The sequence below is a fragment of the Oncorhynchus clarkii genome, chromosome 21, assembly GCF_045791955.1.
Source record: "Oncorhynchus clarkii lewisi isolate Uvic-CL-2024 chromosome 21, UVic_Ocla_1.0, whole genome shotgun sequence".
Classification (NCBI taxonomy): domain Eukaryota; kingdom Metazoa; phylum Chordata; class Actinopteri; order Salmoniformes; family Salmonidae; genus Oncorhynchus; species Oncorhynchus clarkii.
The window spans coordinates 15,104,941-15,171,364 of NC_092167.1; the positions used below are offsets into that span (position 1 = coordinate 15,104,941).

At 43.7% G+C, this 66,424-nt stretch overlaps 3 protein-coding genes across 15 annotated transcripts; 1 reads left to right on the forward strand and 2 right to left on the reverse strand.

Annotated features, from left to right (window-relative positions):
* Positions 1–9,024: 9,024 nt before the first annotated feature.
* Positions 9,025–18,328, reverse strand: LOC139378626 (6-phosphofructo-2-kinase/fructose-2,6-bisphosphatase 3-like). Of its 4 annotated transcripts, XM_071120960.1 has the most exons (14): positions 17,888–18,103; positions 15,253–15,381; positions 14,794–14,890; positions 14,524–14,665; positions 14,336–14,392; positions 14,034–14,158; positions 13,623–13,830; positions 13,366–13,512; positions 13,166–13,270; positions 12,802–12,994; positions 12,361–12,590; positions 12,105–12,127; positions 11,806–11,868; positions 10,716–10,798 (listed from the first exon to the last, which is right to left on the reverse strand). In XM_071120960.1, the coding sequence occupies exons 1-14, from the start codon at positions 17,958–17,960 to the stop codon at positions 10,792–10,794; spliced, it is 1,599 nt and encodes a 532-aa protein (XP_070977061.1). In that variant the 5' UTR covers positions 17,961–18,103; the 3' UTR covers positions 10,716–10,791. The 4 variants fall into 4 exon arrangements, with proteins under 4 accessions (XP_070977062.1, XP_070977063.1, XP_070977064.1 ...); XM_071120962.1 differs by lacking the exon at positions 11,806–11,868 and having other exon boundaries at positions 9,029–10,798; positions 17,888–18,328; XM_071120963.1 differs by lacking the exon at positions 12,105–12,127 and having other exon boundaries at positions 10,616–10,798.
* A 1,723-nt stretch (positions 18,329–20,051) lies between these two features.
* Positions 20,052–34,428, reverse strand: LOC139378628 (splicing factor 45-like). Of its 2 annotated transcripts, XM_071120964.1 has the most exons (13): positions 34,292–34,428; positions 33,599–34,009; positions 33,335–33,451; positions 33,077–33,243; positions 32,736–32,854; positions 30,113–30,166; positions 29,820–29,958; positions 29,511–29,662; positions 28,931–28,993; positions 28,499–28,575; positions 28,305–28,403; positions 26,407–26,479; positions 20,052–20,461 (listed from the first exon to the last, which is right to left on the reverse strand). In XM_071120964.1, the coding sequence occupies exons 2-13, from the start codon at positions 33,725–33,727 to the stop codon at positions 20,358–20,360; spliced, it is 1,293 nt and encodes a 430-aa protein (XP_070977065.1). In that variant the 5' UTR covers positions 33,728–34,009; positions 34,292–34,428; the 3' UTR covers positions 20,052–20,357. The 2 variants fall into 2 exon arrangements, with proteins under 2 accessions (XP_070977065.1, XP_070977066.1); XM_071120965.1 differs by lacking the exon at positions 30,113–30,166 and having other exon boundaries at positions 20,054–20,461; positions 34,292–34,425.
* Positions 34,429–35,844: 1,416 nt separating this feature from the next.
* Positions 35,845–55,944, forward strand: LOC139378629 (interleukin-15 receptor subunit alpha-like). Of its 9 annotated transcripts, none has more exons than XR_011628310.1 (9): positions 35,867–36,113; positions 41,169–41,360; positions 41,538–41,567; positions 45,622–45,732; positions 45,836–46,006; positions 46,757–46,943; positions 54,176–54,217; positions 54,340–54,412; positions 54,505–55,944. XR_011628310.1 is itself a non-coding variant. In XM_071120968.1 (8 exons), exons 1-8 carry the CDS (start codon positions 36,047–36,049, stop codon positions 54,566–54,568), a joined length of 750 nt encoding a protein of 249 aa, XP_070977069.1. In that variant the 5' UTR covers positions 35,845–36,046; the 3' UTR covers positions 54,569–55,944. The 9 variants fall into 9 exon arrangements, 6 of the variants coding, with proteins under 6 accessions (XP_070977069.1, XP_070977072.1, XP_070977070.1 ...); XR_011628311.1 differs by having other exon boundaries at positions 54,346–54,412; XM_071120968.1 differs by lacking the exon at positions 46,757–46,943 and having other exon boundaries at positions 35,845–36,113.
* Positions 55,945–66,424: the final 10,480 nt, after the last annotated feature.

Genomic DNA, 66,424 nt, shown 5'->3' on the forward strand with positions numbered 1-66,424 from the left:
ACAAAATTTGGAAAAAGTCAAGGGGTCTGAATACTTTCAGAATGCACTGTAAACCAGACCCATGTTCCATTAATGTCTGACTCTGCAGCTTCTCTTATCTCCCACAGAGATTATCATATACACACATTAATGCATATACTGTACACACACATGCACACACAAACGTGTGCACTCACTCATGCATGAACATACACTCACACAGGGAGAAAGTCAGTTTGCACCGCCACATACAGAGCATACAAACACATGGCCCAATAGCCTACAGAAAAAACATTTAACCATCAATGTGAATGAACCGTGACATGGTGTATGTGGGTGAAGGTGCAGGTCACTTACAGGAGATATATGTTGATCCTGTTGCTGGGTAAATGGTAACTGGGGATACTGGTCTCTCAGTCCACCAACCCCATTCCATCTGTCACTGGGGAGTGAAGTGGAACAGAGAGAACGAGAGGCTGGGGGCAATCTGGATCATGAGTCTGACTGGTTTCATGGTACTGAGGCCAGACAGGCTGAAGGAGTCTGAAGTTGCAACGCTCAGATACAGCTGTGAGAGAGAAGATACACTGTTAGTCAGCCTACTGGAACAATAGTGTTGGAACGTGCTTTCACACAGCCATCCTGATTCATGCCCCTCAGTGGGATGTGAATAAACTCACGTCCACCTAAATGACGCCACCCTCCTAATCCTCTGCCTCTCTCTCTGCCTCTCTCTCTCTCTCTCTGCCTCTCTCTCTCTCTCTCTCTCTCTCTCTCTCTCTCTCTCTCTCTCTCTCTCTCTCTCTCTCTCTCTCTCTCTCTCTCTCTCTCTCTCTCTCTCTCTCTCTCTCTCTCTCTCTCTCTCTCTCTCTCTCTCTCTCTCTCTCTCTCTCTCTCTCTCTCTCTCTCTCTCATTGAGCCTGACCCACTCAGGGATACGTTGGCCTCCACTGTGACTTTATAATTGATTCCAGAGAGTGATGTAAAGTGATGTGTGGAGGCTCACGTACCCTTGAGCGGGTTAGGCTCAATAGTGGAAAGGGAGGGAGAGGAGAAATGTAAATGAGAATGATTGAGGCTGAAAGGTCTGAAAAGGGGAGTGGTGGAGACTAGAGTGTATTTCTTGGAGAGGAAAGGAACATGCACACACAGGGTGATGCCATCTGTACCAGTGCCAGTTGGCATTGCTGTGTCCTCCGCAGCAATCCTGTTAGCCCTCAGCAAGCTTTAACCCATTTACTGTAGTGAGGGAGGCCCAGATTTTACCTCCATTTTATAACCCCCTTAAGCTTGTACACCAAATATCTCAGACCGAATGTTACTCTAACTTCCCCTCGACAGCAATCCTTCCCAGCTCGTCTGGCAGTTTCAGCTGGGTCATCATGACTAGAAGCTGTCCTAACTTGAATTACTGCCTTCGTTTCTTTAGTGGAAATATCAAAACAGTCACAGGAAACACTAAAACAGTTGGAACCAATTCTGGGCACCAATTCTCAAACGACAGAACCACTTGTCTATCTGCCTACTCATCTGTATTTTCTTGTCAACGTTTGGACTCCAATATTTTCCAATGAGGGAAAAATAAAGTGACACCAGAAAGAGACAAGCCCTCGATTTGCACTTCAACAGCCTATTCTTAGGGCCTCCCGCGGGGTCTAAGGCACTGCATCGCCACGCTTGAGGCGTCACTACAGACCCATGTTCGATCCCAGGCTGTGTCACAGCCAGCCGTGACCGGGAGACCCATGAGGTGGTGTACAATTGGCCCAGCATTGTCCAGGTTAGGGGAGAGAGGGATGGAATCTCCCCGTCAATGACCCCCAGACAAAGAGAGAGGAATGAAAAGAGTAGTGGCTCTGTGACTGTCTCTCATTTAATTTCCTTTTAGGGTTACAGACAGGTTTGACAAACACAGGCTTTGTAAGTGAGTGTGACAGTGAGTGTGACAGTGAGTGTGTGTGAAGGTGTGTCTTGTGATTGATGCAGCAGTAATAAAGCCATTTAGGACTGTTTACAACATGATGATTAATGGTCACAAGGTCGAATCATGATGACTTTTTCCAGGTGTGTGTGTGTGTCTATATACAGTGCTTTGCGAAAGTATTCGGCCCCCTTGAACTTTGCGACCTTTTGCCACATTTCAGGCTTCAAACATAAAGATATAAAACTGTATTTTTTTTGTGAAGAATCAACAACAAGTGGGACACAATCATGAAGTGGAACGACATTTATTGGATATTTCAAACTTTTTTAACAAATCAAAAACTGAAAAATTGGGCGTGCAAAATTATTCAGCCCCCTTAAGTTAATACTTTGTAGGGCCACCTTTTGCTGCGATTACAGCTGTAAGTCGCTTGGGGTATGTCTCTATCAGTTTTGCACATCGAGAGACTGACATTTTTTCCCATTCCTCCTTGCAAAACAGCTCGAGCTCAGTGAGGTTGGATGGAGAGCATTTGTGAACAGCAGTTTTCAGTTCTTTCCACAGATTCTCGATTGGATTCAGGTCTGGACTTTGACTTGGCCATTCTAACACCTGGATATGTTTATTATTGAACCATTCCATTGTAGATTTTGCTTTATGTTTTGGATCATTGTCTTGTTGGAAGACAAATCTCCGTCCCAGTCTCAGGTCTTTTGCAGACTCCATCAGGTTTTCTTCCAGAATGGTCCTGTATTTGGCTCCATCCATCTTCCCATCAATTTTAACCATCTTCCCTGTCCCTGCTGAAGAAAAGCAGGCCCAAACCATGATGCTGCCACCACCATGTTTGACAGTGGGGATGGTGTGTTCAGCTGTGTTGCTTTTACGCCAAACATAACATTTTGCATTGTTGCCAAAAAGTTCAATTTTGGTTTCATCTGACCAGAGCACCTTCTTCCACATGTTTGGTGTGTCTCCCAGGTGGCTTGTGGCAAACTTTAAACAACACTTTTTATGGATATCTTTAAGAAATGGCTTTCTTCTTGCCACTCTTCCATAAAGGCCAGATTTGTGCAATATACGACTGATTGTTGTCCTATGGACAGAGTCTCCCACCTCAGCTGTAGATCTATGCAGTTCATCCAGAGTGATCATGGGCCTCTTGGCTGCATCTCTGATCAGTCTTCTCCTTGTATGAGCTGAAAGTTTAGAGGGACGGCCAGGTCTTGGTAGATTTGCAGTGGTCTGATACTCCTTCCATTTCAATATTATCGCTTGCACAGTGCTCCTTGGGATGTTTAAAGCTTGGGAAATCTTTTTGTATCCAAATCCGGCTTTAAACTTCTTCACAACCGTATCTCGGACCTGCCTGGTGTGTTCCTTGTTCTTCATGATGCTCTCTGCGCTTTTAACGGACCTCTGAGACTATCACAGTGCAGGTGCATTTATACGGAGACTTGATTACACACAGGTGGATTGTATTTATCATCATTAGTCATTTAGGTCAACATTGGATCATTCAGAGATCCTCACTGAACTTCTGGAGAGAGTTTGCTGCACTGAAAGTAAAGGGGCTGAATAATTTTGCACGCCCATTTTTTCAGTTTTTGATTTGTTAAAAAAGTTTGAAATATCGTTCCACTTCATGATTGTGTCCCACTTGTTGTTGATTCTTCACAAAAAAATACAGTTTTATATCTTTATGTTTGAAGCCTGAAATGTGGCAAAAGGTCGCAAAGTTCAATGGGGCCTAATACTTTCGCAAGGCACTGTATATATATGTGAGTGTACATGTACAGTGCCTTCAGAAAGTAATTCACACCTCTCGCTTTCCTCAACATTTTGCTGTGTTACAGCCTGAAAACTGTTGAACTGCTTTGTCACATTTTGTTGCAGTATTACATTAGTGCCTTGTTGCAAACAGGATGCACGTTCTGAAATATATTCCTTCCTTTCACTCTGTCAATGAGGTTAGTATTGTGGAGTAACCACAATGTCGTTGATTCATCCTCAGTTTTCTCCTATCGTAGCCATTAAACTCTAACATAGTGAAATCCCTGAGCGGTTTCCTTCCTCCGGCAACTGAGTTAGGAAGGATGCCTGTATCTTTGTAGTGACTGGGTGTATTGATACACCATCCAAAGTGTAATTCATATTTGACCATGCTGAAAAGGATGTATTTTTTTTTACCCATCTACCAAAAGGTGCACTTATTTGCGAGGAATTGGAAAACCTCCCTGGTCTTTGTGGTTGAATCGGTGTTTGAAAGTCACTGCTCAACTGAGGGATCTTATAGATAATTGTATGTGTGGGGTACAGAGATGAGGTAGTCATTCAAATATCATGTTACACATTATTATTGCACAGAGTGAGTCCATGCTTAAGCAAATCTTTGCTCCTGAACTTATTTAGTCTTAACAAATGGGTTGAATGGTTCTTGACTCAATAAATGTAAGCTTCTCATGTTTTATTAATTTGTAAAAGGTTTGAATAACATTATTCCGCTTTGACATTATGGGATACTGTGTGTAGGCGAGTTAAAAAAATAAATAAAAAATCTACATTTAATCCATTTGAAAAATCAGGCTGTGAAACAATGTGGAAACAGTCGAGGGGTGTGAATACTTTCTGAAGGAACTGTATGTGTGTGCGTGCATGTACGTGTGTGATTATGCTGGGTAGATCAGAGGGGTCAGTTTAGACTGACAGGATTACTGTGCCCGTCTTATCAGAACTTGATCTGTTAATGAGGAAGAGCTCATCACCTTGGAGAGGACAGAGAGCTGAGTCATGACACAGCTATGTGAGTGAGTGAGAAAGTATATCAACATTTTTAAATGAACTTCCCCTGAACGGGGACATGACACATGAGCAGAAATTAAATTACTAGGCACTGCAACACTAGTTCCCCATACAGAACATGAATGGATAAAACAGTGATTGGCATCAGTCAGTCACTGCAGTATTAGGGACCTATATGTGGAGGGCTGGATTAGTAGAGACAGTTACAGTGCACCCCATAATGACAAAGCGAGAAAAAATGAGCAAATAAATGAGCAAATATGAAAGAGAGAGAAGAAAGCACATGAGACAACACTTTAAAATTAACTTCCCCTGAACGGGGACATGAAAATGACACATGAGAGGAAGTGATATGACGCAGGTCTGCAACACTAGTTTCCCATACAGAACATGAATAGATAAAGTGATTAGCATCAGTTAGTCAGTGCAGCATTAGGGATCTATTTGTGGAGTGCTGGCTTAGCAGAGACAGTTACAGTGCATTCGGAAAGTATTCAGACCCCTTGACTTTCACATTTTGTTACGTTACAGCCTTAAGGTAAAATTGATTATTTTAAATAATCATCGACTAACTTATTACACCATTATAGCAAAGCAAAAACATGTTTTTAGAAAACAGAAGTACCTTATTTGCATTAGTATTCAGACCCTTTGCTATGAGACTCAAAATTGAGCTCAGGTGCATCCTGTTTCCATTGATCAACCTTGAGATGTTTCTACAACCGGATTGGAGTCCACCTGTGGTAAAATTCTATTGATTGGAAATTATTTGGAAAGGCACACACACCTGTCTATATAACGTCCCACAGTTGACAATGCATGTCAAAGCAAAAACAAAGCCATGAGGTTGAAGGGATTTTCCGTAGAGCTCCGAGACAGGATTGTGTCGAGGCACAGATCTGGGGAAAGGTACCAAAAAGGTTCTGCAGCATTGAAGGTCCCCAAGAACACAATGGCCTCCATCATTCTTAAATGGAAGAAGTTTGGAACCATCAAGACTATTCCTAGAGCTGGCCGCCGGCCAATCTGAGCAATCGGGGGAGAAGGGCCTTTGTCAGGGAGGTGACCAAGAACCTGATGCTCACCGACAGAGCTTCAGAGTTTCTCAGCACTCCACGGAAGCCACTCCTCAATACAGGCACATGACAGCCCGCTTGGAGTTTGCCAAAAGGCACCTAAAGGACTCTCAGACCATGAGAAACAAGATTCTCTGGTCTGATGAAACCAAGATTGAACTCTTTGGTCTGAATGTCAAGCGTCATGTCTGGAGTAAACCTTGTACCATCCCTATGGTGAAGCATAGTGGTGGCAGCATCATGCTGTGGGGATGTCTTCAGTGGCAGGGACTGGGAGACTAGTCAGTATAGGGGGAAAGATAAACAAAGGAAAGTACAGAGAGACCCTTCATGAAAACCTGCTCCAGAGTGCTCAGGATCTCAGACTGGGGCAAAGGTTTTACCTTCCAACAGGACAACAACCCTAAGCACACAGCGAAGACAATGCAGGAGTGGCTTCGGGACAAGTCTCTGAATGTCCTTTAGTGCTCCAGCCAGAGCCCGGACTTGATCACGATCGAACATCTCGGAAGGATCCTGAAATTAGCTGTGCTGCGACACTCTCCATCCAACCTGACAGAACTTGAAAGGATCTGCAGAGAAGAATGGGAGAAACCCCCAAATACAGGTGTGCCAAGCTTGTAGTGTCATACCCAAGAAGACTCAAGACTGTAATCACTGCCAAAGGTGCTTTAACAAAGTACTGAGTAAATGGTCTAAATACTTATGTAAATGTGATTTCAGTTTATTTTTAATACATTTGAAAAAAATTCAAAAAAACAGTTTTTGCTCTGTCATTATGGGGCATTGTGTATAGATTGATGAGGTGAAAAAAACAATTTAATCAATTTTGAATATGGTTGTAACGTAACAAAATGTGGAAATACTCTACACACACACACACACACACACACACACACACACACACGGAGAAAGCCGGTCTGCACCACCACATACAGAACATACAAACAGACAGAAACATGGCCCAATAGCCTGCAGCCAAAACCAGGACTATTTATGTATAACCATACACAAGCGAGAGTAGATAGTCCATGCAGGTATCTGTCATGTATAGGGACTTTGAGTCTATCAAACATTAGTTCAACCTGAGCTGGGTATGCAAAATCCAATGCAAATTAACTTTCCTGAAGTTTGCTTGTGTGAGGTCATGTGACTGGGTTGAGACAAGTGTACATGAGAGTAGTCACATACACTCTGGCTGCTGTAGACCAAAACCCCAGCCAACCCAGCACAGGCCAGCCACATCGGGACGTGAATCCGACAGCAGCGCCTGCCGGGGTTGGCAAGTAGCAAAAGTGTACGTTTGGCTGGAGTTGAATCACCGCAGCATACATGCCACAGTTACCCCACGCTCCCTGCATAAACCCCATCTGAATGAATGATACAACGACAACACAGCAACAACTATCAAGAGCAACATCTTTAACTCTGCCCAGACAACATAGTCTGACTATTTGCAAGACAAAAACCCCTTGACCTTGCAATCATGAGTGATTGAGTTACATGTAACTGCAGCCATGTGACCACTGTAAATAGTACTGTATTGCCATCAGAGCTAGAGTGCTGCTGGCCTGACCTTGGTTTACACATCAAACCTCTGGCCTGTGCCATATCAATAGCACATGACATGGGCCTGATGGCCTCAGCTGTTTTATGGACACTACTGTATCTCACCAGGTCAAAGGGTACTGGACCACTACATAGAAATAGGTTGTGTCCCAAATGGCACTCTATTCCCTACATAGTACACTTATTTTGAGCCCTGTGGGCCTTGGTCAAAAGTCACAGGCTGTAGGGAATAGGATGGCATTTGGGATGCAGCCGTAGAATAGATGGAGAACGGTGCTTGTCTCAGATATGAAGAGGGAGACTGCTGTCACTTTCTCTCCAATAGGGCGATCTACATGGTAGAGCTGGGTATGTGTTGAGAGACAGTGGTTTATAGACTGCTGTAGTGCTGAGGGCCAGAGGACAGAATGCTAGGCTAATCCTGTACAGCACAGTACAGCACAGGGATTCCCTGAATGTAGGACACAGAGACATTCTGTACTGCCAGCTTCATTCCGGGGGCACTGCTTCAGAGCCTTTGTTGCATCATTGACTTCTCCTTTGATGTCCGTTTGACTGAAATCTGACAGCCAAATGAGAAGAGTAGGGGAGAGAGGAGACAGGAATAGGGGTAAATAACAAGAGGAGTTCGGAGAGAGCTGGACCTACCTCAGTTCAACACAGATTTAATGAATTGTACTGTGTCCAATTACATTACCCCAGTGTTTCTTAATCCTGGCCCTGGGGACCCAAAGGGGCACATTTTTGTTTTTGCCTTAGCACCAAACACCTGATTCGAATCACCAAAGCTCGATGATAAGCTGATAATTTGAATAAGCTGTGTAACGCTAGGGCAAAAACAAAAAATAACCCTCCTTTAGGTCCCCAGGACTAGGATTAAGAAACACTGCGAAACACTCATCCCTGTTCTTGAGTGTGTGTTCTACTGACCTGTAAAACAGCTACTCCAACATGTTTTACTCCATGGACTGTCTGGGAGAGCATTTTTAACAGAGAATGGTTTAATTTGTTCTCAGCACCAGACACATCAAGCTACAGCAAGTAACTGCCAACACTTGAGTAAACGAGGGATACAAAGTATATTGAAAGAAGCTGTGTTAATTAAGCAATTAACATCCCATCATGCTTAGGGTGATGTATAAAAATGCCCAGTTGCCCATTATTTTGGCTACCATGGTTAGAATAGGAGTATCTATGTAGTATCTTTGCCCAGGCACATTAAAGCTGTTCTGGCTTGTGGTGGCCCAACGCCTTATTAAGACACTTTATGCTGGTGTTTCCTTTATTTTGGCAGTTACCTATAGGTCAGTATAGGTGTTGACAGCTAGTGTTGATCTGGCTCTGGCGTGACACTATTTAAACAGATGTTTGAATGTGGCATGGTACAACAACCTCCAGCTTCCAGTTGTGTTGAAGTTTCTGGTCTCCCTCTCCAAAGTGAAACACATTGATAGGGTGTTTGCCTATCAAGTAGTGTTTCGACAGGCCTCAGCACTCTCAAAACACTTCTATATTGTCCTATAGTACCTTTTAGAATCTAGTGTTTTGGTGACAATTTAGTTGCTTTAAATGTTCTAGCATACTTCTCCAAAGGGAAACACATTTGTTAGGGTGTTTGCCTTTCAGATAGTGTACCCCAAAAACATAAATAATGAAGATATGACATCCACAAGATGGCTTATTTTCCTGGAGATTTATTGGCCCAGCAAATGCAGAATTTACACATGTTGTTCTCTCAGACGCTTTGCTTGCCATACACAAGTCATACACAGTACTCAGGCAAGACCAGGTGCCATCCGCTCCAAACCATTATCTAAATCTACATAGAAATAAATAGCTTGAGAAAAAATGTCTTACAAAAAAACAAAATTCAAGTATCAGAAGCAAACAAATGAACAAAAGTAGTACTGCCAATATGATATGCAGAACATATTTGGCTGGCTAGCAAAACAACTTCAAAGCCATTTTTCTCAGTTTCACTGTTGGCGTAGTTACTGCGTTTTACCTTTGTAGGACAGAGTAGTACACGACTTACAATTAAGTATGAATCAGCCAATCAGAGAGAGGTAAAAAAAAGAGCATCTACAAAATACCTTTCCACTCAGTTCTAGACTTGAACATTCCAAACGCTGAGCATTCCTTCAAGTCTGATATATGTACATGTCTATTTACAGAACGTATTTTCATAACAAAGATATAAATGCTCACACATGTTAGTAGCTGGCTTACAAAGAAAAGTGAAACACGTTACACTGCATGTACTCGGAAGGTAGCATATGTCTGAATTTCTATGGCCAGCTATATGGGTGCAGAAGCAGCATTGGGCTTGCAGGACAAGCACTAGGCACTCTAGGTCCAAATCTCCTTTCGGAGAGAAAGACAGAAAGAGACAATTGTGTCTATGGACACAGTCATTCACACCACTCAATAGGAATAGCAACTTTGCTGTGCAAAATAATCATTAATGTCATAGCATGAGTACACCGGTTGTTCAGTAACAGTATGATACTCAAATCTTTAGAAATAAAATCATAACAAAAAAAGTGAACAAGTGCTCAACATCAACAAAAGTGACAAACACAATTTGGGTAGTCATTATTTCAGAGGCATTCCTATAGGAAAATGTTTACATCGTAAACTAAACGATTACATCTGTTTTTAAAAAAGTGATATAACCATGGATACATGACTCATCACTCAGATCTCAGGAGGTTGTCAAGAAAGGGAGATTTCAAATATTTGGCTTGGTTCCAGCTCTCTGAAGGATGCGTTGCCGAGTGCCAAGTAGTCACTCAAACCAGATATAATAGTTCCTTAGAATCACAGAGCTATTACACTAATTAAACCATAATTCCAGGGTGAGCTGTCACTACAGATTCACTTCGGAGGAACCAGAGAAAGCAGAGTGATTGAGACATGTTGTACAGTATTGTATAGTAGCATACATTATGTTTTACTGGTAAATAAATATGCTATAGGCTATGCAGAGCCATGGCCGGGTCCAGTCGGGTCTGTCGGCTATGGTTACATTGACCCGGATGGGGGACATCAGACCGGATGGAAAACTTAGAATTTTGGACCCGGGCCCGCTCGGGTATTTTGGGTGGACCTGTGAAGACCTCTAATGTACAGTGTTATCTCTCTCTTTCCCAGAGGCAAAGTGTTTGAACTACAAGCACTGGCAGATAACACAGACCAGACACGCACTAACACGCCTGTGTGAGAAAAGAGAACAGAAGTGCCCTGTGATCTCCAGAAAGAGGAAGATGGGGGGGGTGGGTGGGGACACATACACATACACACACAACAATGTCCATAATGGTGACATTGTTGAACTTTCTTTGCCGGCTTTCACTTCCTGGGGTCTTGGATCAGGTAACGAGGCAGTGCGATCTCATTGGCAGAGCTGCAGGATCTCATGGCGATCGTTGGACATTCTCTTCATGTTCTGAGGGAAACAAAAGGCCTAAAATGGTTAAGAAGACTTGGGGAAACCATCACAATATAGCAAACAAACTAAGAGTCGTCTGTGAGACAAGACACATAAAACATAAAGTGAGGGAAAGACCCTGTCCTATAGGCTAAGTGACACCAGGCTTAGCATGAGATGACGTAACATGACAGAGGCTTTGGTTCTGCTCATCCATGTCGTCTGAAGCCTCGATGAGCTACTCATTCATATTCCATGGTAAATGTAAACCATGTGTGGGCTCAAAAAACTATTATCCAATCTCCCTATCCCACGTGTAAGTACACCTCAACAACTAACTATAGAGCTACAATAGGTGTGTAAGAGTGTGTGTCTTTACTTGTCTATGGGTGTTACTGTACACTGAGTGGACAAACCACTAACACCTGCTCTTTCAGTGACATAGACTGACCAGGTGAATCCAGGTGTAAGCTATGATCCCTTATTGATGTCACCTGTTAAATCCACTTCAGTCAGTGCAGATGAAGGGGAGGAGACAGGATAAAGAAGGGTTTTTAAGCCTTGAGACAATTGAGACATGTATGTGTGCCATTTAGAGGGTGAATGGGCAAGACACAAGATTGAACGTTGCTGGGTTTTTCACACTCAACAGTTTCCCGTGTGTATCAAGAATGGTCCTCTACCCAAAGGACATCCAGTCAACTTGACACAACTGTGGGAAGCACTGAGTCAACATGGGCCAGCATCCCTGGGGAACGCATTTGTCACCATGTAGAGTCCACGCCCCGACTAATTGATGCTGTTCTGAGGGCAAAAGTGGGTGCAACTCAATATGAGGAAGGTGTTCCTAATGTTTTTCAAACTCGGTGTATAAGTGCCCCTTCTGACTGTGACTTAAGTTGACCGGATCTTACCACACCCTGAATAATTATCACCTTTCAATATGTGCCTGCAGAGTCTGAGACACAACAACACTACTACTACAGAATAAGCTGGGAGCTAAATCTAGCTGTTTCTCACTTTACCTTTGAAACACTAAAAGAGAGACGAGTTTCAGACAGTGAAGGATGGTGCAGATGGGCGGAGGTCTTTAAACAGAACAGAAAATACATTTAAAATATAGACGTTCTAAAGACGTGAGTGACAGAACAGTGTGTAGGGGTTGCCGTAGTAACATGCAGACAACAAAGCTCGTGCAATGCTCTGAAATCAATTAGAAAAAAATCTGAGTCTGAAATGGTACACAGGACGTGAGGTCATAGTGAACGGGAAGGGGGGAGGCACTTGGCACATGTATTCCTGTAGGAGAGAGACAGGTACTTACAGGCAGACTTTGCCCAGCCAGTGCTGCACGGTGAAGAAGAGAAGGAAGAAAGGATGAAAAGAAAGAAAAGAAGAGTGAATGATAAGAGAGCAAAGAGACAACAGTGTAGAATGGAAAATTGCTTAGAGCAGGAGAGAAAGGGGTAAGAGATGTCCTTCAGTAGATTTGAGGAGTCAAAGGTGTGAGAGAGCGAGAGAGAGAGAGAGAGAGAGAGCGAGAGAGAGAGAGAGAGAGAGAGAGAGAGAGAGAGACTCACCTGTCCGGCCAAGGCAAGGTGGGAAGGAGTGCAGAGGGACATGGGCAGCTCCTGGAGGGGTTCGTCCAGGCCGTCGATGCGGGATTTCTTGATGTTGGGCTCGGGGCTGGTCAGGGGGGTCACACTGTTCCTCCTGATCAGAGTCCCAGAATTTTTCTTCATCTCCTCTGGTCTCTCTCTGTGAGTGTTCACCGCTTCCACGTTGAGCGAGATGGACTCTACCTTGCAGCCTGCACACAGAGTAAAAACACACACACACCACAGTCAGAACAGATATTTAGACCTCACCTTATTTCTCCTGCCCTAGACAAGCTAGAGAACATACGATTAACCCTAATGCCCAATTCACACTATAGAGCCAATCTGAACTGTACTATTCTGTCTCTGATATTTTCTGGTCACATTGGCTTGGTAATGTGAGAAGTGTACACAATTTCTCACCGTAGGCAATGGGGGTGAGCTTCAGCACCGTGTGGAGGGGACACTTCAGGTAGGGCATCTCTTCTGCACTCTTATCCAGGAAGTAAGCCAGGAGACAGCGCATCACAGCCTGGTGACAGATAACCAGAACATTCTCCTGTCTCTCCAGCTCCATGATCACTGGCTCCACCCGCTGGACCAGGTCCTGATAGGACTGGAGGGAGGGATCAGACAGAGAGAAAGAAGAGAGAAGGGTTAACTCGATATTTTCACAGACACATCGATTCGCAGCATTTTAAACACAAGAACTATGTCCATGTGTAACTAACTGTACAGTAGTTGGCAGTAGCAGGTTGATTCTAGTAGTATATTGTACTGTGCTAACCTCTCCTGTGGGGTAGCGGTAGTAATACTTGTCCTGGTCTCTCAGAGCAAACTCCTCAGGGTACTTCTCCTTCACCTCATCGTACGTCATCTCCTCACACACCCCCTGTGCACACAACACACACCTCACATTAGAGCTGTTTAAATGAAGCACCACACACACAGTCCAGTGAGTAGTCTATTCTAGTGTGTGTGACTCACAGCGTCTATCTCGTTAAGGGCCTTCCACTGTTCGTAGGGCACTCCCAGGCTCTCAGCAGTCTGGATGCTGCAACACATCTGATTGGTCCACACCTTCAGATCCGTCAAGTTCTGCTCTTTAACAAACATCGACAACGCCCCAGAAAACTACACATAGAGAAAGGGGAAAGAGTAAGAGACCAGAAAGTGTGTGTGTGTATTCATGTGTCAACTTAGTGTGCGTGTGTGTGTATACGAGTGTGTTTCTACTCTCGTACCTTTCTCCCCCTTGGCGACAGCCCTGAGTCTCCCCCCAGGCGTCCCTGCAGGTTGTGCATGCTCTCTCCATGGCGACACAGGTAGATGACTCTGGGCTGGACGTGGATGTTCATCAGGTAGTAGACGATCTTACTCTGGACGTGGTCCTGGATCCGGTTCACCAGGAACCTTCTGCCTACATCTATCACCTTGATGAAGGACAGGCTCCTATGTAGGGGGTTAGAACAAGTTAAGTCTAGGGCCTGAATTCACAAAATTTCTCAGAGTTCCATATAATCTTATTTATTATTATTTAAAAAGGCCAAACTGATTCTAAATCAGGTTTAAGCCACTCTCAGATCACACAGTAAACAGTAGCTAGGGTCAACAGGTATAAACAGTGAATAAGCTATATAAGGTTTAGGGGCTACCTGTCGTACTGGTCTGGGTCCAGGGGTTCGTAGTGAACCCTGTAACACTCTATCCTCTTATGGAAGTCCTCCATGGCGTCTGTCTTGTTGCAGTCCTGATAGTCTGGGCAGGACACCTTCACTTCCTGTCATGGGAGGAAGTAAAAGGTCAGGTGACAGCGTAAGACACTCATTAAAATTACATTATAGATATTACAACGTCAGTAGCTAACATCAGGCTGCAACATTAGAGGAACCTTGCAGGAACATGAGCCAACCAATAACATGTTTCTTCAGATGTTCTGTTCAGATTTCTGACTCACCATGATATTTGTGGCGATGACGCTGGGATCATCACACACCGACTCAATGAAGAAGATCTGCACACACACATTTAAAGTCATATAAAGTCCTTTTATCATCTTCACATTGAAAGACATGATGAGTCATTCGATCGCGTATCTGTTTGAGAATGCATCAAGCCGCTCGTAACCATAGAAACACCACTGACCTTGAAGCCGTTCTCACTGCCAAAGTCCAGGATCATGTCTCGTCTCTCACGAGTAGTGTTGGTGGCATCAAAGACTGCAACCTGGCCTCCCTCCTCTGTCAGGTAAGACTCAACGTCCCTCAGAGCTGCTAAGGCACATTGTCTAAGCAAGAAAATAAATAATCTCTGTTAGCCTTGTTTCAAGTACACTGATGATCAATGACGTCACATGATGCTCAGAATTTGTCATGGTAAAACACAGAATAGGATGGGGAGCAGGGGTGGACTCACTGTCTGATCTTCACGGCACTCTCGTTGTCAGCCTTGAAGAAGTCATACGAGCTGTAGTTCTTGACTGCTTCTCTGCGATACTCTCCCACATTGAAGACTGGAGGCAAAGAACAAACTAACAATGGTAAATGGAATGTTCTGAAGGGAGTAAGTGAGCCCAAGCCCAGTTTGTGGTAAATCTGAAAACTAAAACAGAGGAAAGGAACTAGACTAGATGAGATGGCAGGAATGCCGATTCAAGAACAATAATCCAACCTCCGCCCTTTTAACCCCAACGTTCCTCTTAGTGAACAAATACAACAATAAGATCAAATAAACATTTCTAAAATAAAGGTAATTTTAGGGCAGTGTGAGGCACATTACTATGACCAATAACAAAAGTTACTAATCTGTTAGCTACACCTGTTGATGTGTCTCGTCGTGTGCTGAGTGTGTGTACTGTGTGTGTTTGCTGTGTACCTTTGGTGGGCATGCCGATCCAATTGAGGTATCGGGTGAGTTTCTTGGACATGTAGGTCTTCCCCCTGGCTGGCAGACCCACCATCACAATCACTGTGGGGGGGTTGGCCAGGTGTGGGGCCCCCGTCGCTAGAGACAGAGAGATTAAAATATTGTTCAATGGCCATACACACAATCAATCTGATTAATCGTGTGCTCTTAATTTACACACAATCAATCTGATTAATCGTGTGCTCTTAATTTACACACAATCAATCTGATTAATCGTGTGCTCTTAATTTACACACAATCAATCTGATTAATCGTGTACTCTTAATTTACACACAATAATACTGCATCTTCATTCAGTGACGAATGCCTCTCATTCACACGCTCCTACCAGCTCTAATCCACTTTCCAGGACACAGTACCTCCTCGATGGAACAACAGCTAGAAAGCTATTAGGTCATCACTCCCTCCTTTCCCTCCCTCTATCATTCTCCATCTATCTCACTCCCTCTCTCATTCAGTGTCAGAGAGCTGTACATCCTCTTATAGACTTTGGGAGACTGAGGCTATGTCTGTGTGGCTGGTCCTTGCAGCACAGTGATGGTCATGGTCATGGATAGACACTAATAGTAATTCCCTCTCACCAGTCTTGTCTGCTGTGCTTCCCCCAGCTAGACCCTTCCCCAGTGGTCAATATGGTGCGTTTACCTGCAGACACTGCTGAAGCTGTCCCCCCCCCCCCCCCCCCCCAACCTGACTAAACAGTCGGCTGATAAACCTCCTACTAGACAGATGGTTCCAATGTCAGAACCACTGCATTAGTCAATGCAAGTCGGTCTTTAAGGGATGAAAATGTTTGTGGGTATTAGTTTTCATTGCCTGAATCTCCATGTGATACAGACATCACCAGCTATTGGTGCTTTCAAGACGACTAGGAACTTGGGGGAAAAACTAGGTCAGAATGTCAGTGATCTAAAGGTCAGAAAGTTGGAGTTCTATAAATAATTTGTATTTAAAATAAATAAAAACTTTATTTAACTAGGCAAGTCAGTTAAGAATACATTCTTATTTACAATGATGGCCTACCAAATGGCAAAGGGACGGGGGTTAAATATAAAAATAAATTAAACAGAAATAGAAGACAAAACACACATCACGACAAGAGACAACACTACATAATGAGACAAAAGACAACAACATAGCATGGCAGCAACACACAACATGGTACAAACATTATTGGGCACAGACAACAACACAAAGGCAAGAAGGTAGTGTCCATGATTGAGTCTCTGAATGAAGAGATTGAGATAAAACTGTCCAGTTTGAGTGTTTGTTACAGCTCGTTCCAGTCGCTAGCTGCAGCGAAATGAAAAGAGGAGCGACCCAGGCATGTTCCAGTTTCCGATTTGCATTCCGAGTTGGATGACCTTCAAAACGATTTTCCAAGTCTGACCTAGTTCTTTTCCGAAGTAGGAGATTTCTGAGTTGGGAGTTCACTGTTATTATGAACGCGGCATAAACTCATTCCCCTCTGTATGACACACAACAGGACAAACAAACTGACGTCATTGATTTAAGCAGTGGCTATTCATTCAGGCCGTTGATATTGATCAGTCGGTTCTTTACAAACTGTCGTCACTTGTTACCACAGCCACAAAGTCATAAACCCCGCCTATTTCTGCAATTTCTCAGCCATGATCCAGGTCGCCCCATGCGGACACGCACGATAGTTCGTCCAATCCCGATGCGTCTGCATGTAAAATCCCCCCCGTCTCTCCCACCCACACAACGGTTCCTGGCTGTCACGAGCAGAGCGGGGAGCCCCCGGGACCACAGCCACAAAGTCATACAGGCCGCCTATTTCTTCAATTTCTCTTATTAAAATGTAATTTTGAACATAACTAACCACACTGCTAACCGTATGCCTAGCCCTAACCTTAAATTAAGATCAAAAAGTATGTTTTATTTTGTGGCTGTGGTAACTCGTGGAAACTAGGGACCGGATAGGGGCTTTGTTGCTATAGTGAGCACTATCAACCATTACCCTCTACAGCTACTTGTGAATTCTGACCTGGCTGCGTGCCAATGGCCAGTTTGGATAGGGTAGGCTAATAGGGCATATGCTTTTAGCATAATTATTGTAATTACACAGTGTTCTTTTTTTCAAGTCGGTAGGTTATTTTGTAAACTTAAGCGGTTTTAAAATTATTAAAATTATTCTGTTGAATGGTTTCAAAAAGTAGGCTACCTACTGTATGCCACGCCAATTGAAAATAAAGCCATGCGAGTAAAGCATCAAAACATGCAATCACATTACTTTTTTTTATTTCACACATTCTGTGCACCCTCGAATTTAAAGCTCAATACACTACATTTTTCAACAACGTTCCCTGATTTCTGGTGACCTGTCTGGGGTCTCCCCATCCTGGACCGCTAATGTAGCCTAATATTCCAACCAGCTGCTACATTGTATATATTATTATAGGCTCAATGAGATTATTATTTATCTGATTATTGTGAATAAATCAATAGCATAATTATCAAAGATAATTGCATGTAATACATTTATCCTATGGACGTTTTCTAAATGAAACCTGAATGAATCAGATGGGTGCTGATACCAGCCGCGGGTTAGGCTACTACTTACATCGCCGGGGGACTGCCGGTTTGTCATCCTTTGAAGGAATCCAGATCTTTTGTATCCTGTTCTGAGTAAGCATTCCTAGTGGGTAGTGAAATAAAACACGAAAGAAACCTAGGTTTCCCACTAATATCGGTCCCCACAAAATACCACCTTTACGTGCTTTCAGATCAGCACGGATTAAATAAAAACAGTAGGATACAATTCAAAATGTTTTGGATCGGCAGTCGTTCTCTCTACCAGACAAGTAGTCTGTAATCAAATATATTGGCGCGCTAAGCACTCGTTAAGAGCTGCTGTGTTCTATTCTAATGCTGTTCAGCCTTTGCCGGTGTATTAATCTACCCTGCTGTGTCCCAGTTCCTTTATTTAACCTGTCCCAGCAGGAAACAACTTGACATCGATGACATCCACCGCGCTCTCGTGGATGGTGATGCTGCGCTCCCTTGTGGTTGATGACGGTAATCCACTATTATGGCAAATGGAAGTATCCCGGCGGTGCACGTGCAGAATTGCATCCCAGTAAACCTTCAGACAGAGGAACAAATATGACCCAAAGAGAGGTTTTTACTGCATTTGCACTTTGCGGTCTCCAAATATTATGTAGTGTCATGCCAATGTCCTATACGGACACTTTCTGGTGCAGATTAGTATTTATTTTATGCAAATCATTCTAACAATTTGGCAACAACTATATCACCTTAAATTATCAAGTTAAATGTTTTTCAGTCCAGCAACATAGGATATGGTGAAGGAAAATACAAAGTAGAGAAGTGCTGGGTTTCAAAATAACAGGCTCCACTCTCAATAGGCTCTTTAATCTCTTTTGGACAGAGTCTGCATAAAACAGGAAGTGACAAACTTCGGCAAGAATTTTACTTCTGGGTAACAGTGATTATAGGCTATGTGACTGCCATAGTGGCACGTAGACTTGCCCTGAGGATGGCTACAGCCTGCAGTCATGGTGGACCATTTGAGTTTATGCCATCAATAAACTTAAGATAACAGTGAAAGGATTTGTCCAGTGAATAGAGAGAATAATGGTATTGCGCCATTTGGATCTGATTATTTCTAAATTCTTATGGTTCCAAGTGTAAGGTGTATCTTTCAGAGTGGGGGAGATACAAGAGTGCATGTGTTCGTATGTGGGCCCGTCAACCTCTCCACACACACACACAACTCTTCATAGCCTAGCCTACTTCGTCATCCCTCTGTTTCTCTCCTGAACCAGGCCAGGTCAGAGTCTGACACAGACCCCAATCACCCACACTAGGGATTCTAGGGAATACCTCCCCTTGACAAGACTGTGACCCAGTCTGGGTGCCAGGGGAGAGGCTCCTCTCCCCACCAAACACACTGTGTCCCCCCCTTCCCTAATACACATGCGCTCTGACCTCCTAGACCGGCTCAACTCCACCAGTGGTACTTAGGTTAGGCAAAGAGTACTGTCACTCCTCCACCCAGACACTATCTCACTCCCCCTGCATGAGCCAAGCATGCTCTCCTTCCACCCTCTGCATGCGTGACCTGAAAACCTTACCCTAATAAACCCCCCCCCCCCCACACACACACTTAATCTCAACTTTGCTTTACCCAAACATATTTGCATTTCTATCACAGGAGGTTGGTGGCACCTTAATTGGAGAGAACGGGTTTGTGGTAATGGCTGGAGCGGAATGATATCAAATACATGGTTTCCGTGTGCTTGATGCCATTCCATTCACTCGGTACCAGCCATTATGAGCCGTTCTCCCTCAGCATCCTCCACTAGTTTCTATGTATCTAACCTTAATTTGAGGTTAGTCATAAAATCTGAGAGTAGAGAGAGTCCACGTCAATTTAATTATCTTTCTATGAATTAGCTCACTTCTGTGTACTACCATATCGGAATTAATTTGTTCTGATTAAATCCTCCACAGAGATTTGTCATTATGACAGTCCTCTAACTCTCCTATGCCCCCTGTCTGTTTTACATAAGATCTGAATGAGGCTAGAGGGGGGAGGGCTGTGTTTCTTTCATAACTGCCCCAGTACCCCCTCACCGTGCCGGGCTATGTAAAGATGGAAAGCTGAGGGTCTGGTCCTCTGAGAGCCTCTTATGTCAGAGAAAAAAAAAACTGGGCTTCCTAGACTACGATCTGCCCTAGAAGAGTGAGAGATTAAAACAAAAGATTTTAAACAAAGGGAACATTTATTTCCAGGTTTCAATTGTACAGGTTCATATCAGGACACAGAGACCAAGTTCATTACCTCACATACAGGAATTTTCTGCTGGCAAAACAGAAACTACACGCAAAACTCTACTAAATACAGACACACTGTGCTGCTGTTGAGAGTATAAATGTTTGGGCTAATCAGAGACAGAAAGAGCTACTGGTGATTACCAATGCGCGTGTGTCAGAGCATTTCTTCTGTCCCTGTGGGTATGGATAAGGCGGGTCGTAATGGTTCAGGTGGGCTGGCCCGTCTGTGTGTCTCACATCTGCTCTCCCAGGTCCAACACTCGGAACTTATCCTGGTTATAGAAGCAGGCTTTTACCACCCGACCACCAAAGAACCTCCCGTTCAGATCCACCACAGCTAGAAGACAGGAAACAAACATTATTACTGTGCAAACATTATTTATTAACACTACTGACTTGACTTTTCTGTCAGCATAGGCCAGACAGGTCTGTAATATCACTGCCGATGTATCCTTGAGTGAAGACTAGTGAGGAATTGGGTCATTTTGTTAGTTTGGACAGTGAACAAACATACGGTCATCCTAACACGGTCTATGGGATGGTGCTCCTCTTTGATAGTCTACAGTGTTTTCATCATGGACAGTAATTCATGTTTATCAAAGCATGAAAAACTAAAACGTTGTGGCTATCAGAGGCTTTGGTATTTCCTGCTATTCAAACACTGGAAAACACAGCCGGGACATAACCAAAGTTACCAGGAGTTTCTCCTTCCCAAGAACGTCACAGATAAACAACAAACAGTCCTGGAGGCAGAGTTCAAACACACACCCAGTCTACAGTAGTGAGATGGACGCTGTGTGAGAGTTCCTTATCAACATTAGGCACATAACCTCATGGGGGCGTGTGTGTTTGAGCAGTGATGACAAGTATCTATTCATCCTAACACCAATGCCGGGACAGTCCCAGTAAAACAGGCACATGTGTGGACAAAATATGGATACATGTGCAGAGACGTAGTGTATTGGTAACACCACCCGGCATAAGTCACGTCTCTTCACCGGACACCGGGGTTCAAGCCCAGTGCCCACCTTTCCCATGGTTTCTATACCACTTGCCTGTCTCCCCCTTTGAATTCCTTACTGTATAAATAAAGTCAAAACACCTGGAAAACAATAGTAACAATGTGTGTGTCCAGTCAGGTATTAGTATCATTATCTATCCTCTACAGAAATGAACAGGGTGTGTGTGTGTCCGGCCCTGTCTAGGGTGTATATATTATGTAGGCCGTGTTTCTGTTCCCTTGGAGGATGTGATGTAACGGCGTGCGTGGATGGACAGGGGGTTACCGGGACAGCTGTGATGTAACACCTGGGGGGACAGTCTCACCTGCTTTCTGATCTGGGACAACCCATTTAAACTGGCCCCTGCATTAGCCTTATTACAGACGTAACAGTGATACACACACCAACCAGTTACACACACACACACACACACTATACAGTGGGGCAAAAAAGTATTTAGTCAGCCACCAATTGTGCAAGTTCTCCCACTTAAAAAGATGAGAGAGGCCTGTAATTTTCATCATAGGTACACTTCAACTATGACAGACAATTTTCTGGAGATTTTTTTTCTAATTTTGTCTGTCATAGTTGAAGTGTACCTATGATGAAAATGATAGGCCTCTCTCATCTTTTTAAGTGGGAGAACTTGCACACTTGGTGGCTGACTAAATACTTTTTTGCCCCACTGTATACACACACACACACCTTATATATATACACACACACCTTTTATATACACACACACCTGTTGTGTGTGTGTGTGTGTGTGTGTGTGTATGTATGTATATGTGTATATATATATATATATATATATATATATATATATATATATATATATATATATACAGTGCCGTGCGAAAGTATTCGGCCCCCTTGAACTTTGCGACTTTTTGCCACATTTCAGGCTTCAAACATAAAGATATAAAACTGTATTTTTTTGTGAAGAATCAACAACAAGTGGGACACAATCATGAATCCAATGATCCAATGTTGACCTAAATGACTAATGATGATAAATACAATCCACCTGTGTGTAATCAAGTCTCCGTATAAATGCACCTGCACTGTGATAGTCTCAGAGGTCCGTTAAAAGCGCAGAGAGCATCATGAAGAACAAGGAACACACCAGGCAGGTCCGAGATACTGTTGTGAAGAAGTTTAAAGCCGGATTTGGATACAAAAAGATTTCCCAAGCTTTAAACATCCCAAGGAGCACTGTGCAAGCGATAATATTGAAATGGAAGGAGTATCAGACCACTGCAAATCTACCAAGACCTGGCCGTCCCTCTAAACTTTCAGCTCATACAAGGAGAAGACTGATCAGAGATGCAGCCAAGAGGCCCATGATCACTCTGGATGAACTGCAGAGATCTACAGCTGAGGTGGGAGACTCTGTCCATAGGACAACAATCAGTCGTATATTGCACAAATCTGGGCTTTATGGAAGAGTGGCAAGAAGAAAGCCATTTCGTAAAGATATCCATAAAAAGTGTCGTTTAAAGTTTGCCACAAGCCACCTGGGAGACACACCAAACATGTGGAAGAAGGTGCTCTGGTCAGATGAAACCAAAATTGAACTTTTTGGCAACAATGCAAAACGTTATGTTTGGCGTAAAAGCAACACAGCTGAACACACCATCCCCACTGTCAAACATGGTGGTGGCAGCATCATGGTTTGGGCCTGCTTTTCTTCAGCAGGGACAGGGAAGATGGTTAAAATTGATGGGAAGATGGATGGAGCCAAATACAGGACCATTCTGGAAGAAAACCTGATGGAGTCTGCAAAAGACCTGAGACTGGGACGGAGATTTGTCTTCCAACAAGACAATGATCCAAAACCTAAAGCAAAATCTACAATGGAATGGTTCAAAAATAAACATATCCAGGTGTTAGAATGGCCAAGTCAAAGTCCAGACCTGAATCCAATCGAGAATCTGTGGAAAGAACTGAAAACTGCTGTTCACAAATGCTCTCCATCCAACCTCACTGAGCTCGAGCTGTTTTGCAAGGAGGAATGGGAAAACATTTCAGTCTCTCGATGTGCAAAACTGATAGAGACATACCCCAAGCGACTTACAGCTGTAATCGCAGCAAAAGGTGGCGCTACAAAGTATTAACTTAAGGGGGCTGAATAATTTTGCACACACACATATATACACATACATACACACACACGTGTTATATTCACACACACGTGTTATATACACACACACACACACACACACATACACACACACACACATACATACACACACACAGGTTATATTCACACACACGTGTTATATATACACACACACACACACCTGTTATATACACACACACACACTATATATATACACACACGTTATATATATACACACACACACACACACACACACACACACACACACACACACACACACACACACACACATCATACACACGCATTATGTTTCACTATATTGGATCACTCCAATATATTGGTATCACTCCGCGGCAGAGGGATACATCCAAAGTGAGGACTTACAGATTTACTCCGGTGTCACGGCTGGGGTCTGCCCCTATATATAGACCCCATGGCCGCGACACACGTTCTCTTTCATTTTCTCGGCGGACGTCCGTATGGTTTGAGGTACAAACTTTCTCTAGTTTGCTTGGTAAGTCACTAGTAAGTGTAATATCTTGCATGGAAGCATACTCACTGGCTGTCCACATGGTCAGCCCCTCGAGTGCTCCACTCTCTGCGCGCAGTTGATCTGTAGCTTCGCCTGTGGTTTGTCGTACTTGTGTTTTGTTAGTCCTAAAAAGAGACTGAGGGTTTCGACTGATTCTGGACCTCAACAACCTTAATGTGTACTTGAAGGCACTGAGGTTCCACATGCTGTCCCCAGCCTGCGTGTTACAGGCCGTGTCCAGGGACCAGTGGTTTGTGACGCTGGACATGAGGGATGCGAACTTCCATGTTCCTGTTCACCCAGCTCATTTGCAGTACCTCTGATTTGCTTTCAAAGGGACGGCTTACGAATTTATGGTTCTTCCCTTCGGCCTCTCTTAGGCACCCCGCACTTTCACAAAGTGCATGGGCACTGTCCTGGCACCTCTCACGTCTCGAGGATTGTTGATCCTCAATTACCTGGACGATTGGCTGATTTGTACCACGACCAGGATCCAGGTCCTGTCAGACAGAGACATGCTCCTGACCTACATCGGCAGGCTGGGCATTACTGTAAACGACAAGAAGAGTAGTCTGATGCCCACCCAGATGGTGGCCAAACTGGACTCAGTTCTTATGAGAGCACGCCTGCCACCAGAAGGGTTCAGGCGATCTGATCTTGCCTTGACCAATTTTGGCAAGGGTGGATGGGATCCGTCTTACCCTGCCAACGCCCGTTGGGCTTGCTGATGGCGGCCTCGTTGCTAATTCCCCTGGGCCTGCTCCATCTCCGGCCTCTTTAATGGTGGTTCAACTCCCATCGGCTGCACCCGAAGCGCCACCGCCAGCTGCAGGTGACCGCACAGTGATTCAGGGCACTGTTGAGGTGGTGCTGTCACTCCTTTCTCTCAGGAGGTGGGGGGGGGGGGGGGGGTGCTGAGGATGTGCTGCCGAGACCTGGTCAGCACAGATGCCTCCCAGATCCCTGGGGACGGGGGGGTGACCAAGGGCAGGTCGGTCAACGACTGTTGGCTACTCCCTTAGAGCGGCAGGCACATCAATACACTAGAGTTCTGAGCTGTACTGCTGGCTCTGCAGTCTTTCATTCCGCATCTGAAGGGAAGACATGTCCTGGTGAGAACGGACAACGCCACAGTGGTGGCTTACATCAACCACCAGGGTGGACTGAGGTCCCACCGCCTCCATCTTATGGCACGTGAGCTCCTTCTCTGGGCTCAGGGATGTCTAGCATCTATGCGCAGCACACATACCTGGCTTCCTGAATGTGGCAGCGGATATGCTCTCGAGGGAGGGCCTGCCACCTTGGGACTGGAGCCTACATCCCCAGGTCGTGCAGCACCTGTGGGACAAGTTTGAGAGGGCGCAGGTGGACCTGTTCGCCTCCCTGGGAAATGCACATTGCCCCCGGTGGTGCCCCATGTCAGATCCACCAGGGCCTCTGGGCTTGGATACTCTGGCTCACGATTGGCCAGGGCTGGAGCTTTATGCATTCCCCCCTTTTCCCCTGATCCAGGCTGTGCTGGACAGGACCAGGATGGGGGAGCATCGTCTGCTGCTGGTGGCCTCATACTGGCCCAGACGACCCTGGTTCGGCCTTCTCCTGTCCCTGTTGTCTGGGACATCTTGGCAACTGCCCCTGAGACCCGACCTGCCGGGGGAATTCTGTGTCGTCCGAGACCGCACTGCCTCAGTCTCTGGGCTTGGCTGCTGAATGGCACCAATGGTCCATGTTAGGACTACAGGAGGGCGTAATGAACACCATGCAGAGCACAAGGGATCCGGCTACAACCGTGGCATACCAGTTGCGCTGGCGGTTGTTCTGTTCTTGGTGCACTGGTATTGAGGGTGTGCCCGATTCATGCAGGGTGCAGTATATCCTCCAATACCTGCAGTCTCGCTTGGATGAGAGCTTGGCAGCCTCTACTCTGAGAGGGTATTTGGCCACTACATCTGCCTGCCATGTGGGGTGGATGGACAGGCCGGTGGGGCGATATCCCTTGTTCTCCAGGTTTATGAAGGGGGCTTGTCACCTGCGTCCAGCTAGGACCTGCTCAACGGTGAGACGGGATCTGGATGTGGCAGCTTTGGCAAAGCCGAACCGTTGGAGTCTGCCTCTCTGAAACACCTCTCTATGAAGGTGGCTTTCTTGGTAGTGATTACTTCCATGAAGAGGGTGGGTGAGCTCCATGCTCTTGTGGTAAGTTCTGAGTGCTACCGGATGGACCCCGGTGGGAGGAGTATATCTCTCCATGCCAACCCTTCATTCCTCCTGAAGGTTCTGCTTACGACCCCCCGGCAGTGGCAAGGGAGTCTGGGCCTCCCTCCGGCATGCTGTGCCTTGTGCGGGCACTGGCTGCCAATGAGAAGCGGACACGGTCAGTGAGAACAACAGACCAGCTCTTTGGGAGTAAATGTGTAAATCCTCACCTCGGATGTATCCCTCCGCCGCGGAGTGATACCAATATATTGGAGTGATCCATATAGCTCACATAACCGTGGTTACATACGCAACCTTCGTTAGACACACACATAAGTTATAGTTATACAGACAAACAAGCACACACACATCTTACAGAAACCTAAAGGACATGCACAAACACATAGTACAACCTAACGTGTTCTACTGACCTTTGATGGCAGACTCGACTCTTTCAAACTCCAGAAATATCCTCACTGCTTCATCATCTGTCACCTGGGCAATCTGAGGAGAACACAGTTTAATACATATTATAAACTGGGTGGTTCGAGCCCCAAATGCTGTTTGGCTGACAACCGTGGTATATCAGACAGCCGTATACCACGGGTACGACAAAATATTTATTTTTACTGCTCTAACTAAGTTAGTAACTAGTTTATAATAGCAATAAGGCACCTCGGGGGTTTGTGATATATGGCCAATATACCACGGGTAAGGGCTGTGTCTAGGCTCTCCGTGTTGCGTCGTGCATAAGAACAGCCCTTAGCTGTGGTACATTGGCAATATACCACACCCTCTCAGGCCTTATTGCTTAATTAGTCAACACAATATGACTAAGCACTTCACTTCTTGATGACTGGGGGGCAGTATTGAGTAGCTTGGATGAATAAGGTTTCCAGAGTAAACTGCCTGCTACTCAGCCATAAAAGCTAGCATATGCATATATTTAGTATATGTGGATAGAAAACACTCTGAAATTTCTAAAACTGTGTGAATGATGTCGGTGAGTATAACAGAACTCATATGGCAGGCGAAAACCTGAGAAAGATTTCCCACTTCCTGGTTGGATTTTGAAGTTGGTCGTTTTTCAACTCATTCCCTATTGAAGATAGTGGGATATTAGTCATGTTGCACTTCCTACGGCTTCCACTAGATGATGTCAACAGTCTTTAGAACCTTGTTTGATGCTTCTACTGTGAAGTGGGGCCGAATGAGAGGGGAATGAGTCAGAGATCTGGCAGAGAGGCACGAGCTATTGACGTGCGGTCATGTGAGAGTTACCTCGCGCTCCATTGCTTTTCTACAGACAAAGGAATTCTCCGGTTGGAAAATTACTGAAGATTTATGTTAAAAACATCCTAAAGATTGATTCTATACTTAGTTTGACATGTTTCTACAACCTGTAATATAACTTTTGGGAATTTTCGTCCGACCTTTCGGCTGGACTTGCACGCACGTTTGGATTTGTTTACCAAACGCCCTAACAAAGGAAGGTATTTGGACATAAATGATGAACTTTATCGAACAAATCAAACATTTATTGTGGAACTGGGATTCCTGTGCATTCTGATGAAGATCATCAAAGGTAAGTGAATATTTATAATGCTATTTCTGACTAATGTTGACTACACAACATGGCGGATATCTCTTTGGCTGTTTTGGTCTCTGAGCGCCATACTCAGATTATTGCATGGTGTGCTTTTTCCGTAAAGTTTTTTTTAAATCTGACACAGCGGTTGCATTAAGGAGAAGTTTATCTAAAGTTCCATGCATAATAGTTGTATCTTTTATCAATGTTTATTATGAGTATTTCTGTGAATTGATGTGGCTCTCTGCAAAATCACTGCATGTTTTGGAACTACTGAACATAACACGCCAATGTAAAATTAGATTTTTGAAAATAAATATGCACTTTATTGAACAAAACATACATATATTGTGTAACATTAAGTCCTATGAGTGTCATCTGATGAAGATCATCAAAGGTTAGTTATTAATTGTATCTATATTTCTGCTTTTTGTGACTCCTCTCTTTGGCTGGAAAATGGCTGTGTTTTTCTGTGACTTGGTGGTGACCTAACATAATAGTTTGTGGTGCTTTCACTGTAAAGCCTTTTTGAAATCAGACACTGTGGCTGGATTAACGAGAATTTTATCTTTAAAATGGTGTAAAATACTTGTATGCTTGAGGAATTTTATTTATGTGATTTTTGTTATTTTGAATTTGGCGCCCTGCACTTTCACTGGCTGTTAGCGGGGTGGGACGCTACTGTCCCGAATATCCCAGAGAGGTTAACCATACATACACAGACAGACTTATTCCTCTCACCTCAAAGATGACACACTTGATGACCTTGCCATATTTCTCACACTCTTCTTTGGTCTCCCCTTCCAAATCTTCATCCACCTCTCCTCTGCCCACCATGTTCTAAAACACACACACTTTATTGGACCTATGTACATAAACAAACACACAATAATTTAAAATACTCATGCACAGACAAAGACACACATAGCACCCACCCGTAGCAGCACAACTTTGGTAGGGCATTTGAGGATCTCTGTGAGGGGGTTGGCCTCTGACTTCTTGGAGGGGTCCACTGATGGGAGAAAGAGAGCAGAACATGTCAACAATAGGTCAAATAATTAAATATATTGGTAAACAGGAAGAGACTCGGACTGTAGATTGGACCAGAATGTGAACCACAACTGATGTTTTAACAAAGCTAGTTTATCAATCAGATGATGAGAGGGTTACAGGCACTAACCTTAAACTCAATTAGCACATATTTTCTAGGTTATCAACCATCATAATGTAGGCCCAAAATAAATGTGGCTACTAGTTCCATAATGAAACTTGACACACATTGAGATGAGCAAACTGTATAAGACACACGGGGTGAAACCGGATGTGATGCGTCAAGGTAGGGAGGAAGTGATGTAACAGTGCCAAACCTATTGAAGCCGAGCCCCAGCCTAAAGGCTCAGCTGCTGCCGTCTGGTTACTGGATCCTGGTGCTTTAGAGAGGAACACATACACACGCGAACACAAACAAAACGGGGGAAAAAAGAACACACACAACTAAGTTCACAAATGCTGAAGATTAAAATCATCAATGAATGAAAAATACCAATTAAGAACGGAATCTTGACTGAGGATGACCAAACACACAGCTCCAAATAACGTTACAGTAGACAGACTTGGAACTAGAAACCAAGACCATTCATTCTGGGCCTATGTAGTACATGATACAAATAAAAACATCTGGACAGGCTAATGTAACTAGAGGAGCCAATGACAATAAGCTCATATCTATCTTATCTAGCAGAAAGATCATGAGTATTGGTGTTAAAGAGAAAAGAAGGGGGGGTAGATGACGTGTATATATATATATATATGATAAGAAAGATATCTAAGAGAAAGACAGGAGAGCTGAGAGAGACAGGAATGAGTGACAAAGAGACAGGGAAATGAGTGAGAGAGCGAGACAGGGCAGTGAGACGGCAGAAAGTGAGATATGAAGTATGGCGTTACTCTTCTCAGTGGCGTCTCCTATGATGATCTTGCCACCCCTCTTGCTGGTCTTCTCTACAGACAGGGCCGTGCTGAGACCCTGCTCGTGTTTGCCCAGCCCCTGGCCCTCCCGGAAGCCATACTTCTGCATGATCTTATGGGCCACGGTCCCTCTGGGGAGACAGGGACACAACATCAGGTAACACCAACGAACAGAACACTGAGTGGCTGCACTATACAGGTTGATGCCATTGTGTTTTGAGTTGGGTATGTGAGACGACATACAACTAATAGGACATTCTATCCCAGTAGGGGGGTTATCAGACTCACCCCATGTTGGCCAGGAACGAGTTTGTGGGACCGCCAGGTGGCGAGCGGGGGCGGTCTGAGTCCTCGTACATGGGGGGAGGGATGGCTGCTTTAGAACCACGGGAGGGTCGCATCTCATCCTCATAGGAGTATGACGAGCCTGGAGGGGAGAGAGAGACAGTTAACACACTCACCTCATCCTGATCAAGCATGTTGAATGTCATCCTAATGTTGAATAACACTGCTAGCTACTGGACAAACTCCCCCACATCCCAAACAGACAGACACCAATCCCTCTGTGAGCCATGACTCACTGTCTCTACTATCCACGAGCGATGAGGGTGGGGCGATGGCTGCTCCACCCATACCTAAAAGAGAGACATGGGTAAGAATCAAGGGACAGTCTAGTCACCACATATCCTGACGTAATCACAACATTATCCTAACTCCTTACGTTAAGAACAAGTCCATCTGCCTAAATAATGGCACATAATAGTGATGATAACTCTGCTGTGAAGGCTCAGTGTGGAGAGCCTACTGGACCCTATTCGAACTAAACTACTGAAAGAGCTGCTTCTTGCGCCATTCCTCTCTAAAATTTTAGAAAAAGCTGTTGCGCAGCTATGAAATGCTTCAGTCTGGTTTTAGACCCCATCATAGCACTGAGACCGCACTTGTGAAGGTGGTAAATGACCTTTTAATGGCGTCAGACCGAGGCTCTGCATCTGTCTTCGTGCTCCTAGACCTTAGTGCTGGTTTTGATACCACAACATTCTTTTGGAGAGATTGGAAACCCAAATTGGTCTACACGGACGAGTTCTGGTCTGGTTCAGATCTTATCTGTCGGAAAGATATAAATTTGTCTCTGTGAACGGTTTGTCCTCTGACAAATCAACTGTAAATTTCAGTGTTCCTCAAGGTTCGGTTTTAGGACCTTTTGATTTCACTATATATATTTTACCTCTTGGGGAAGTCATTCGAAAACACAAGGTTAACTTTCACTGCTATGCGGATGACACACAGCTGTACATTTCAATAAAACATAGTGAAGCCTCCAAATTGCCCTCGCTAGAATCCTGTGTTTCAGACATAAGGAAGTGAATAGCTGCAAACGTTCTACTTTTAAACCCAGACAAAACAGAGATGCTTGTTCTAGGTCCCAAGAAACAAAGAGATCTTCTGTTGAATCTGACAATTAATCTTGATGGTTGTACAGTCGTCTCAAATAAAACCGAAGGACCTTGGCGTTACTCTGGATCCTGATCTCTCTTTTGACAAACAGAAATGATGCAGAAAAATGAATCCATGCTTTTCTTACTTCTAGGTTAGACTACTGCAATGCTCTACTTTCTGGCTACCCGGATAAAGCATTAAATAAACTTCAGTTAGTGCTAAATACAGCTGCTAGAATCCTGACTAGAACCAAAATATTTGATCATATTACTCCAGTGCTAGCCTCCCTACACTGGCTTCCTGTTAAGGCAAGGGCTGATTTCAAGGTTTTACTGCTAACCTACAAAGCATTACATGGGCTTGCTCCTACCTATCTTTCTGATTTGGTCGTGCCGTACATACCTACACGTACGCTACGGTCTCAAGACGCAGGCCCCCTAATTGTCCCTAGAATTTCTAAGCAAACAGCTGGAGGCAGGGCTTTCTCCTATAGAGCTCCATTTTTATGGAATGTTCTGCCTAACCATGTGAGAGACGCAGACTCGGTCTCAACCATTAAGTCTTTACTGAAGACTCATCTCTTCAGTAGGTCATATGATTGAGTGTAGTCTGGTCCAGGAGTGTGAAGGTGAACGGAAAGGCTCTGGAGCAACAAACCGCCCTTGCTGTCTCTGCCTGGCCGGTTCCCCTCTCTCCACTGGGATTCTCTGCCACTAACCCTATTACAGGGGCTGAGTCACTGGCATACTGGTGCTCTTCCATGCCGTCCCTAGGAGGGGTGCGTCACTTGAGTGGGTTGAGTCGCTGACGTGGTCTTCCTGTCTGGGTTGGCGCCCCCTTTTGGGTTGTGCCGTGGCGGAGATCTTTGTGGGCTACACTCGGCCTTGTCTCAGGATGGTAAGTTGGTGGTTGAAGATATCCCTCTAGTGGTATGGGGGCTATGCTTTGGCAAAGCGGGTGGGGTTATATCCTGCCTGTTTGGCCCTGTCCAGGGGTATCATTAGATGGGGCCACAGTGTCTCCTGACCCCTCCTGTCTCAGCCTCCAGTATTTATGCTGCAGTAGTTTATGTGTCGGGGGGCTAGGGTTAGTCTGTTATATCTGGACTATTTCTCCTGTCTTATCCGGTGTCCTGTGTGAATTTAAGTATGCTCTTTCTTTCTCTCTGAGGACCTGAGCCCTAGGATCATGCCTCAGGACTACCTGGCATGATGACTCCTTGCTGTCCCCAGTCCACCTGGAAGTGCTGCTGCTCCAGTTTCAACTGTTCTGCTGCGGCTATGGAAACCTGACCTGTTCACCGGATGTGCTACCTGTCCCAGACCTGCTGTTTTCAACTCTCTAGAGACAGCAGGAGCGGTAGAGATACTCTCAATGATCGACTATGAAAAGCCAACTGACATTTATCTCCTGAGGTGCTGAATTGTTGCGCCCTCGACAACTACTGTGATTATTATTATTTGACCATGCTGGTCATTTATGAACATTTGAACATCTTGGCCATGTTCTGTTCTAATCTCCCCCTGGCACAGCCAGAAGAGGACTGGCCACCCCTCATTGCCTGGTTCCGCTCTAGGTTTCTTCCTAGGTTTTGGCCTTTCTAGGGAGTTTTTCCTAGCCACCGTGCTTCTACACCTGCATTGTTTGCTGTTTGGGTTTTAGGCTGGGTTTCTGTACAGCACTTTGATATATCAGCTGATGTAAGAAGGGCTATATAAATAAATTTGATTTGGAGACCAGTGAAACCAGAGGTAGTCTACTCACTCCTTTTTCTCTTCTCCTTCTCATAGTCCTCCTCCTCCTCATCTGACTCTCCCTCTGCCGCGGGGAAGCGGGAGAATCCGCTCGGAGCGCTGCTGCCCTCGTGTCGGTCCTTCCTCTTTCTGGACAGGAAGCACACATGAGGTCAGAACGAAGGAAGAACATGGACTGAAATGATGTGGTCATCGTCAGGTCCATATTCCTACAGTGTGAAAACTTCTATAAACAATACATCATCCTTAATTTCCTGAGGGATATAACATTCTAACTGTCAACAATAACAACAGAATCCTGTTGAATGTTCTAGAAGTGTAGCTTTGCTGCTGTTCGGTAAGAGGTCGTACTTCTCTCTTTCCTCTATCTCCTTCAGTCGTTCCTGCTCTCTCTGCCTCTGCCTCTCCTCGCGGTGTCTCTTCACCACCTTCTCGTAGTCGTTGGGGAACATGGGGTCATACTCATCAGCCAGGGGGATTAGCGCGTCCCCCGAGGAGAACCCGCTGGGTGCTGTATCCTGACACACACACACATCACATAAGTCACACACATTTCACATGGGACACCCTGACAAATACTTGTGTCACAGAAACACACACAGCCCTCACCTTGAGTCCTGCTGCAATGTGTGGGGGTGTGTCTATTATCTGTCTGTCATCAGCGGAACCTCCTCTCTTTAAGTCGATGACTGGAGCCAGGACAGTACCCTGCTTCATCCGCTGACTCTGTGGGGAACACACACACCACATCATCCATACCTCTGGATGTGGAGACAAGGTTCATAGATATGGCTAGGGATGCTTTTGGTAAGCATAGCTTTGAGTCATTCCTGAAACAAACTTTCATCAGCCTGCGGTGCCATTGGAACCCACCTTAGCCTGAGTCAGAGCTGCTTTTTTTACTTTCAGCTGTGATTGCAGTAGCTTAAAATTCTTGGACCAGCCCTCGGTCTTGGTGTCACTGGTCGCACTCCCGACGCCCATGTCGTCGTAAAGCGACATGGTTCTCAGAGTTTAAAGACACGGGAAACACTATGGTCACCCCACTTCGATACCGAAGTAACTTTTTCGTTGCAGGTTAGGGGAACGTACGCAGTAAATTATAATACATTACTTCGTATGTCAGGAGAATTAACGTAGCCGGTTCAGACACTGAGCTTAATGTTAGGAAAAGGGTTAGCGAAAAGGCTCTCCTAACCGGCTTGGAAAATAACTTTGTATCGAAGTGGCGTGAAAAGAGTGTTTCCCTTAAAAATAGTCCTGGCAGTGGCAGGATAAATAGACCTGTAAATAAAAGCAGTGTCAAAAAAAAATAGATAACTGACATAGATAGTTAGAGCTGTCGTTTGGATTGCAACTACACGACCGCACATTACACAATACACTGAGCAGACCATTACCAAAGACAGTCCAGTAGGTATAAAAAACGAAATACATTGCATTTGTAAGGACGTAGCCAGCGCTAGCTAACGCGTTACTAACGATTAACAACAATTGTATAGGTATTTTGTCGCAGAGGCACACTAACAATATTTTCCCCTTTCCAAATAAGACTCAAATACTCACCTTATAAAATATAACTAGTAGCCAAATAAATCGTTGTAATGCGTGAATATGTGCCTTTTTATCAGCACATATAAGCTACATGGACTTCCAAATCGATACAATAAACGTCATAAAAAATGGTCAATTTCTTCTTCTTTAAAATTGTATTAGCGGACCGCAACCAGCTGCAAGGTGCATACACTGCCACCTACTATACTGGAGTGTGAGGCCGGTTACAGCCTCCTACTAATCTATTTCTCTTTTCTAGCCCTGTGTTTCTGCCTACTGTTCTGAAGTGTGAATTAATTACACTTTGTAACACAAAATGGGAAAGGATAGGGAAATGGCAAGAAAAATGACCATGCCAACTATCCCTACACTCACCACTGTTCCACTACTTTGCCCTATCTGATCCTACATCATGCAGGCCTGGGAGGACGGGACCCTATTGTTTAACACACCTTGCACATTAATGAGCATGAGATTTCTGAACAGGCCTCGAAACCATGCCAGGACCATCAGAAGCACCAGCCCCAAAAGTAGGTCCATTTACTACAGGTAAGCTCCATCAGTCCTCACTGTAGTTCTACCAATCTGTTTTACGGCCTCTGCGTACGATACATATACATTATGACTAATCCGATATCTCTGAGCCTCTCTAGCCTCTCTCTGTACCTGGTATCCACAAAATGCTGCACTGTGTTCTCCCCCACAATTACAGCACTTAACCTTCACATCGCTTCCACATTCATGGGCTGGCAGGGTTGCCTAGAGGTTAGAGCGTTGGACTAGTAACCAGAAGGTTGCAAGTTCAAACCCCCCGAGCTGACAAGGTGCAAATATGTCGTTCTGCCCCTGAACAGGCAGTTAACCCACTGTTCCTAGGCTGCCATTGAAAATAAGAATTTGTTCTTAAGTGACTTGCCTAGTTAAATAAAGTTTAATAATAAATTCCCATTAAACTTTTCCATTTTGAGAATCTTCTCTTGATATATAGTCTGTATATAGTCTCACTATTGTTATTTTACTGCTGCTCTTTAATTACTTGTTCCTTTTATTTCTTATTCATATTTTTTTAATTGCATTCCTGGTTAGGGGCTTGAATTTTAAATGTTCCACCTTCTCCACTGCTGTCCCTTCGATGTTTCTGTGGTCTATCGTTGGTTAGTTATAACAATCTATGACATAGTCTTACAATTGGAATTAATGATTGTATATTGGAATTCAAACCAACACAAGCCATGTCTAGCATTCAAAGGGTAGGTGTTCAAATCCCATCATGGACAACTTTGGCATTTTATCTAATTATCAGCTTTGCAACTACTCAATACTTTTTAGCTACTTCCGCATTACTTAGCATGTTAGCTAATCCCAACTCCTAACCTCTAGGTTTTTAATTTATTATAATTTTTATTTAACCTTTAACCTGATAACGTTGGCGACCTAGCTATACAAAATGGATGGAAATCCACAAATCAATACATACCATAGGAAACGTAACATATCATACTCATTTTAATATTGAAGATTTACATTTACTATGTTACGTCTACCCCTGAGTCCAGGTTGTAATAGTAGCCGTCAATGATTGAAAATGAAAGTGAAAGTGCCAAAGTGGGAGCTACACATGTAATGTGGATGAAAGGTTTGCGGCGTTAACACAGACCATATCAAACGTTCGGAGTGGCATATTATTTTCCTGTGACTTAGTTCATCATCAAAGAGACTTGAAAGTGAGTCCTTTATTTAAACATTGGAATAGCAGGCTCCAGGGTCATGCGGCTGCGTCTCCTTTCCCTCCTTCTTATCGTCAAAGTGTGTCGACTCAATACTGTCAGTCGAGGTCAGTACATTTTGTCTGTTACAATTATGTATAGTAAGGGATAAACGTCGTCCCTTTACGAATTATTTTCCCAATGTATTTTACAGAACGGCGTTGTTTATCCCGCTTATAGTACAGTTGCCAAAGAAATCACACATTTACAGGTATATATATTTTTTTCTTCCGTATAATTACAAATAAAAATAACGAATGCATACTTTTTCATATTTTGGTTGCTAGTTCGATATTTATCCTCATATAAGTAGGTTTGCTAGCAGCAAAACTATTTATCTAGCTAAATGAGCGATCCAGTCGTTCGTTCGATTAGTTCGTTCTTTATGTTCGTTTGCCGTGCTCAGTGGCAACGTTCGTATCCCTTGCTTGCTGCTAGCTAGTCAACTAGCTACGGCTACAAAATAACACCAACTTTTATTCTGTTGCGTTTATAAACGCGGTTTATACCACACTTACCAAATAAAACAATACTATAAGCACACATTTACCGCTAGAAATAACATTTAACCAAATGCTAGTTTAAAATAAATCGGAGATAATTTTTTTCTTCTTTAAATAAAAACCGTGTGTGTGTGTGCTTGTGGTTGGGTGCTGCCATCTGCATAGATTGAACAACACTCTTAAAAGACGTTATCTAGAACCTAAAAGGGTCCTTTGGCAGTTCCCATAGGATAACCATTTACAGAACCCTTCTTGGTTCCAGGTAGAACACCTTTTGGTTCCCTCTGGCGAAAGGGTTCTACATGGAACCATGACATAGACTGACCAGGTTAAAGCTATGATCCCTTATTGAGATCCACTTCCATCAGTGTAGGTGAAGGGGAGGAGACGGGTTAAAGAATGATTTTTAAGCCTTGAGTCAATTGAGACATGGATTGTGTATTTTGTGCCATTCAGAGGATGAATGGGCAAGACAAAATATTTAAGTGCCTTTGAACGGGGTATGGTAGTAGGTGCCAGGTGCTGGATTTTTCACGCTCAACAGTTTCCCTTGTGTATCAAGAATGGTCCTCCACCCAAAGGACATCCACCCGACTTGACACAACTGTGGGAAGCATTCAGCATGGGCCAGCTTCCCTGTGGAACGCTTTCAACACCTTTTAGATTCCATGCCCCAACGAATTGAGACTGTTCTGAGGGCGAAAGGGGGTGCAACTCAATAATGTTTTGTACACTCAGTGTATTTGTATGTTATTTATTGCAGTTATATCAAATCCTTTTTACACATTTGTTTCAGACACTACCAGGTTACCTAAAATAGAGAATCAAAAAGCTTGATTGTCCATGTTATTACTATCTTAAACCAACCATAGCCTATGTGTTAGGGTTGTAGATGTAAAGAAAAATGTAAATGTTTTTAATAAAAAAGTGATGGTCAATTATTTCTTTCCCAATTGGTCCCCAGAGGAAGAAGGCCTAATCACTAGTCCCTGTTTGGGAAATGCTGAAAGAAACCATGTTTCCTTACCCTGAAAGCAGTCTAAGCAGACAGAGACCAAACTCAAACACTCATAAAAACATGAAAACGTTATTGTCTATAATCAAAGAATGTCATTTTGGCAATACTTTTTTTTAAATATACGTTTTAGAAGATGATAGGGATTCACTGAAGGGAAATATTGACCAACAGAGCATCTTTGAGTAGTGCTCTTCATGGACACCTCAAAAACAAACTAGGGGTTTATATGTTTTGAGCTTCTGTGTTGTATATTCAAATCAAATCAAATGTATTTATATAGCCCTTCGTACATCAGCTGATATCTCAAAGTGCTGTACAGAAACCCAGCCTAAAACCCCAAACAGCAAGCAATGCAGGTGTAGAAGCACGGTGGCTAGGAAAACTCCATAGAAAGACAGGGCCAAACAGGAAGGATATAACCCCACCCACTTTGCCAAAGTACAGCCCCACACCACTAGAGGGATATCTTCAACCACCAACTTACCATCCTGAGACAAGGCAGAGTAAAGCCCACAAAGATCTCCGCCACGGCACAACCCAAGGGGGGGAGCCAACCCAGACAGGAAGATCACGTCAGTGACTCAACCCACTCAAGTGACGCACCCCTCCTAGGGACGGCATGAAAGAGCACCAGTAAGCCAGTGACTCAGCCCCTGTAATAGGGTTATGGGCAGAGATTCCCAGTGGAGAGAGGGGAACCGGCCAGGCAGAGACAGCAAGGGCGGTTCGTTGCTCCAGAGCCTTCACACCCCTGGGCCAGACTACACTCAATCATATGACCCACTGAAGAGGTGAGTCTTCAGTAAAGACTTAAAGGTTGAGACCGAGTCTGCGTCTCTCACATGGGTAGGCAGACCATTCCATAAAAATGGAGTTCTATAGGAGAAAGCCCTGCCTCCAGTTGTTTGCTTAGAAATTCTAGGGACAATTAGGGGGCCTGCGTCTTGTGACCGTGTAGGTATGTACGGCAGGACCAAATCATAAAGATAGGTAGGAGGAAGCCCATGTAATGCTTTGTAGGTTAGCAGTAAAACCTTGAAATCAGCCCTTGCCTTAACAGGAAGCCAGTATAGGGAGGCTAGCACTGGAGTAATATGATAAATTTTTTTGGTTCTAGTCAGGATTCTAGCAGCCGTATTTAGCACTAACTGAAGTTTATTTAGTGCTTTATCCAGGTAGCCGGAAAGTAGAGCATTGCAGTAGTCTAACCTAGAAGTAACAAAAGCATGGATTAATTTTTCTGCCTCCTTTTTGGACAGAAAGTTCAAGTGTAATATTGGGATGTAAACTCAGACTCCATTTCAACTCAATATCTGACACGGTACAGGTGTCTTCTTCAATTTGTGTCAATAACCATATGTGTGTGAGGTGTATACTTTTGATACCATGAAGATTTTTAAGACTACCAAAAAACACCATGTGTGACCCTGTTTTCTACTAACCTTCCAGAGAGACCTGGGCTGAGGTCCAAACACTTAAAAGACACACCCTATCCCCTCAGCCCTCAAATTAAGTGGACACTTCTGATGACGAATCATGAAGTTTGACGAATATACACTGACAGGGCAAGGGGCGAGGGAGGTAGGAATGATTTTTAATTGGACCGCCCTTGGCTGGAAATTTGTCACTCGTTCATCCTGCGATGATTGTGTTTTCAGCCACCAGGTACTTTATATGCACAACAGTCAATTGAGTGCATGTCTACTTGTATTAAATAATTATTAATATATGCCTACTGAATGATAGCTAGCAAATTAATTTGCTAACTAACGTTAGTCTGCCTAGCTTCTGAAGAAGGAAAAAAATGTATTTCTCAAAAGATAACCAAACAAAAACATATTTACTTTTACGAGACGTGTTTGTGCAGTCATGTGCATTAGTAGCACACTTTCTAACTTATTTGCATTCGTTTTTACTTACGTTGTTGTATGTTGATTTCTCCATTGATGTTGTTTTTAAGTTTTCACAGACCTTTCTTAGCGGATGTACAATGGTCGCGAATTGAATTATGGGGGGTTTCAGGCCCTGGAGTGAACATAATTGTACACTCGCAAAGCCGACTAAAAACGAGGGCTGAGGGGCTTACGTTGCAAACTTCCCTTGCTTGGCTAATTATTTGGACCCGGGCATAAGGTGAGGATACAGTAAGTGGAAGGGCATAAGGCAAGGGTACAGTAAGTGGACGAGGGTGTGTCTTTTAAGTGTTTGGAAGGCAGCCCATGAGTAATGGCAAACATTGTTAAAGGCCTAGTGCAGTCAAAATTAATTATTTTTTTTATTATGTATTATATTATGCTACAACTGAAGAAACTAACACTGTAAAAGTGATTTTTTTTTTGTGATCATGTGAAATGATAATAGTTGCTAGTTGAAAATACAATCCACAAAATCTTCACAGGACCTCCTAATCAGCAAATGTTACATGGATGGAGTTTAGGCTTGCCTAGTGACATTACCAGATGGTATGTTAGTTGACCAATAACAGCTCATTTTCTGATGACATATCCCTCCCATTAGGTCCCTCCGCTCTGGTGGATTGAGCCACATTGTGGTTAACATTGTGGCACTGCTTAGGTGCCCTTCCCTCCCCACTCAGACCACTCCCAGATAGTCCTAGCACAATTATTGATTGAAAAATAGTTTATTTTGGACAATTTGAGTGGACAACTATTACAGTAGGTACTTAATTGTTAAACAGAATAATCTGATAACATATGCAATGGGGCTTTAAAATGCAGAATTTTTTAATTTATTTTATTTCACCTTTATTTCACCAGGTTGGCTAGTTGAGAACACCTTTATTTAACCAGGTAGGCTAGTTGAGAACACCTTTATTTCACCAGGTAGGCTAGTTGAGAACACCTTTATTTCACCAGGTAGGCTAGTTGAGAACACCTTTATTTAACCAGGTAGGCTAGTTGAGAACACCTTTATTTCACCAGGTAGGCTAGTTGAGAACACCTTTATTTCACCAGGTAGGCTAGTTGAGAACACCTTTATTTAACCAGGTAGGCTAGTTGAGAACACCTTTATTTAACCAGGTAGGCTAGTTGAGAACACCTTTATTTAACCAGGTAGGCTAGTTGAGAACAAGTTCTCATTTACAACTGCGACCTGGCCAAGATAAAGCATAGCAGTGTGAACAGACAACAACAGAGTTACACATGGAGTAAACAATAAACCAGTCAATAACAAACAGTAGAAAAAAATAGTCTATATACATTGTGTGAGGTAGGTGAATAATTACAATTTTGCAGATTAACACTGGAGTGATAAATGATCAGATAGTCATTTGCAGGTAGAGATACTGGTGTGCAAAAGAGCAGAAAAGTAAATAAATAAAAACAGTATGGGGATGAGGTAGGTAGATTGGGTGGGCTATTTACAGATGGACTATGTACAGCTGCAGCGATCGGTTAGCTGCTCAGATAGCAGATGTTTAAAGCTGGTGAGGGAGATAAAAGTCTCCATGCATTCCCCCCCAAGACAAAATTGGTCCCCCAAAATGTTCAAATCGTGACTGCACCACTGAGGCTTTGGTTCCACCCCAGTATTATGGGAACACACCTTATTTACTTAGTCACCTTCTCATCACCCCTCAGACGTGTGCCCACCCCTGTCTCATTGGAAGCTCACCAAGCCTTTGAACACGAGGGAAATTTATCAAGAAAACGAATCTCTGCGCTACCAGTGTGTGGATGGCTATGTGAGGAAGGCGGGAACCTCCAATCTCATCAAGTGCAAACGGATTGGTCAGGTTCTTCAGTGGACACTCCCAACACTGATATGCATACGTAAGTAGATGCTCCTATGACACATTTAGACAGACAAGCCACACCTATAAGATAAGGTATTCCAACTATAGACTATATCTGGAATGCATATCATTTACATATAAAGAGCAGGTATGAGACTAGATATTTGGAACAAACGTGTGTATTGTCTGGCTGATTCTCACATGCTTATTCCAGCTGACCCATCCATTCCAACTACGATAGAACGTGAGTATTGCCTGTCTGCATGCCTGCCTGTCTCTGCCAGAGAGAGAAAGAGAGATTTAGGAATGTTGTTAATAAATGCCAAAGCCTGATGGCATGAAATGGTTGTAGGGGGTTTCATGTCAGGGGAGATCAATGAGATTAAAGCCAGCAGCCAGCAAATCAAACTTCATTTGCCACATGCGCCGAATACAACAAGTGTAGACTTTACCGTGAAATGCTTACTTACAAGCCCTTAACAAACAGTTCAAGAAGAATAAATTATTTACCAAGTAGGCAAAAAAAAGAAGTAATAATTAAAAATAACACAATAAGAATAATCTGTACATGTAGGTGGGGGCGAATTGTCTATGCATAGGTAACAAACAAACCGCGAGTAGCAGCAGTGTACAGGGGGGGTCAATGTAAATTGTCCGGTGGCGATTTTTATGAAATGTTCAGCAGTCTAATGGCTTGGGGGTAGAAGCTGTTGAGGAGACTTTTGGTCCTAGACTTGGCACCCCGGTACCGCTTGCCGTGCGGTAGCAGGGAAAACAGTCTATAACTTGAGTGACTGGAGTCTCTGACAATTTTATGGACTTTCCTCTGACACCCCCTATTATATTGGTCCTGGGTGGCAGGAAGCTTGGCCCCAGTGACGTACTGGGCCATTCTCACTACCCTTTGTAGCGCCATACCAGGCGGTGATGCAACCGGTCAGGATGCTCTCGATGGTGCAGCTGTAGAACCTTTTGAGGATCTGGGGGCCCATGACAAATCTTTTCAGTCTCCTGTGGGGCAAAAGGTTTTGTCGTGGCCTCTTCATGACTGTCTTGGTATGTTTGGACCATGATAGTTCGTTGGTGATGTGGGCACTTTTCCATCTAGACTTACTCCCACACCTGGGTCTCACCAGTGTTTTATGTTAATGCTCTAGTGCTATTATTGTGTTTTCATCAGGAGTTCGTCACTAATGACTTGTGGCGAGCATAATCCACAAACTCGGCATCATTCAAGATTGTTGCTTTTGTGAGAAGGTGTTAAAGTTCACAGTTAGCCACTTATGTAAATGACAGCTGAAAAGTACCCATAGCCTTGCCTTGGCTCCAAGTCAGAGCACGTCCACCGGAGCCATGGCCCAGTGAGACACTTCCCCATACAGGGGAAAAAGAAAAGTCTGAGCCTTTTGGGTAAAACACTGGGGTAAATTGTCAGTAGAGAGAGAGAGAATCATTATCTCTGATATCTGGGAAATGAGCCAATCGGTCAGCTGCACAACATTTCCATAATGTTACTGTATGGTTTGAACATAAGGCAGTTAAAAAAAATAAAGAAGTACAAGTTTGAAAGTACTATGGAAAGCAAATGGAAAGTACCATAGGGGAGTTGGTGTATATTTCTTGTAATACCAGACTAAAAATAACTGACTGCCGTCAACATATCCTCTCTCCTTTCCACTTCTTGTGATTCAGCACCACTACTTTCACTTTCTCCTAACCTTTTGGGTACATGATCTGTGTGATACAGTATATGGAAAGATACATTGTATGGAACGTTCTGTACATTGCCAATAGACCTAAGGCAGCGTTTCCCAAATTTGGTCCTCGGGAGCCCAAGGGTTGCACGTTTTGGTTTTTGCCCTAACACTACACAGCTGATTCAACACGTGAGGATTAGTTGATTATTTGAATCAGCTGTGTAGTGCTAGGGAAAAACCAAAATGTGCACCCCCTTGGTTTGGGAAACGCTGACCTAAGGGAAAGGGTCCACTGACATTGATCAGGCTGTGTTTATCAACCGTCTGAGTACACGATGTGATTCTCTCTGTGATTTGAGCGGTTTCTGTGTCCAACCCCACATTGTGTGCAGGTGTTTGTTTGACTTGGGCTGGGACCTACGGTGCCTTCAGAAAGTATTCGCACCCTTCGACTTTTTCCACATTTTGTTCTGTTACAAAGTGGAATTACAATGGATTTAATTGTCAACAGTCATTCAAGGGTTTTTCTTTATTTTTTACTTCATTGTAGAATAATAGTGAAGACATCAAACTATGAAATAACACATGTGGAATCATGTAGTAACCAAAGAAGGGTTTTAGATTTCATATTCTTCAAAGTAGCCACCCTTTGCTTTGATGACAGCTTTGCACACTCTTTGCATTCTCTCAACCAGCTTCACCTGGAATGTAGTCTTGCAGGAGTTCCCACATATGCTGAGCACTTGCTGGCTGCTTTTCCTTCACTCTGCCGTCCAACTCATCCCAAACCATTGCAATTGGGTTGAGGTCAGGTGATTGTGGGTGCCAGGTCATCTGAATCAGCACTACACCATTCTCCTTCTTGGTCAAATAGCCCTTACACAGCCGGGGGTGTATTTTGGGTCATTGTCCTGTTGAAAAACATGTGATAGTCCCACTAAGTGCAAACCAGATGGGATGGTGTATCACTGCAGAATGCTGTGGTAGCCATGCTGGTTAAGTGTGCCTTGAATTCTAAATAAATCACTGACAGTGTCACAAGCAAAGCACACCCACACCATCACACCTCTTCCATGCTTCACGGGGTGAACAAACACATGCAGAGATCATCCGTTCACCTACTCTGCATCTCACAAAGACACGGCAGTTGGAACCAAAAATCTCAAATTTGGACTCATCAGGCCAAAGGACAGATTTCCACCGGTCTAATGCCCATTGCTCGTGTTTCTTGGCCCAAGCAAGTCTCTAATTATTATTGGTGTCCTTTAGTAATGGTTTCTTTGCAGCAATTCGACCATGAAGGCCTGATTCACGCAGTCTCCTCTGAACAGTTGATGTTGAGATGTGTCCGTTACTTGAACTCTGAAGCATTTATTTGGGCTCTATTGGACTTGCAACAGACGTAACTCTGGGTCTTCCTTTCCTGTGGCAGTCTTCATGAGAGCCAGTTTCATCATAGCACTTGATGGTTTTTGCAACTGCACTTGAAGAAACTTTCAAAGTTCTTGACATTTTCCGCGTTGACTGACCTTCATGTCTTAAAGTAACGGTGGACTGTCATTTCTCTTTGCTTATTTGAGCTGTTCTTGCCATAATATGGACTTGGTCTTTTACCAACTAGGGCTCTCTTTTGTATACCAACCCTACCTTCTCACAACACAACTGATTGTCTCAAATGAATTAAGGAGGAAAGAAATTCCACAAATTAACTTTTAACAAGGCACACCTCCTGAAGCTGGTTGAGAAAATGCCAAGAGTGTGCAAAGCTGTCATCAAGGCAACTTTGAAGAATCTCAAATATAAAACATATTTTGATTTGTTTAACACTTTTTTGGTTACTACATGATTCCATATTTATTATTTAAAAGTTTGTCTTCACTATTATTCTACAATGTAGAAAATAGTAAACAAAGAAAGAAAAACCCTTGAATGAGTAGGTGTGTCCAAACTCTTGACTGGTACTCTATATTTCCACACTAATACTGTGAAAATTATGATAATACCCTTTTAGTGTAGGAGCTGTTTGAAAAGGGATGGCGTTTTGGCCTGCCTGGTGACATCACCATGCGGTAAATTAGTTAATAGACCAATTAGAAAGACAGTTCTAAACCTCTGCTAATAACAGCTAATTTTCTGTTTCCCCCTCCGGACTCAGACCACTCCAAGACAGTCCTAGCAAAGTTGTTGTTATTTTGGTTTTGTTTTAACCAATTCTCAGTAAGTTACTTAATTGTTACCCAGAAATGATTTGATATTAAGCTAAACAGCTGCATTAGAAGTTTTAAACACTAGTATTGCACACAGGGTGAGTCCATGCAACTTATGTGACTTGTTAAGCAACGTTCAAGACATTTTAGCTTTTCATTTTAAATGAACTTGCAAACATTTCTAAAAACATAATTCCACTTTGATATTATGGGGTATGGTGTGTAGATCATTGACACAAAAGCTCAATTCAATCAATGTTAAATTCAGGCTGTAACACAACAAAATGTGGAAGAATTTGAGGGGTGTGAATACTCTCTGAAGGCACTTTAAGTCCCTGTCCTGGTTGTATTGATTTCCTGTGACAGACCTCTTTCATCCTCTCTCCCCCAACAGCTTCAACAACCCACAAGACAACTCAATTTCCTACAACGCACCTCTCAGTGCCCACAGAGAGAGTTAGCCCAAGACCAACCACTCTCAGTTCACTTTTATCTCAAACACTGCGTATGTCCCTCCCAATTTTCATCAATTGCTGCCTTGCTTCTATGAGGTATAGTTGGACAAGTCAGTTAAAACTGTTACTCTGACCTTTTCCCTCTAACCCTAGATTCTGTCACAGAGACCCAAGAGGTCATTACTACGGTTACAGTGACAACCACCATCATCAGTGACATCACATCAGTGCCAGTGAATAAGTCCAGTGCGGTGACCTCTGTCTCCACGAAGACTGTTTCTCCATCAGAGAGTTACTGTGTCCCCAACAGAGCCCCAACCTCCAGTGAGTATCCAGTTGGCGGTGAGGAGACTTGTCCCATAGTATATCACTTTACTAAATAGTACAGATAGATCCTTAAATAAATGCAAGAAAAATATATGTTGGGTAATGGTCCATTCTGGTGTACTGTTCTTTGTTGTTCATGCTAGACCAGGGGTTCCCAAAACTCTTTGGCCCACGACCCCATTTTGATATCTGAAAATTCTCATTGCCCCAACCATGTAAAACAAATGTTATTCAAATGTAATTAACAGCCAATGTTACTTTTTTATTTCGGTCTATGACAGTCAATTGCAAATTAGTCTGACAATTTATATTTTCTCAACAACACTAATGAGATGGGTGTGCTAGATGCATGTAGTGTCGGAGCTTCTCAAAATCAGGGGCGTGGTCGACAGTGCGCACCTCATCTCTGCTGTCACATCCAACCTCGATCTGTATTTGGTTTTAATGCAGACGAGAGCACGGAATCCAGCTTCACACAGATATGAGCTGGTGAAGGGTGGCATGAGCTTTATGGTGCGTTCAAGACAACTGAGAACTCAGAAAAGTACCCGGTCAAATAATGACGTCAGTAATCTTCAGGTCGGAAAGTCGGAGCTCTAGAAAGAGGCTTGAGTTCCAGAGTTGGATGACCGTTCAAAACTATTTTTCCCAGTCAGAGATCGTTCTTTTCAGAGTTCCCAGTTGTCTTAAACGCACTGAAGTCATAAGTCTGAGATTTCTGAGTTCCCATTTGTTTTGAACGCACAGAGGAAGACGGAAGGGTATTCCCCTTGAGTCAGGAACCAATACTCCTCCATGGTGACCCCTGAATGCTTTCGGTCACATGACACCTCGATCACCTGTTCAATTTGACTTACCGGCATGTCAACTGATCCAGGATCACAGTCAAATGGATTGGGAAGTAGGTCCGAAAGTGCACTTCAAAGCGCTGAAGGTGAGCAGTCATCACTCATGTGAGACACTTACTGATGCTGTTTTCTGTTTAGAAAAATGCACCGCCGAGGGAAGGGTGCATGGTTGGTTTTTGAAAGACTCTCTCCAATAAGAAGGTCTTTCCTCTGAATTCACTGATTCATTCAGTCATCTGTAGAATGTTTTTTCTTATTTACCCACCCAAATCAAATCAAATCAAATGTATTTATATAGCCCTTCGTACATCAGCTGATATCTCAAAGTGCTGTACAGAAACCCAGCCTAAAACCCCAAACAGCAAGCAATGCAGGTGTAGAAGCACGGTGGCTAGGAAAAACTCCCTAGAAAGGCCAAAACCTAGGAAGAAACCTAGAGAGGAACCAGGCTATGTGGGGTGGCCAGTCCTCTTCTGGCTGTGCCGGGTGGAGATTATAACAGAACATGGCCAAGATGTTCAAATGTTCATAAATGACCAGCATGGTCGAATAATAATAAGGCAGAACAGTTGAAACTGGAGCAGCAGCACGGTCAGGTGGACTGGGGACAGCAAGGAGTCATCATGTCAGGTAGTCCTGGGGCATGGTCCTAGGGCTCAGGTCAGTTGAAACTGGAGCAGCAGCACGGCCAGGTGGACTGGGGACAGCAAGGAGTCATCATGTCAGGTAGTCCTGGGGCATGGTCCTAGGGCTCAGGTCCTCCGATAGAGAGAAAGAAAGAGAGAAGGAGAGAATTAGAGAACGCACACTTAGATTCACACAGGACACCGAATAGGACAGGAGAAGTACTCCAGATATAACAAACTGACCCTAGCCCCCCCGACACATAAACTACTGCAGCATAAATACTGGAGGCTGAGACAGGAGGGGTCAGGAGACACTGTGGCCCCATCCGAGGACACACCCGGACAGGGCCAAACATGAAGGATATAACCCCACCCACTTTGCCAAAGCACAGCCCCCACACCACTAGAGGGATATCTTCAACCACCAACTTACCATCCTGAGACAAGGCTGAGTATAGCCCACAAAGACCTCCGCCACGGCACAACCCAAGGGGGGGGGGGGCAACCCAGACAGGATGACCACATCAGTGAATCAACCCACTCAGGTGACGCACCCCCTCCAGGGACGGCATGAGAGAGCCCCAGTAAGCCAGTGACTCAGCCCCTGTAATAGGGTTAGAGGCAGAGAATCCCAGTGGAAAGAGGGGAACCGGCCAGGCAGAGACAGCAAGGGCGGTTCGTTGCTCCAGAGCCTTTCCGTTCACCTTCCCACTCCTGGGCCAGACTACACTCAATCATATGACCCACTGAAGAGATGAGTCTTCAGTAAAGACTTAAAGGTTGAGACCGAGTTTGCGTCTCTGACATGGGTAGGCAGACCGTTCCATAAAAATGGAGCTCTATAGGAGAAAGCCCTGCCTCCAGCTGTTTGCTTAGAAATTCTAGGGACAATTAGGAGGCCTGCGTCTTGTGACCGTAGGTATGTACGGCAGGACCAAATCAGAGAGATAGGTAGGAGCAAGCCCATGTAATGCTTTGTAGGTTAGCAGTAAAACCTTGAAATCAGCCCTTGCTTTGACAGGAAGCCAGTGTAGAGAGGCTAGCACTGGAGTAATATGATCAAATTTTTTGGTTCTAGTCAGGATTCTAGCAGCCGTATTTAGCACTAACTGAAGTTTATTTAGTGCTTTATCCGGGTAGCCGGAAAGTAGAGCATTGCAGTAGTCTAACCTAGAAGTGACAAAAGCATGGATGAATTTTTCTGCATCATTTTTGGACAGAAAGTTTCTGATTTTTGAAATGTTACGTAGATGGAAAAAAGCTGTCCTTGAAATGGACCCAGCATGCTTGTGTTCAGTTCATTCAGTCTCCCAAATGTATCTGTTACGAATTGAACTTTAATTAAATGAGTTGACTCTTCACATGGGATGATTTTACTGAACAACAAAAGAAAGGGAATATTGAATGATCCCCAATCTCCCAAAAATGTTTTCAACATACATCTGTAAAATGATAGTCTAGAAACTAAAGCTTTGGTTGTATTCCTCTCAGGCTTCCATGTCTTCTCCCTGGACCTCCTCAATGTCCACCTCTTGAACATCAGACTCTGAGGCCTCATCTTCACTGTCACTTTCCAACCTTGTTGAGGATGGGTTGTTGTCAGGTTCAAAAAGCCAAACATTTTCCCGGATGGCCACCACATTTTCAACCCTTGTATTGGTCAGCATGTTGCGTGCTTTGGTGTGTGTGTTCCCAAACAAGGACCAGTTACGCTCTGAGGCGGCTGATGTTGGTGGGATTTGGAGATGATGGAGGCAACCGGGGAAAGAGCCTCAGATCCACAAAGTCCCTTCGACCAGGTGGCTAATGAGATATGTTGGCACGACTGCCATATTGCATATCCATCCCAAAGCCCTTGCTTGGAAGTGTACTTCGCCAGACTGCCAAGAACCTTGCCCTCATCCAGGCCAAGGTGGCAAGACACAGTAGTGATGACATAGGCCTTGTTGATCTCTGCACCAGACAGAATGCTCTTGCAAGCATACTTGGGACCCAACATGCATGCTGCGGCGTGCATGGGCTTCAGGCAGAAGTCTTCATGCTTTTTGATGTATTTCAGAACTGCAGTTTCCTCTGCTTGGAGTAACAGTGAAGTGGGCAGGGCAGTACGGATTTCTTCTCTTACATCTGCAAGCAGAGTCTGAACATCAGACAGGATGGCATTGTCTCCCTCAATTTGTGCAACGGCTACTGCTATAGGTTTCAGGAGTTTCAGGCTGCTTACCACGCTCTCCCAAAATACATCATCCAGGAGGATCCTCTTGCTGGGGCTGTCCATATTGGCAGACTGTGATATGGCCATTTATTGGAGAGACTCCTTCCCCTCCAGGAGACTGTCAAACATGATGACAACACCACCCCAACAATTAACACTCCTCAGTTAGCAGACTCAAGTAAGCTAAAACCCACATGGTAGCAAAAACTAACTAGCAGAAATTGTTAACAAGTTAAAAATGATTTAAACACACTTTGCTGTCGGCTACTATTTACTTTACATAAGTTAACAAAAAAATCAGGTACAGTGGGGCAAAAAAGTATTTAGTCAGCCACCAATTGTGCAAGTTCTCCCACTTAAAAATATGAGAGGCCTGTAGTTTATCATTTCCCACTCCACTTCAACTATGACAGACAAAATGAGAAAAAAAAATCCAGAAAATCACATTGTATGATTTTTTATTTATTTATTTGCAAATCATAGTGGAAAATAAGTATTTTGTCACCTACAAACAAGCAAGATTTCTGGCTCTCACAGACCTGTAACTTCTTCTTTAAGAGGCTCCTCTGTCCTCCACTCATTACCTGTATTAATGGCACCTGTTTGAACTTGTTATCAGTATAAAAGACACCTGTCCACAACCTCAAACAGTCACACTCCAAACTCCACTATGGCCAAGACCAAAGAGCTGTCAAAGGACACCAGAAACAAAATTGTAGACCTGCACCGGGCTGGGAAGACTGAATCTGCAATAGGTAAGCAGCTTGGTTTGAAGAAATCAACTGTGGGAGCAATTATTAGGAAATGGAAGACATAGAAGACCACTGATAATCTCCCTCGATCTGGGGCTCCACGCAAGATCTCACCCCGTGGGGTCAAAATGATCACAAGAACGGTGAGCAAACATCCCAGAACCACACGGGGGGACCTAGTGAATGACCTGCAGAGAGCTGGGACCAAAGTAACAAAGCCTACCATCAGTAACACACTACGTAGCCAGGGACTCAAATTCTGCAGTGCCAGACGTGTCCCCCTGCTTAAGCCAGTACATGTCCAGGCCCGACTGAAGTTTGCTAGAGAGCATTTGGATGATCCAGAAGAAGATTGGGAGAATGTCATATGGTCAGATGAAACCAAAAATAGAACTTTTTGGTAAAAACTCAACTCGTCGTGTTTGGAGGACAAAGTTGCATCTAAAGAACACCATACCTACTGTGAAGCATGGGGGTGGAAACATCATGCTTTGGGCTGTTTTTCTGCAAAGGGACCAGGACAACTGATCTGTGTAAAGGAAAGAATGAATGGGGCCATGTATCGTGAGATTTTGAGTGAAAACCTCCTTCCATACGTAAGCTTATTAAATATCAGTGATACTAAGCTTACGTATCGGCCTCACGGCCTTCGTCAGAGCTTTGAGCTTATTAAGTAAGCTTATTAAATATCAGTGATACTGTCAAGAGCAGTGTGCGGTTTCCTTTTTCCTTAATCAAAACTTACCAGAAATCCATTGAATTGTGGATAGTTTAACCAGTTATTGGCTTCATTGATGACTTCATCCCCACAGTGACTGTACGTACATACCCCAACTAGAAGCCATGGATTACAGGCAGCATCCGCACTGAGCTAAAGGCTAGAGCTGCCGCTTTCAAGGAGCGGGACTCTAATCCGGAAGCTTATAAGAAATCCCGCTATGCCCTCCGACGAACCATCAAACAGGCAAATCATCAATACAGGACTAAGATCGAATCGTACTATACCGGCTCTGACACTCGTCATGTGGCAGGGCTTGCAAACCATTAGACTACACGGGGAAGAACAGCCGAGAGCTGCCCAGTGACACGAGTCTACCAGACAAGCTATACTACTTCTATGCTCGCTTCGAGGCAAATAACACTGAAACATGCATGAGAGCACCAGCTGTTCCGGAAGACTGTGTGATCATGCTCTCCGCAGCCGATGTGAGTAAGACCTTTAAACAGGTCAACATTCACAAGGCCACAGGGCCAGATGGATTACCAGGACGTGTACTGCGAGCATGCGCTGACCAACTGGCAATTGTCTTCACTAACATTTTCAACCTCTCCCTGTCTGAGTCTGTAATACCAACATGTTTTAAGCAGACCACCATAGTCCCTGTGCCCAAGAACACTAAGGTAACCTGCCTAAATGACTACCGACCCGTAGCACTCACATCTGTAGCCATGAAGTGCCTTGAAAGGCTGGTCATGGCTCACATCAACACCATCATCCCAGAAACCCTAGACCCACTCCAATTTGCATACCGCCCCAACAGATCCACAGATGATGCAATCTCTATTGCACTCCACACTGCCCTTTCCCATCTGGACAAAAAGAACACCTATGTGAGAATGCTATTCATTCACTACAGCTCAGCGTTCAACACCATAGTGCCTGCAAAGCTCATCAATAAGCTAAAGACCCTGGGACTAAAAACCTCCCTCTGCAACTGGATCCTGGACTTCCTGATGGGCCACCCCCAGGTGATAAGGGTAAGTAACAACACATCCCCCACGCTGATCCTCAACACAGGAGCCCCCCAGGGGTGTGTGCTCAGTCACCTACTGTACTCCTTGTTCACTCATGACTGCACGGTCAGGCATGACTCCAACACCATCATTGAATTTGACGATGACACAACAGCCTGATCACCGACAATGACGAGACAGCTTATAGTGAGGAGGTCAGAGACCTGGCGGTGTGGTGCCAGGACAACAACCTCTCCCTCAACGTCATCAGGACAAAGGAGATGATTGTGGACTACAGGAAAACGAGGGCCGAGCACGCCCCCATTCTCATCGACAGGTCTGCAGTGGAGCAGGTTGAGAGCTTCAAGTTCCTTGGTGTTCACATCACCAAAAAACTAACATGGTCCAAGCACACCAAGACAGTCATGAAGAGGGCACAACAAAACCTATTCCCCCTCAGGAGACTGAAAAGATTTGGCATAGGTCCTCAGATCCTCAAAGTTCTACAGCTGCACCATCGAGAGCATCCTGACTGGTTGCATCACTGCCTGTTATGGCAACTGCTCCGCCTCCAAGGCACTACAGAGGGTATTGCGAACGGCCCAGTAAATTACTGGGGCCAAGCTTCTTGCCTTCCATGACCTCTATATCAGGTGGTATCAGAGGAAGGCCCTAATCACCCTAGTCATAGACTGTTCTCTGTTACTGCATGGCAAGCTGTACCGGAGTGCCAAGTCTAGGTCCAAGAGACTTCTAAAAAGCCTCTACTCCCAAGCCATAAGACTCCTGAACATCTAGTCAAATGGCTACCTATTATTTGCAGTGCCCCCCCCCCCCCCCCCCCACACACACCCTCTTTACACCACTGCTACTCTCTGTTGTCATCTATGCATAATCACTTTGATAACTCTATAACGGGTGCCCCCGCACATTGACCCTGTATCGGTACCCTTCTGTATATGGACTCACTATTGTTATTTCACTGCTGCTCTTTAATTACTTGTTACTTTTATCTCTTATTCTTATCTGTATTTTATAAAACTGCACTGTTGGTTAGGGGCTCGTAAGTAAGCATTTCACTGAACATTCGGCGTATGTGACGAATAAAATTTGATTAGATATTTGATTTGAACATCCCCTGTGCCGTTTCATGCTCAGGAATCGTGAGACAGAATATTATGTCCGACATGTACAGCGAACAAAAGTCAATGCATGGGCACCTCTGTCCTCACAGCTAACGCTCATTGGAGATCATGTGAGTTTTTGAGTCTTTTAGTTTCCTCTTGATTGCTAGCAATCACATAAATTATATAGGTAGCCTAGTGGTTAGAGCGTTGAGCCAGTAACCGAAAGGTTGCAAGATCGAATCCCCGAGCTGACATGGTAAAAATCTGTCGTTCTGCCCCCGAACAAAGCAGTTAACCCAATTTTCCTATGCCGTCATTGTAAATAAGAATTTGTTCTTAACTGACTTGCCTAGTTAAATATATATCTGACAAAGGTATTGATGTGAGCTTCTTTGCCGGTGCCTCCCCACACATTGAACATTTTCCCGCGACCCCATTTTTATATCCGGTGACCCCACTTAGGATCGCGACCCCTAGCTTTGGAACCGCTGTGCTAGACAATGCTAGTCTTTAGAGAAAACTGCCTGTGTTCCTCTGCCAGCTGGCTTCACTCCCACTGATCTCCCCTGGCATGGCCATGCTAACTACACACTCACTACAACCATTTCCTGGCATCATTCTTTTTTTGTGTTTTTTTACCTTTATTTAACCAGGCAAGTCAGTTAAGAACAAATTCTTATTTTCAATGAGGGCAGATTTGTACCTTGTCAGTTTGGGGGTTTGAACTTGCAACCTTCCGGGTTACTAGTCCAACACTCTAACCACCAGGCTACCCTGCCGCCCCTTTGACCATTATTACCACACTCATGAATCTCTCAAGACTTTTAATTACTTATGCAGTCTCTCTTTCTCTCTCACTCTCAGATGGAAGCACTGGGAAGAGTTCTGCTACAGCCATATATGCGGGTGAGTAGGCTACCACACAGAGATTACAGGGAGGGAGAGAAGGAGTATAACAGGAAGTAAGTCTGAGTCCTTTCTCCTGATGGTTTTGTTTCTCTCTTGTTCCCATTGAATGGAAATCCTAGGTGTAGGTGGTGTGATAGTAACCATCTTGCTGGTTGCAGCGTTTGGAGTACTAATGTTTTGGAGAAGGAAACGGTAAGATTGGCTGGTCAACCAGTGTTTCTTGTGGGAAGGGGGTCTTATTACGTCTCTGTTGAATTCCAAACACTTTCTCTCCCTTATGGCAGGATGCAGCGGTTTGATCTTTCGCCAACACCAGACGAAATTATGCAAATGAATGTTGTGACATGAGCCACACACCTTAGTGCCCTGGCGGACAACCAGCAGCCACTTAGAAAAGACAAAGGTACATCAGTCTGATGGTGGGGGAACAATGACCTTGGATTGGACAAGAACTGGACCAAAAATTACAGTGGCTTGGACCTGAGTGTCCTCGCGTGGAAAATTAAAATAACAAAAGCACCACCCAAATGTATTAATTTAAGACATATTGATTTATTTAATTGATTAATTAATATCCTTAAACTGGCAAAGATTCTAACTAATCACAACAGCCCAAAATCCATGGGATTACTTTCTCACTGAATTCACAAAAGGTATGTGATAAACATGCAACTTTGGAGAACAGTGAAAGTTAGGCCCGACTAACCGGTGCCTGTATATAGCCTTGCTACTGTATATAGCCTCGCTACTATATATAGCCTAGCTACTGTTATTATTCACTGTATTTTTACTGTTGTTTTTTATTTCCTTACTTACTCCCAGTTAGATAGCAAATGTTCCTTTTTTCCAAAAATATTATTTTTGTAGGCGAAATAGCTCCGTTTGTTCTTCACGTTTGGCTGAGAAATCGCCCGGAAATTGCAGTCTCGAAAACGGCGTTTTCCAAATTAGCTCCATAATATCGACAGAAACATGGCAAACGTTGTTTATAATCAATCCTCAAGGTGTTTTTAAAATATCTATTAGATAATATATCCATCGGGACAATTCGTTTTTCAGTAGGACCGATTGGAGAAATGGCTACCTCTGTATTTTACGCGAGAATCTCTCTGGCAGCATCAGGTGACCACTTGCGCAATGTAGCCGCTTACGGGTATTCTTCAACATAAATGCGTAAAACTACGTCACAATGCTGTAGACACCTTCGGGAATACGGAGAAAGAGTAATCTGGTTGATAGCCCATTCACTGATCAATAGGGACTCATTGGAACGCAGCGCTTTCAAAACATGGGGCACTTCCGGATTGGATTTTTCTTAGGCTTTCGCCTGCAACATTAGTTCTGTTATACTCACAGACAATATTTTTACAGTTTTGGAAACGTTAGAGTGTTTTCTATCCTAAACTGTCAATTATATGCATATTCTAGCATATTGTCCTGACAAAATATCCCGTTTACTAAGGGAACATTTTTTTTTCAAAAAATGAAAATACTGCCCCCTAGTCACAACAGGTTATTAAGGGCCTTCACCTTCCCTGGGTTAGCTCTAACTTAATACAGTTGTTCAGAGAAAGGGGTATAAAGCCTGGGCAAAGTACAGTAGAAAAAATGGTCACCAAAGATCCAACTGATTTGGAGTTCTATAGAAAATTATGAAACACTGGTAAAACTAAAGCTAGAAAAGCCTCCTATATGGATAGTCTTACAAAAAATAAAAACAAAAATCCACAGCAGTTCTGAAAATACACAAATTACCTTTGAAATAATCTGGCTTTAGACCCAACATTTCTACCACCTACAGCGTTATTGAAATTTACTAATGATTTATATTCTTAATCTGACCAAGGCCAACTAACTGGTGCCATCATTGATTTAGTTGGGAATTCTATTTTACTAGCAAAACGTTAACATTGGTTTCACTAACAGATCACTAAACTGGTTTCATGCATATTTTAGCATTAGAAAACAATGTGTTTTCATAGACGGACACAAATCACAACTTCTTGGACTCAGTACATCAATCTCTATAGTCATAAATGAATTGCCTCTAATTTGTCAGGATACACAAGATCACTTATACGCTGATGATGCAGTGCAGTATACATCCAGTTCAAATAATTTACAGATACAAGCAACTCCAAAGTCCTATATCATACTGTGTTATTGACTTGTTTATTGTTTACTCCATGTGTAATTCTGTGTTGTTGTCTGTTCACCCTGCTATGCTTTATCTTGGCCAGGTCGCAGTTGTAAATGAGAACTTGTTCTCAACTAGCCTACCTGGTTAAATAAAGTTGAAATGAAATAAAAAATGCTGTTTGGTATGACACAGAATGAACTCCATAGCTGGAAATTTCAAAATTCATTGAAGTGATGGAACAATGCTTGAAAGTGTTGATTGTTTGTTTGAAATATCTGGGTTTGAGGATAGATTCTAAATGATCTTTTGGAAAGCATATTGATTATATTAGAGAACAATTGACTACAGTGCATTCGGAAAGTATTCAGACCCCTTAATTTTTTCCACATTTTGTTATAGCCTTATTCTAAAATCTTTTAAAATAATTGTTTTCCCTTATCAAATGAGGCAAAAACAGGTTTTTAGACATTTTTGCAAATGTATTACCAATAAAGAACTGAAATATCATATTTACATACTGTAAGTATTCAGACCCTTTACTCAGTACTTTGTTGAAGCACCTTTGGCGGTGATTACAGCCTCGAGTCTTCTTGGGTATGACGCTACAAGCTTGGCACAACTGTATTTGGGGAGTTTCTCCCATTCTTCTCTGGAGATCCTCTCAACCTCTGTCAGGTTGGATGGGGAGCGTCACTGCACAGCTATTTCCAGGTCTCTCCAGAGATGTTAGATCGGGTTCAAGTCCGGGCTCTGGCTGAGCCACTCAAGGACATTCAGAGACTTGTCCTGTAGCATCTCCTGCGTTATCTTGGCTGTGTGCTTAGGGTCATTGGCCTATTGGAAGGTGAACCTTCATCCCAGTCTGAGGTCCTGGGCACTCTGGAGCAGGTTTTCATCAAGGATCTCTGTTATTTGCGAACGTTCATCTTTCCCTCGATCCTAACTAGTGTTCCAGTCCCTGCCGCTGAAAAACATCCCCACAGCATGATGCTGCCACCACCATGTTTCACAGTAGGGATGGTATTGGCCAGGTGATGAGCGGTACCTGGTTTCCTCCAGATATGACGCTTGGCATTTAGGCCAAAGAGTTCAATCTTGGTTTCATCAGACCAGAGAATCTTGTTTCCCATGGTCTGAGAGTCCTTTAGGTGCCTTTTGGCAAACTCCAAGCAGGCTGTCATGTGCCTATACTGAGGAGTGGCTCCCGTCTGGTCACTCTACCATAAAGGCCTGATTGGTGGAGTGCTGCAGAGATGGTTGTCCTGGAATGTTCTCCCAATATCCACAGAGGAACTCTGGAGCTCTTTCAGAGTGACCATTGGGTTCTTGGTCACCTGCCTGACAAAGGACCTTCTCTCCCAATTGCTCAGTTTGGCTGGGGGACCAGCTCTAGTAAGAGTCTTGGTGGTTCCAAACTTCTTCCATTTAAGAATGATGAGGGCCACTGTGTTCTTGGGGACCTTCAATGCTGCAGACATGTTTTGGTACCCTTCCCCAGATTTGTGCAGACACAATCCTGTCTTTTTTTTTTTTATATTTTTTATATTTTTATATATATTTTTTATTTTCCATAAACTCATCTTCAAAACACTCTCCTGCAACCCGCCTCACCAATTTAATTTAAATCTGTAATTCTCCATAGAAGCTAGCCAGAAGCTAGCCTGAAGCTAACCAGAAGCTAGATAGCTTCTTTACTGGCTAATCGTTAGTATTCAGCTATCCTTTAGCTCGAAAATCTATCGCCAGTTTTGTACGGCGCGGCTCGGAACATACCGGACCTATTTTTCTCTCCATGTCCCCGGATTTCAACCGCTAACTCTGGACATTTATACCTGGATCTCGCCGCTAGCTACCTGCTATCCGTGTGACTATCGGCTTACGTCGATTCCGGAGCAAATATCAATTATTCCGGAGCTAGCCAGCTGAAGAGTTCCATCAGTCACTCCTGGGCAACAATCACCTATCCGGACCCGTTTTACTGCCAACGCGGAGCCCCACCGGGCCTTCACAACTGGACTACCGACGTTATCTACCCGAGGGAGTTATCCGGCTGGCTCCTCCGTCGCGACGTTACCTAAATGCCCATCTGCGGTCCGCTAATCGTTAGCTGTCTTATCGGCTGCTATCTGAATAGACCTATCGGACAATTTATTTATATATTTTAATTTTTCTCTAACTATATCTATTGGATTTTTTTTGCGAATTGTAATGATCCCCTCTACCACACGGAACCCCACTAATCCTACCGACGGAAACGCACGAGGTGGTTAAAAACAAATCTCCATCCTATGCTAGCTTGCTACCGATGGCCCGGCTAGCTGTCTGAATCGCCGTGACCCCTACCAACCTCACTACTCACTGGACTCTTTTGATCACTCTACTAAGCATGCCTCTCCTTAATGTCAATATGCCTTTTCCATTGCTGTTCTGGTTAGTGTTTATCGGCTTATTTCACTGTAGAGCCTCTAGTCCTGCTCACTATACCTTATCCAACCTATTAGTTCCACCACCCACACATGCGATGACATCTCCTGGTTTCAATTATGTTTCTAGAGACAATATCTCTCTCATCATCACTCAATACCTAGGTTTACCTCCACTGTATTCACATCCTACCATACCTTTGTCTGTACATTATACCTTGAATCTATTTTATCGCCCCCAGAAACCTTTTACTTTCTGTTCCAGACGTTCTAGACGACCAATTCTTATTGCTTTTAGCCGTACCCTTATCCTACTCCTCCTCTGTTCCTCTGGCGATGTAGAGGTGAATCCAGGCCCTGCAGTGCCTAGCTCCACTACTATTCCCCAGGCGCTCTCTTTTGATGACTTCTGTAACCGTAATAGCCTTGGTTTCATGCATGTTAACATTAGAAGCCTCCTCCCTAAGTTTGTTTTATTCACTGCATTAGCACACTCTGCCAACCCGGATGTTCTAGCTGTGTCTGAATCCTGGCTTAGGAAGACCACCAAAAATTCTGAAATTTTCATCCCAAACTACAACATTTTCAGACAAGATAGAACTGCCAAAGGGGGCGGTGTTGCAATCTACTGCAAAGATAGCCTGCAGAGTTCTGTCCTACTATCCAGGTCTGTACCAACAATTTGAACTTCTACTTTTAAAAATCCACCTCTCTAAAAACAAGTCTCTCACCGTTGCCGCCTGCTATAGACCACCCTCTGCCCCCAGCTGTGCTCTGGACACCATATGTGAACTGATTGCCCCCCATCTATCTTCAGAGCTCGTGCTGCTAGGCAACCTAAACTGGAACATGCTTAACACCCCAGCCATCCTACAATCTAAGTTTGATGCCCTCAATCTCACACAAATTATCAATGAACCTACCAGGTACCTCCCCAAAGCCTTAAACACGGGCACCCTCATAGATATCATCCTAACCAACTTGCCCTCTAAATACACCTCTGCTGTCTTCAACCAAGATCTCAGCGGTCACTGCCTCATTGCCTGCATCCGTAATGGGTCAGCGGTCAAAGGACCTCCACTCATCACTGTCAAACGCTCCCTGAAACACTTCAGCGAGCAGGCCTTTCTAATCGACCTGGCCGGGGTATCCTTGAAGGATATTGATTTCATCCCGTCAGTAGAGGATGCCTGGTTATTTTTTTTTAAATGCCTTCCTAACCATCTTAAATAAGCATGCCCCATTCAAGAAATTTAGAACCAGGAACAGATATAGCCCTTGGTTCTCCCCAGACCTAACTGCCCTTAACCAACACAAAAACATCCTATGGCGTTCTGCATTAGCATCGAACAGCCCCCGTGATATGCAGCTGTTCAGGGAAGCTAAAAACCATTGTACACAGGCAGTTAGAAAAGCCAAGGCTAGCTTTTTCAAGCAGAAATTTGCTTCCTGCAACACTAACTCAAAAGTTCTGGGACACTGTAAAGTCCATGGAGAATAAGAACACCTCCTCCCAGCTGCCCACTGCACTGAAGATAGGAAACACTGTCACCACTGATAAATCCACTATAATTGAGAATTTCAATAAGCATTTTTCTACGGCTGGCCATGCTTTCCACCTAGGTACTCCTACCCCGGTCAACAGCACTGCACCCCCCACAGCAACTCGCCCAAGCCTTCCCCATTTCTCCTTCTCCCAAATCCAGTTAGCTGATGTTCTGAAAGAGCTGCAAAATCTGGTCCCCTACAAATCAGCCGGGCTAGACAATCTGGACCCTTTCTTTCTAAAATTATCTGCCGAAATTGTTGCCACCCCTATTACTAGCCTGTTCAACCTCTCTTTCTTGTCGTCTGAGATTCCCAAAGATTGGAAAGCAGTTGCGGTCATCCCCCTCTTCAAAGGGGGTGTCACTCTTGACCCCAAACTGCTACAGACCTATATCTATCCTACCCTGCCTCTCTAAGGTCTTCGAAAGCCAAGTCAACAAACAGATTACCGACCATTTCGAATCTCACCATACCTTCTCTGCTATGCAATCTGGTTTCAGAGCTGGTCATGGGTGCACCTCAGCCACGCTCAAGGTCCTAAACGATATATTACCCGCCATCGATAAGAAACATTACTGTGCAGCCGTATTCATTCATCTGGCCAAGGCTTTCGATTCTGTCAATCACCACATCCTCATCGGCAGACTCGACAGCCTTGGTTTCTCAAATGATTGCCTCGCCTGGTTCACCAACTACTATCTGATAGAGTTCAGTGTGTCAAATCGGACGGTCTGCTGTCCGGACCTCTGGCAGTCTCTATGGGGGCGCCACAGGGTTCAATTCTTGGACCGACTCTATTCATTCTTGTTTCTCACTTCAGTCTTTCATCACACTTATCTTCACAGATGGTGTTAAAGCACTCCGTACCAGTGATAGTGGTCCAAAGCCACTGCTCCTGTGTTGCAGGAAGTGCTATGTGCAATCATCTGGTGGCCCTTCTATTCTGTGTTTACTTGATTTCTTTCCCGCACCCGTTACTCATTGCCTAATTAAAGCCAATACAAGCTCCGCACAAACTGATATTCACTACAACACAAATGATTGATACATGTCGTAGATAAACAAATTATTATTTTGCTGCTAGCAAATAAACACATGTACATTTACACTGGCTTGGCCCATGCTCTGGACCGGATCAGAGACGGCACAGTCCATAGGCAGCACACCTTGTTATTCATCCCCCTCAGTCGGAGCAGGAGGTTTCAGTCTTCTTTCCCAAACACCAGGTCTCCTTTGAATGTGCCAGTTCCACGTGAAGACAGTAAGAACAAACATATTTTTAGGTATTGTCCCCCCCCCAATTTTTCCCTCAACAAAGTCACTTTCGACAAAATGTGTACTACACACCTTTGTGTGTTTGGTGACAGCAAAGTTGTCACGACGTACTGCCACCAACCACTTTTTTTCTGAGCTCTACATCGACCGGGAAACGATGGACGCTCACAATACCATTACATTTGGAAGGAACTGAACACAGAGGCACTGAACAATGTTCATTAGCACCTCCTTCGCGGAGCTGTAATTTAAACGTAGTCATTGCGAACTATTTGTCAGAAATGCATCGACGATAGCTAGTAAGCTAATGATAAAAACAATAGCAGAACTCGCTCCGGAAGTCATCAACCAGGTCGGAAGTAAATTAGTACGTTGGAGGCGGTATAATGCATAGAGCCAATTGAATGTACCACAGGTGGACTCCAATCAAGTTGTAAAACATCTCAAGGATGATCAATGGAAACAGGATGCACCGGAGGTCAATTTCAAGTCTCATAGCAAATGGTCTGAATACTTATGTGTCTGTTTTTTATTTTATAAAAATTGCAAAAATGTCTAAACCTGTATTCACTTTGTCATTATTAGGTATTAGGTGTAGATTGAGGGGGGACATTATTTAATCCAGTTTAGAATAAGGCTGTAACCTAAATTTAAAAAATGTGGAAAAAGTGAAGCGAATGCACTGTATAAGCTTGGGTTACTATACATATCTAAGACTTGTTCGAAAGACCATAGTAACCCAGCTGCAACTTTCTATCCTAGATTATGGTGACATCTATCAAAACACAACCAAGACCTTACTTCGTGAATTAAATGTCATTTATATCCTTGCAGATTCATTCTTTAATGTTATTATAAGACACATCATTGCACAATGTGTGAATCGTTAAATTGTCTGTCACCCCCAAACAGAAGACAGCTGCATTGGTACCAAATTATTTTGAAATGTATTAAATTAAATTTCCTTGTATATATAGTGCCAGCCCAAAATTTGGAAACACCTATTAATTCTGTGGTTTTTCTTTATTTTTACTATTTTCATCTTTGTAGAATAATAGTGAAGACATCAAAACTATGAAATAACACATATGGAATCATGTAGTAACCAAAAAAGTGTTAAACAAATCAAAATATATTTTATATTTAAGATTCTGCAAAGTAGCCACCCTTTGTCTTGATGACAGCTTTGCACACTTGGCATTCTCTCAACCAGCTTCATGAGGTAGTCATCTGGAATGCATTTCAATTAACAGGTGTGCCTTGTTAAGTTACTTTGTAGAATTGATTTCCTTCTAAATCCGTTTCAGCCAATCAGTTGTGTTGTGACAAGGTAGAGCTGGTATACAGAAGTTAGCCCTATTTGGTAAAAGACCAAGTCCATATTATGGCATGAACAGCTTAAATAAACAAAGAGAAACGCCAGTCCCTCATTACTTCAAGACATGAAGGTCAGTCAATTCGGAAAATGTCAAGAACTTCAAGCGCTATCAAAAACCATCAAGCGCTATGATGAAACTGGCTATCATGAGGGCCGCCACAGTAAAATGAAGACCCAGAGTTACCTCTGCTGCAGAGGATAAATTCATCAGAATAACTGCACCTCAGATTGCAGCCCAAATAAATGCTTCACAGAGTTCAAGTAACAGACATGTCTAACATTAACTGTTCAGAGGAGACTGTGTGAATCAGGCCTTCATGGTTGAATTGCTGCAAAGAAAACACTACTAAAGTACACCAATAAGAAAAGACTTGCTTGGGCCAAGAAACACAAGCAATGGACATTAGACCGGTGGAAATCTGTCCTTTGGACTGATGAGTCCAAATGTGAGATTTTTGGTTCCAACCGCCATGTCTTTGTGAGACGCAGAGTAGGTGAACGGATTATCTCCACCTGTGTGGTTCCCACCGTGAAGCATGGAGGAGGTGGTGTGATGTGTGGGGGTGCTTTGTTGGTGACACTCAGTGATTTATTTAGAATTCAAGGCACACTTAACCAGCATGGCTACCACAGCATTCTGCAGCGATACACCATCCCATCTGGTTTGCGCTTAGTGGGACTATCATTTGTTTCTCAACAGGATAATGACCAAAACACACCTTCAGGCTGTGTAAGGGCTATTTGACCAAGAAGGAGAGTGATGGAGTGCTGCATCAGATGACCTGGCCTCCACAATCACCCGACCTCAATCCAATTGAGATGGTTTGAGATGAGTTGGACCACAGAGTGAAACAAAAGCAGCCAACAAGTGGTCAGCATATGTGGGAACTCCTTCAAGACTGTTGGAAAAGCATTCCAGGTGAAGCTGGTTGAGAGAATGCCAAGCGTGTGCAAAGCTGTCAAGGCAAAGGGTGGCTACTTTGAAGAATCTCAAAAATAAAATATATTTTCATTTATTTAACACTTTTTTGGTTATAACACAATTCCATGTGTTATTTCATAGTTGCCTTCACTATTATTCTACAATTTGACCCCCCCCCCCCCCCTCAGCTTTAATAATGCAGATTGATGGAAGCTACAGTCTATTTACAGTTGTGGCAAAAAGTTTTGAGAATGGCACAAATAAACATTTTCACAGTCTGCTGCCTCAGTTTGTATGATGGCAATTTGCATATACTCCTGAATGTTTGGAAGAGTGATCAGATGAAGAAAGTCCTGCAAGCACCAGGACCGTCTCCTAAAGTTGTTTCAGCTGCGGGAGCTTGCTCAGGAATAGCAGCAGGTAGGTTTGAGTGCATCTGCACGCACAGTGAGGTGAAGACTTTTGGAGGATGGCCTGGTGTCAAGAAGGGCAGCAAAGAAGCGACTTCTCTCCAGGAAAAACATCAGGGACAGACTGATATTCTGAAAAAGGTACAGGGATTGGACTGCTGAGGACTAGGGTAAAGTCATTTTCTCTGATGAATCCCCTTTCCGATTGTTTTGGGCATCTGGAAAAAAGCTTGTCCGGAGAAGACAAGGTGAGCGCTACCATCAGTCCTGTGTCATGCCAACAGTAAAGCATCCTGAGACCATTCATGTGTCAGGTTGCTTCTCAGCCAAGGGAGTGGGCTCACTCACAATTTTGCCTAAGAACACAGCCATGAATAAAGAATGGTACCAACACATCCTCCGAGAGCAACTTCTCCCAACCATCCAGGAACAGTTTGGTGACGAACAATGCCTTTTCCAGCATGATGGAGCACCTTGCCGTAAGGTAAAAGTGATAACTAAGTGGCTCGGGGAACAAAACATCAATATTTTGGGTCCATGGCCAGGATACTCCACAGACCATAATCCCATTGAGAACTTGTGGTCAATCCTCAAGAGGCGGGTGGACAAACAAAAACCCACAAATTCTGACAAACTCCAAGCATTGATTATGCAAGAATGGGCTGCCATCAGTCAGGATGTGAACCAGAAGTTAATTGACAGCATGCCAGGGCGGATTGCAGAGGTCTTGAAAAAGAAGTGTCAACACTGCAAATATTGACACTGCATCAACTTCATGTAATTGTCAATAAAAGCCTTTGACACTTATGAAATGCTTTTAATTATACTTCAGTATTCCATAGTAACATCTGACAAAAATATCTAAAGACACTGAAGCAGCAAACTTTGTGGAAATTAATATTTGTGTCATTCTCAAAACTTTTGACCACGACTGTACAGTGGCTTGCGAAAGTATTCACCCCCCTTGGCATTGTTCCTATTTTGTTGCCTTACAACCTGGAATTAAAATGTATTTTTGGGGTGGTTTGTATCATTTGATTTTCACAACATTCCTACCACTTTGAAGATGCTAAATATTTTTTATTGTGAAACAAACAAGGCAAAAAAAATGAAAACTTGAGCGTGCATAACTATTCACCCCCCAAAGTCAATACTTTGTAGAGCCACCTTTTGCAGCAATTAAACCTACAAGTCTCTTGAGTTATGTCTCAAAAAGCTTGACACATCTAGCCACTGGGATTTTTGGCCATTCTTCAAGGCAAAACTGCTCCAGCTCCTTCAAGTTGGATGGGTTCCGCTGGTGTACAGCAATCTTTAAGTCATACCACAGATTCTCAATTGGATTGAGGTCTGGGCTTTGACTAGGCCATTCCAATAAATGTAAATGTTTTCCCTTAAACCACTCAAGTGTTGCTTTTGCAGTATGCTTAGGGTCATTGTCCTGCTGGAAGGTGAACCTCCGTCCCAGTCTCAAATCTATGGAAGACAAACAGGTTTCCCTCAAGAATTTTCATGTATTTAGCGCCATCCATCATTCCTTCCGTTCTGACCAGTTTCCCTGTCCCTGCCGACGAAAAACATCCCCACAGCATGATGCTGCCACAACCATGCTTCACTGGTGAATTTGCGTTTTCCTTGATGGCCAAAAAAAACAATTTTAGTTTTCTGTCCAGAGTACCCTCTTCCATATGTTTGGGGAGTGTCCCACATGCCTTTTGGCGAACACCAAACGTGTTTGCTTATTTTTTTATTTAAGCAATGACTTTTTTCTGGCTACTCTTCCATAAAGCCCAGCTCTGTGGAGTGTACGGCTTAAAGTGGTCCTATGGACTACAGGTCGACCGATTATGATTTTTCAATGCCGATACCAATACCGATTACTGGAGGACCAAAAAAAAAGCTGATACCGATTAAAATCGGCCGATTTTTATGTATATATTTGAAATAATGACAATTACAACAATACTGAATGAACATGTATTTTAACTTAATATAATACATCAATAAAATCAATTTAGTCTCAAATAAATAATGAAACATAAAACATACAATTAAATAATGCAAAAACACAGTGTTGGTGCAATATTTGCCATGTAAAAAGGCTAATG

Excerpts from the sequence above, each read along its gene's own strand:
- LOC139378626 (XM_071120963.1), bottom strand. The coding sequence starts at position 17,960 with ATGCTTACTCAGAACAGGATACAAAAGATCTGGATTCCTTCAAAGGAT. Across the intron at positions 14,666-14,793 it reads AGTGCCGTGAAGATCAGACA|ACAATGTGCCTTAGCAGCTC; the intron begins GTGAGTCCACCC and ends TTTCTTGCTTAG. Across the intron at positions 13,831-14,033 it reads GACCCAGACCAGTACGACAG|GAGCCTGTCCTTCATCAAGG; the intron begins GTAGCCCCTAAA and ends CCCCCTACATAG.
- LOC139378628 (XM_071120964.1), bottom strand. The coding sequence starts at position 33,727 with ATGTCGCTTTACGACGACATGGGCGTCGGGAGTGCGACCAGTGACACC. Across the intron at positions 28,404-28,498 it reads CCAAAGTTGTGCTGCTACGG|AACATGGTGGGCAGAGGAGA; the intron begins GTGGGTGCTATG and ends TGTGTGTTTTAG. Across the intron at positions 20,462-26,406 it reads AGTCGAGTCTGCCATCAAAG|CTGTGGTGGATCTGAACGGG; the intron begins GTCAGTAGAACA and ends CCTGTCTTCTAG.
- LOC139378629 (XM_071120967.1), top strand. The coding sequence starts at position 36,047 with ATGCGGCTGCGTCTCCTTTCCCTCCTTCTTATCGTCAAAGTGTGTCGA. Across the intron at positions 41,361-41,537 it reads CCCAACACTGATATGCATAC|CTGACCCATCCATTCCAACT; the intron begins GTAAGTAGATGC and ends TGCTTATTCCAG. Across the intron at positions 46,025-54,175 it reads CAGTGAGTATCCAGTTGGCG|ATGGAAGCACTGGGAAGAGT; the intron begins GTGAGGAGACTT and ends TCTCACTCTCAG.